The sequence below is a fragment of the Bos javanicus genome, chromosome 19 (assembly GCF_032452875.1).
Source record: "Bos javanicus breed banteng chromosome 19, ARS-OSU_banteng_1.0, whole genome shotgun sequence".
Classification (NCBI taxonomy): Eukaryota; Metazoa; Chordata; class Mammalia; order Artiodactyla; family Bovidae; genus Bos; species Bos javanicus.
In genome coordinates, this window is record NC_083886.1 from 58,826,091 (window position 1) to 58,881,830 (window position 55,740).

At 57.6% G+C, this 55,740-nt stretch overlaps 2 protein-coding genes across 4 annotated transcripts; both read right to left on the minus strand.

The window, feature by feature from the left end:
* Positions 1-851: 851 nt before the first annotated feature.
* On the minus strand, positions 852-36,519 carry TTYH2 (tweety family member 2). Of its 2 annotated transcripts, none has more exons than XM_061392935.1 (14): positions 36,353-36,519; positions 27,909-28,081; positions 24,160-24,271; positions 18,758-18,978; positions 14,522-14,617; positions 13,914-13,986; positions 10,143-10,212; positions 9,591-9,646; positions 9,053-9,145; positions 8,759-8,851; positions 7,109-7,251; positions 6,272-6,454; positions 5,739-5,817; positions 852-2,643 (listed from the first exon to the last, which is right to left on the minus strand). In XM_061392935.1, exons 1-14 carry the CDS (start codon positions 36,479-36,481, stop codon positions 2,563-2,565), a joined length of 1,602 nt encoding a protein of 533 aa, XP_061248919.1. In that variant the 5' UTR covers positions 36,482-36,519; the 3' UTR covers positions 852-2,562. The 2 variants fall into 2 exon arrangements, with proteins under 2 accessions (XP_061248919.1, XP_061248918.1); XM_061392934.1 differs by having other exon boundaries at positions 5,713-5,817; positions 36,353-36,512.
* Positions 36,520-42,251: 5,732 nt separating this feature from the next.
* Positions 42,252-46,320, minus strand: RPL38 (ribosomal protein L38). Of its 2 annotated transcripts, none has more exons than XM_061392943.1 (5): positions 46,247-46,320; positions 45,999-46,032; positions 45,789-45,849; positions 42,969-43,091; positions 42,252-42,326 (listed from the first exon to the last, which is right to left on the minus strand). In XM_061392943.1, exons 2-5 carry the CDS (start codon positions 45,999-46,001, stop codon positions 42,301-42,303), a joined length of 213 nt encoding a protein of 70 aa, XP_061248927.1. In that variant the 5' UTR covers positions 46,002-46,032; positions 46,247-46,320; the 3' UTR covers positions 42,252-42,300. The 2 variants fall into 2 exon arrangements, with proteins under 2 accessions (XP_061248927.1, XP_061248929.1); XM_061392945.1 differs by lacking the exon at positions 46,247-46,320 and adding an exon at positions 46,155-46,229.
* Positions 46,321-55,740: the final 9,420 nt, after the last annotated feature.

Below are 55,740 nucleotides of genomic sequence, written 5' to 3' on the forward strand. Positions count from 1 at the left end.
GGATGCAGCAAGGACCTGCCGCCAAGCTGGGAGAGGCGGTCCGCCCTGTGACCCCGCCACAAGCCTGTGTCACTGCCCAGAGGTGCCCACCTGGGCTGTGAGTTACACACTCCTGGCTCTGACACGTGCACCAACTAAGTCCTTTCTCTGTACACCTCTGGCTTTTTTTTTTAATTTTATTTTTAAACTTTACAATATTGTATTGGTTTTGCCAAATATCGAAATGAATCCGCCACAGGTATACATGTGTTCCCCATCCTGAACCCTCCTCCCTCCTCCCTCCCCATACCATCCTTCTGGGTCGTCCCAGTGCACCAGCCCCAAGCATCCAGTATCGTGCATCGAACCTGGACTGGCGACTCGTTCCATATATGATATTATACGTATTTCAATGCCATTCTCCCAAATCATCCCACCCTCTCCCTCTCCCACAGAGTCCAAAAGACTGTTCTATACATAAGTGTTTCTTTTGCCGTCTCGTATACAGGGTTATTGTTACCATCTTTCTAAATTCCATATATATGCGTTAGTATACAAAATGACTTGGGGCAGTTCCTGGCACTTTGGAGGTTACTCAATAAATGCCACTTGTTATCAGTAACCCTAAAAGCAATCACCTCGAAGGGGAGCTTTGGAGACTCAGGCAGAAAGGAGGCCTGACTTTGATCCCGAAGAGCAGCAAGGTGAGGCCCTGTCTCTATTTCGTTTTCTTTTTTGTTTTCTTCCAACAGCCCTGTCTTTAAATCCTCAACACTGAAACCCGCTCTGATCCCCTCCCTGAGTGTAACCCAGCCAGTAGGTGCTATCGGTTCCGGTCATCATCCCCGAAGCCCAGGAAGTCAGACACGGGATGCACTTTAGTACCAGTGGTTTATTTCTTCCCCAGGTGAGGGCGCACCTGTATTAAGCAGAGGTGTGCCTACTCGGCTCCTCCAGGAACCACCCAAGGGATTCTAGTTTAGTTTATATGCATTAAAAACAACTCTAGTGGCCAACGAGGAATGTTAAGAAGCACCACCTTGACGTTGCAGAGTTCCTGTCTGCACGCGACACGGCCTCGCGAAGGTGGGGTCATGGTACACGTATGTACAGGGGAATGAGGGAGACAGAGAGTCCCGGCGGCCCGGTGGCCCTGCGGTCAGGGAGGCTTGGCTGGGGCCTGAGAACCACTCTGCTGTTCAGCCTTTTGACCAGAAGCGGTGCCCGGTCAACAGCCACGCTACCCCACGCCCCTGCTTCGGCGTGAGAGACTGTGGGCCTCCCGGGCCGGGCACTCTTTGTCGGCAGGAGGTTGGAAGCACCAAAGTCGCTAACGCTGGATCCTCAGTGGAGAGGTGGTGAGTCATTACTTCTTCCTGGTCCCCAGGCTCCTCCCTCACCCAGCAGGTACGGGTCGGGGGTAGGGACAGGGTGGAGGGAGAGGTAGGGAAGATGCCCGTCTGTACATCAGGACACCGTTTTGCTAAAACCTTTAGGACCTACTTGGAGATAGAAGCAGGGAGAGCTGATGTGGCCAAGCAGCCGGTCTCCGGGACCAGACTGTTCACGTTCAGACTTCCCTCCCAGAGACTTTATTCTCTCAAGATGCGTCCGTCCAGGTGGGATGAACACATATCCCCACCAACCAGCATCTGGGGACAGGGTGTCTCACTGACCTCTGTTTTGGTCGACAAATCAGGTGGGAGGGATCAGCCCCACATCTGCTGTAAAAACTGGCTTGTGGGATGAGTTGTAATTCTTTGGATAATCAAGAATCTTTAGAACACTGGTAAGAAAGAGAGTCGCTTTTTCAAAGTGTCTGTGAATACCTGAGACCGCCCTTCCCGCCATGAGCAATCTCACAGCGGAGATTCTGGAATGGAGGGGAGGCGACAGAGGTTGCAGAGAAGACAGGCCCACCACCGCTACCTGGAAGCCCAGCAGGCTGCAAGGCCCTGGAGCTCCTGGCCTCACAGGCAGAACCTGCCAAGGCCTTCCCTCCGTGGCCGGGAAGAGTCCACTGGGCCCCGGGAGACTGAGTTGGACAGTGTCTGGTCTCATCAGGGATGTCACCTTAAAAAGCACCTCCTGATCAGCCCACCTGCCTTTACCTGTGGGCAAATGGTACCCATCTGAGCAGCCAGGAGCAGAGAGGTGACCCCGAGAATGGTCACCTGGGCTCCCGGCTGTGTCTGCAGGAGGCAGAGTCCCGGCAAGGGGGCCCTAGAGCCTCACCCAGCCCCTCATCACTGCCCTTCCCCACCTGGTGAGCGGGGAGTCAGGGGCGAGCTGAGCCAGGCTCCTAGCTTAGGGACAGCCAAGCACTTGGGGGCGTTTCCGGTGTGGAAAGGGAGTCAGCGGAGGGAGAGGGCTGGTCCAGCTCACGGGGCTTGTCTGCCCAGGAATGTCAGCCAACCCCAGGCTGACTCTCCCTGAATCTCCAGTCACTCCCTGGCGCCAGCTGGAGCCTTCCGATCCTGCAGTCTCTGTATATGCCTTTGGTTTCTGTTAAAGAAACACAGTTGCATTTGCCTTAGTTAAAAACCAAAACGGAGCAAGGAGGCAGGAACTCCGGAAAGCGTGTTAGCCTGGAAACTCATTCCCGTAGTGCCGCAGGTGCTCATCCGCCACGGACAGGTAGGTGGCCCGCATGCTGGGCGAGTACTGTGGGAGAGAGGGGAGGGGGCAGTCAGGACAAGGTCACGCGTCGCCCGTCACACCGGACACCGTGCTAGCAGAAGCGCCGGCTCTTCTGGGGTGCTGGGCTGGCCACCGAGTTTCAACGTCAGGGCCTCGTGGGGGTTACTTGAGGACAGTGGGCGTGGCCTGGGCAGGCTTCATGTCTGCTGATGCTTCCAACCCTGGGGCCATCAGGACATCTGCCTCCCTAACGCACCCGTGCGCTTAGGAGCCTGCTGAGCGAGCAAGCTGATGGCACAGGCCCACTGACTCCGAGAGCCAGGTTCAAACCCCAGCTGCGCACCTTACTCATCCTATGACCTTGGAGGAGGTTCTCCAATTGCTCCAGCCTCAGTCTCCCCATCTGCACAATGGACCTAAGAGGACTCATCTCTTACATCAAAAGGATGGATTAATATAAAGCCAGAAGATCCCTAACCCAGGGCTTCTCAAACCTGGCTGTGCATTAGAGACACTGCAGGGGTGGGGCTTGGGAGGGTTCTAAAAACATCTGGATACCCAGGCCGTAGCCAGCAGTATTTTTTTAAAGAGATAAAATATACATAAAATAAAGCCTTTTGGGACTTCCCTGCGGGTCCAGTGGTTAAGAATCCACCAGCCAATGCAGGGAACAGGGGTTCGATCCCTGGTCTGGGAAGATCCCACATGCCATGGAGCAACTAAGCCTGTGCGCCCTAGGGACGGTGCTCCACAGTAAGAGAAGCCACCGCCATGAGAGGCCCACACACCGCAACGAAGAGTAGGGCCCCTCTCGCTGCAAATAGAGGAAAGTCTGCACCCAGCAGTGCAGGCCCAGCGTGGCCATAAGTGAATGAATAAGTAAGTTAAGCTTTTTGAAAGTGCCGCCTCTAATATTTTTATAATAAGTTCTTTCCAGTGCAGCCAAGTCAGAGAAACACAAAGTTTGAGTGTTTGCAGGAGATGTTAGCCAGCTACTGCTTGGAAGTTAAGGATGCGGCTTCTTACGTTATCGCATCTCCCATCAAACGTACAACCTGAGAGTCTGCACGTCTAACAAGCTCCAGGTGCTGCTGGTCTGTGGACTCTGAGGAGCAATGATCCACAGGACCCTGACTGTCCTCTGGCCCCAGGGGTTCAGGTCTGAACCACTCACACCAGAGCTGGACAAAGGCTTCCAGGTGGGCGGGTGGTGGGGGCCCGAGACTCCTTAACCCCTTAAAATTGATTGGGTCTCAACTCTGCCCTCCCAGGGACACCTAGAGGCACTTGGAGTTCTTCTTCAGTTGGTAAGTCGTGTCCCACTCTTTTTGACCCCATAGACTGCAGCACGCCAAGATCCCCAGACTTCGCCATCTCCTGAACTTTGCTCAAATTCATCTCCACTGAGTTGGTGATGCTATCTAACCATCTCATCCTCTGCCTCTTCTTCTGTTGCCTTCAGTCTTTCCTGGGGGAAGGTTTATTCTGCCCTTGAGCCTGGCAAATAAGGTCAGTTTTCTGATTATCTCTGCTGAAGGCAGAGAGAGTGGCCTGGATCTTTCAAAACAGAAGGCAATCTGAAATTCATCTACAGTTGGCATTCCATGGCCTTGAGTAATTCATGTGTCACAGCATTGGATTTCTCCTAAATATGTTGTACTGAGATTAACATGAAAATCAATCTGAATTCCTGGGGCCACAGCAGCCAGTGGGAAGAAGCAGGAACCGAGAGGCTTCTTCTGGTTTACAGAGAAGCCAGCTTGGGATTTCAAAGGGGCCAACTGTGGAAGTAGGCCTGGAAGGGCCGTTGTCCCTGCCTGGGGCCCCCAGGAGGCAGAGCAAGGCCCGGGTCGAGCATGGTCTGTAAAGGACAGCGGGGAGGCGCTCTGGGCAGGACAGCAGCAAGGCGGGGCCGGGCAAGGAGAGCCAGAGGGTCGGCTTGAGCAGGGCACTGAGGACACTTGGGGCCGATGGTCCTGCGTGCGGGGGGCTGGCCTGTGCCCAGCAGCACCCCTGGCCTCCACCCGCTAGAGGCTGGGAGCAGCCAACACCCCCCGCCAGGTGTGACAACCAAAGGTACCTTTAAGTGTAAAGTGTCAGTCGCTCAGTCGTGTCTGAATCTGTGGGACCCCATAGACTGTAACCCGCAAGGCTTCTCTGTCCATGGGGTTCTCCAGGCAAGAATACTGGAGTGGGTAGCCATTTCCTTCTCCAGGGGATCTTCCCCACCCAGGGATTGAACAGGGATCGAACCTGTGTCTCTGATGTCTCCTGCCTTGCCAGGCGGGATATTTGCCACCTGAGCCATGGGGGAAGCCCAAAGATGCCTTGAGACATGGCCAAGCGTCCTCTAGGGAAACAAACTCGAGCGCCCTGGGGGAGACCCAGTGCTCCACGGTAAGGCGGAAAGGTCACCTCCTCAGGCCCCGAAGAACAGCTCCTCCCTCTAGGGCCCATCGCACCGTACGGCACTTATTACAGCAGCTTTCTGAGTCTCCCCGCTGCGGATTATCCACTTCCTGAAGAGGGCTGGGTCCCCCGCTCTCTTTCCTGGGTCCAGAGCTGTGCTTTTCACTAAGAGCACTCACTGGACACCCTGAGCTGCTTCTCAAAGCCAAGCCTACGTCATGGGTCTCATGTCCTAGGGGCGCCAGGGCTCCAGGTTCACCACCTGAATGGCTTCTTCCAAACTACCAGGATGGGGCGGGTGAAACGCCTCGCCCAGCCCAGTGAAGGGGACGGCTCCTTCCCCGACAGACACCTGGCTCAAGAGCGCAGACGTCCAACCTTGCCTCAGACCCCTTTCTTTCTTATCAGTGCCAGGCTGATTTTTGTTTGCTTTTTTTTTTTCTTTTGGCTGCACCACGCGACATCAGGATCTCAGTGCACCCTCTGCAGTGGGAGCTCGGAGTCTTAACCCCTGGACCTACAGGGACGTCCCGGCAGTCTGCTTTAATGCTTATCCAATAACAAAACCGTTTTGTTCTTTTCTACCTCTGTGGGAGGGATTCACTGGGTCCCCAGGAGGTTTTCTCTTTAACGGCGACCCCCTCCCCAGCAGGGTTTGTGCGTTTGCTGGGGAGCCCAGCTTACCGTGGGTGGAGGGGAGCCCAGCTTACCGTGGGTGGAGGGGAGCCTCTTCCGATGAGCGGCACGTTCTCGTAGCGTGGGTTCCCGCCGAACAGCGCGGCTTGGTTCCTGTGGGGCCGAGAGGGGCGAGGAGCGCTCAGGGCGGGGACACAGGTGTGTGCCCGGACTTCTGCAGGAGGGTCCCAGGGGTTTGGGTTTGCGTAAGGGAGATAGAATTGGACCACAGACAGAGGGGAGGGAGAAGCAGCAGGGAGCGGGTGATAGGGTCAGGGGAGACGCGGCTTCTCAGGCCTTCGACCTGCCCTGCAGGCTTGAGGCAAAACACTGACACCTGCAGCGGCTCTTCCTCGAGCAGATGCTCTCGGGGTGGGTGGGGGGGGCCCCACTCAGGCGTCCCAGCTGCAGCCAGGGGCTCAGCTGGCTTCAGATGCCCTCCTCCCCCTCCCTGGCCCCCTGGACCCAAACATGCCCCCGCCTGCAGATCCAGCTCCCCCAAGGCCAGGAAAAGCGCCACAGCCCCAGCCCGGCATGTTGGGGGGAGGCCCCGGGAGCCCCGCCGTACATGTACTCCGAGACGGGGGCATTGGAGATGGTCTGGGCTGGGTGCAGGCTGCCCTGGCTGCCCAGGCCGCTGCTGTAGCTGCAGAAGCTGCGAAGCTGCCCCCGAGGCGGGTTGTGGGTGGCGATGCGCCGGGCCTGGGGGTTGAAGGGGTCGTCGTCGTCAATGTCGTCATAGTCCCTGTCCCTAGGATGACACGCGGGACACGGCCGTGAGGGGCAGGGGAGGGGCGCCAGGCAGTGGGGTCCCAGCCCACTTCCCAATCTTTCCTCCCAGGACTCCCCCTCTGGCTGCAGGTGTCTCCTTGAGGTTCTCTGAAAGTATGGTCTTCAGCCCCGCCTTATGCATATTACTCTGCTCCGTTCCCAACTGCACACCCACCTCCTCCAGGCAGCCCACCCTGCTGACCACCTGCACGCTGATCCTCCCTACCCTGCCTCCTTTTCTGATTACTCTCGAGACACTGAAATGCTATCTTGTCTGTCTCCTCCATGAGACTATAGATGCCCTGGTATCAGTGCTACAATCTGTTCCTTCCGGCATTCTGGGGGCACCCCTCCCAGCAGCAGCATCACCCCGCAAAGTCCTGCAGAGGAACAGGGGACAAGCTAAGGAGGCCAGGCTGTGGCACGATGCCCTCATCATCCTTGGCCCTGCTCTGGCCCCCTCCAACCTCCTTCTGGGGTCCTGCCTGGACTTTCAGGGACGCTGCCTCAGAAATCCAGCCAGCCTGTTGGGGCTGAATGCCTGGTCCCCTTGCTGACCCTCCCCACCCCAGATTATCAGTTCTCAGCTCAGCCCGAGAGCAGAGCCTCCCGCCCCCTTCCCCAGGAAGCCCACCTGGTGGCACAGTGCTTCCAAGCCCCTGGCCCCAGGCAGATCATGATGGAAAAGGCCAGGGCGGCCAGGAGGGAGAAGAGGCCAAGGTACAGCAGGCCCTCGAGGCCGTCGTAGCAGATGCCGGCGAGGGCGTCCAGATAGTCCTGGAGGAGGAAGAGGGGCACGTAGCTGCAGGGGTAAAGCGGCACTGCTGGGGGTCCCAGCTGGTCTCTGGAAGCCCCTCTCTCCCAGCCTGGACCTGGGATCACCTCCCCTCCCCCATCCCAGGCACAGTGTACACCCACGAAGGGTCCATGTTCAGGACCCCGACACGACAGGGCGCTTCTTGGTTCTCTCTCGACGCGTTTGCTGACAAACTGAGTGCTGGGCTTGGAACAGGACAGATGATGAGCTTGCGGGTGGGGGAGCCGGAGGGCAGAAGACATTTAATCTGAGGCCAGGACAGCAGGGAAGCAGAGTGAGCCTGTAGCCTCTGAGGCAAAGGGGCCAGGCTCGGCGTGTTCAGGGAGGAGGCAGAGGTCAGCTGAGGACATGCGAGATGGCACCAGCTCTTGCTGGACCTCGCATGGCAGGCGAGGAGGAGCTTGAATGTAACGCAAGGTGATGGGAAGGCACGGGCGGGTTTGGGGACGGAAGGCTGTGATCCAATTCGGTTTTTAAAAGGCTGCTCTGGCTGCCGTATATTAAAGGTAAGGGGGTGGGAGAAAGTAGGGACCGGTTAGGAGGCCACGGCTGTCACCCAGGGGAGCAGGGCGGTGCTTGGACCAAGGCGGGGGCTGCGGGGGGGACAGAAGTGGATGGAGCAGGGTAGATCCGAGGGTACAGTGGTGAGCACTTGCTGAGGGATGGGGTGTGGAGGTAGGGGAGGAAGGGTACTGGGGCCACCCCCTGTTCTCAGCTCTCAAGTCAGGCTGCCAGGGTTGGAAACCCACGGCCTTGACTCGACAGCTCTGGAATCTTCCGTAAGCTACTTTATAGATAAAGATATATACATCTGTCCATCTATATGTCTACCTATCCATCCATCTATATTCACACACAAATTGCTATCTATAACATTTCTCATGAAATATCAGGTATTTCTTAGTTTAACAGTGAGGACTAAATGATACATCAGATATACGGTGTACAGAACAAGGTGGAAGACAGGGACTCAGTAAATTGCAGCCATGATCATTATCATGACTGTTCACCCAAAATCCATGTGGGATGTGAGAGCTTGTCAACATACACTGGCTTCCTGCTTTGGAGGAGAGGAGGGGCTCACATGCATCCCTGCATGGATGCCTGATATTGCAGATTCCTAGAGATGACCCTGGCAATGAGAATGGGGTGTCCACTTGCAATGCAGGAACTGGATGGGTTGACCAGATGGCTGGGGGTCTGTGCACTAGGGAACAGCCTTCCTCATGTAGCTCAGGGTGCCCCGAAACAGATCCAACTCTCCGTACCCCCACCCCGTGGTACCTTTCTCTGCGTCTCCCCGTCTCAGCTACTGGAGAGAATCTAGAAGCCAGGCACTCTTCCACCCCATTCCCTGAGTCAGGCAATTACTCTCCCAGCCTCTGCTGGCTTCTCCCTGGGACGATGTGGCCTGCTGGGGTGCCCCCCCCCACCGCCCTCCGCCTGCCCCCCAGGGCCACCCCGCACCTTGTGCAGCCCCCGGCAGTCCAACAAGGCGGTCAGCTGGTGGAGGCCGGACTCGGATGAGTTCAGCAGGAGCTGGATTCCAAGCAGATCTTTCTGAAGCAGGAAGAGGCGGACATGCGGACAGACCGAGAGGCAGAGAGTGAGCACGGGCAGCAGGGAGGGTTGGGGATAAACCCGCAGACGGCAGCTTCGGCAGAGAGGCCTTTAAAGCCACAGCAAGGGGCTAGATGCACAGGGAGGGGACACGCTTTCTTTCCCCGGCCCGGGTCCCCAGGGGAGGGCCGGCCGCCTCACCTCTGCGGTGGGGAAGCGGGGCACGGCGAACTGCAGCAGTCCTGCTACCTGGATCTGCATGGCGGTCAGCGAGCGCTGGAAGACGGTCAGGGCCTGCACAGGGAGAGACCACAGCCCCGAGTGAGGTTTACTCCCAGGAGCCCCCCGCTGCCTCTTCCCCTGCAGCCCCCCGATCGTCTGCAGCAGCAGTCACATCCCTGATCGGGGACGGGCCTTCCTGCTGGCAGGTCTTCCCCTCAGCCCTCAGCCTTCCCTAGAGCCGCCCCGTCCACCTGCTTCCTGCTACTCCAAGTGTCCTGCTGGGACAGCCTGGTCGGGGAGCTTGTGAGAAGTGTAGAATCTGGGGCCCGCCCCAGACTTAAGCACAACCTCTGCATGGAAACCAGCACCCAGGGTGATGGAGCTGGCCCAGAGGCCCCTGCAGAGGACCCCAGAGAAGCAAAGAACAGCCAGGCACCTCCACCTTACAGGTCAGTGCTGCGGCTGACCACGTGGGGGCGCTGGGGGCAGGGTGAGGGCTGGACCGGGGGAGCCGTACCTGCTGGAAGGGGCTGCTTGTGCTCTGACTGCAGTACAGGTAGTATTGGGTCACCTCTGCAAGGAAAAGACACTGGAGTCAGGTAGCAGCTCACACGTGACCCGCGCTCATCCATCCTCCGTGGCCAGGCCCGTCTCCGAGCTCCGAAGGAGGCAGCTTCTAAGACCTGGCCCATTGGTTCGGCTGGTCCTGAAGGACCGTGATGGGGCAGCTCTGGGTGACTACAGGGCTGAAAGGGAAAGAAGGGCACCGCCTGGGGCCTCCCTGGCTCAGACGGCAACGAATCTCTCTGCAACGTGCAAAGTCTCTCCTGCAACGTGGGAGACCCCTTGGTCGGGAAGACGCCCCGGAGGAGGGAATGGCTACCCACACCAATATTCCTGCCTGGAGAATCCCATGGACAGAGGAGTCTGGAGGGCTACAGGGTCCCAAAGAATCGGACACGACTGAGCAACTAACGCTTTCACTTTTTTTCAGGGGCACAGTCTGGCTGACTGCGGGCCTGGACCGAGCATCCCAGGCGGCTCTGACAACAGCAGCTGAGATCCTTACCGGGGCGGACCTGGCCCTCTGTGATGTTTAGGATGAAGGTGTCTGGAGCCGCACAGAAGTCGCTGGTGCCCTGAGCCAGGGAGAAACAGAGAGGGTGGAGGAAAGTCACACACTCCAAGGAGTTCAGGCACGGGGACCCCGCGGCTCAGACTCAGCTGGGCAAGAACCATCAATGGCCAGCTTCCCTGGGCTTCCCTGGGTCTTGGCTTTGCCCCTGCCTGGCTCTCTTAACTTTAGAGACAAGGGCTTAGCCTGGGTCTCAGCATCTTCATCAATCGCACAGGAGAGAGAGATGCTCTTCACCTAATAAATCAATCCACGCAGCGTACTCAGAAAAGTGACGGCAGACAGACAGCATGCACTCTGCTATTACCTCTGATTTCTGAATGCCTCTCCTGGGAGGGACCTGGGTGAGGCACGGGGGTGCTACAGGACACATTTTGGAGAGTTATTTGCACCACGGCCTGGTTTGCCTATCTCTATTTTATTCTTTGTCTTGCTGTTACCAAGTCCGCCCCGACTCCGGGGGGTGTCCATCTATGAAGCCTGCCCCAGAATGTCTTCCTAAAGAGTTACAGAGGTGCTAAATCCCTCTCTGAGCTTTTGGGTCCAGGTCTTGTCATGATAAGATGGGAGGTCAAGAAGAGCACAGGGCTGAGAGGGACATGGGCTTCAGGCTCTGCTGTGGCCACACTGGGGGACCCAGACCCTGCCGCCTGGCCCGGCCTGGCTGGGGGACCACCGAGGGCCCCGGGGGCCGAGCCGCGGCAGGTCCGGGCCCTTGAAGAGGCGGCTGCAAGGACGCCACCCTCTGAGCCAGGCCCTCCACAGGTCTGGCCTGGGGGGTGCAGCGGGCACTGGGTTGAGGGGGGCTCCCCCCTTTCAGGTCACCCCGTGACCCTCCCAGAAAGGGAATAAATGTGTAGGAAATCAATGAACCAGTGGGAAAGGTTGAAGGCAAAAGGAAAAGAAGGCGGCAGAGGGTGGGACGGTTGGATAGCATCACCGACTCAATGGACGTGAACTTGGGCAAACTCTGGTAGTTGGTGAGGGACAGGGAGGCCTGGTGTGCTGCAGTCCATGGGGTTGCAGAGTCAGACACGACTGAGCGACTGATGGACACTGACCACATGCCTCCCAGGGGTCCACCAACCCACCTCGCCCTCATCAACAAGCCTTCGCAGAAAGTGCCGCTCTTCTGCCCATCCTACAGGAGGAAACGAGGCCTGGGGAACTTCAGGAATGCTCCTGGGGTTCCCTGCCGGGGAAGGGGAGTGCTCAGTGGCCAGAGCACCTGGGTGACCCTCCCCTCCAGCCTCTCCCAGAGGCCACTTCTCCCCGCTCCTTCTCCTTGGCGCTGTCTCTCCTCTCTGCCCCTCACTCCTGCCTAACACTCCGGACTGTACAGCGGGGTGGTCGAGCAGGCGGGGCTCAGTTCCCTGGCTCCCATCTGCCTCCTCATCACGTTCTTTTTAAAAAATATTCATTTGACTGTGTGGGGTGTCTCAGTTGTGGCTTGCGGGATCTTTAGTTGGGGCTCGGTAACTCGAAGTTGCGGTGTGTGGGTTCTAGTTCCCTGACCAGGGACGGAACCCAGGTCCCCTGCACCGGGAGCTCGGAGTCTCAGCCACTGGACCACCAGGGAAGCCCCTGGCACGTTCTTGGGGGGCAGTGCTCCTTCCTGGAGACCCTTTCTGGGGGGACAGGGGAGGGAGAGGGTGAGGCCCCAGTGTTGGCGCTCTGCCCCACAGCTCTCAAAAACAAAAACAAGAGCAGCCCCAGAAAAACAGGCTGGGCGGGCAGGGGCAGTGGCCGCACAAAAGCTCCCCACAACAGCCTCGGAGGGCCTGGCTCCTTCTGCCCCACTTCCTATTAACATGCAGCAGGAGCCGCAGCCCCGTCAAAGGCCCATTCACTGCCTCACCCTTGGCCTCTCTCACACAAGGGCCTGATTAATCGAATTAGGGAGATGGCCTTTCTCTGCAGCTCCCTGGCTGCCCGGGGGGCCCTCGGCTGGGAGCTGCAGTCGCCTCTGGTCGCTGTGAACACAGAAGCCTGGTGAGAGGGAGGAGACCCTGCTGGGAAGGAGCTGGCTCTTGAAGGGGTGCCCATGGTGGCCAGCTGGAGGCGCCCGGGGGAGGGCCCGCTGTGTGCAAGCTTCCCTGTGCCCACTCTTGTCCCCGGAGAAGCGGCTCTCTGCCAGGCAGCTGTGCGTGTGGCCTCGGCCAGCAGCCACCCTCCCTGGACCCTGTTCAGCCCGCCAAGCTCCAGATGACGTCAGGATGCGTTTGACTGTGACCTGGGCCCTCCCGGTGGCTCAGATGGTAAAGAATCCGCCTGCAATGAGGGAGACCTGGATTCAATCCCTGGGTTGGGAAGAGCCCCTGGAGAAGGGAATGGCTACCCACTCCAGTATTCTGGCCTGGAGAATCCCATGGACAGAGGAACCTGGCGGGCTACACAGTCCATGGGGTTGCAAAGAGTCGGACACGACTGAGAGACTTTCACTTGGGCCCTCCTACTCTGCTCTTCCCTGTACCTGGAGGGGCCCCAGCCCTGGGGACATAGGCTCCTGCTGCCCAGGGCTCCCTCCGCGGTCCCAAGTGGACACTGTGTGATGTGGGGAGGGGGGACAAAGCAGGAGAGGCCCACCTCCTCCCCCTTCCGGACAAGCTCTGCCCAGAGCTACTCAGACAAGCAGCACCAGGGTCCATGCACTCTGGGGGCATCGTGGAGGCCCACCGGCCAAGGCCAGGGTCACCAGCCGGCCCCCGTCACTGCGCCAGGCATGCGTTTGGGTAAAGGAGTTCCTGTGTGAGCCCTCCCCTCTTTTTTTTTCTCCTGGATCGAAAGGGCAGAATGGATGCAGGTCACAAGTTTGCTCTGTGGCTCTTAAGTGAGCTAAGGGGTTCTCTGAAATCCCCATAAATCTGCCCCTCTGTCACACACACACACACACACAGACACGCAGCCTGTACCACCACCGTGTCGATCCACACGGGGCTGTGATGATCTGCCTATGAGCTGAAACTTAAGAGGAAACGTCCCGTTCTTCTGGTTCCTGCATCTCCAGACACGCACGCTCCTGAGAGCCACGTAGCCGAACGTTGAATGAATGAATGAACGCCGTGCACACAGCTCCTCTGGAGTGCTCAGTCCACCAGAGACCAAGCGTACCTGCCTAGCTGGCTTCCCGCCCACACTCCTGACACCTTGCGTGTGTGTCTGTGGTTTTTTTTTTTTTTTCACATTTCAAGGTACCACAAATGGAAACACACCACTGTGGATCGGACGGTCTGTGTGAGTCCAAGCGCAGTGGATGGGAGGCCACCTTCTTCTTTCTGGACGCTGGGGAGGAGGGCTCGGGAGTGCGCACTGAAGCCCGAGGGTGCTTCCAGAATGGGGTTCAAGCCCTGCCCAGCCCCACCAGCTGGGCTCAGCTCTTCACATCCAGAAGAGGCACCTGGTCCCCCGTGCCCGGCCGCACAGGCTGTGGCAGGTGGGTAAAGGATCAGGCTTCAGGCCTCTTATCTTGCTCTGCCCTCAAACGGCTCATGACCCCGGGGCAAGCCTCTTCCTTTCCCAGGGCCTGTGTCCCCATCAAAAGGGATGGGCCAAACCCCTTTAGTTCCCAGACTCTCGGATTCTTGGTTAGGGACTGAGACCAGAAGCTGGCCCTGCCCTGGGGACGCTGGGCGGCACACATCGACACACCACCAGACTGAAGACCACCCGGGAGGACCACCGGCACCCCCACGGCCCCCAACTCACCACGGCCGCGGCAGCATCAGCAGCCAGGGACGTCCAGCTGAAGAGCAGGGCCAATACCCCGCAGCAGAGCATCCTAGAGGAGAAGCAGCCGCCAGTGGGGTCCCGGCAGAGGCCGGCAGGTGGGGGTCCCTTGGTGGCTGCCCACCCCCCAGCCTTCGGGGCCCTTCCTCTCGGCTACGACCTTGTTCCCCTGGCCCTCTAGACTCCCTTGGCGGCCCCAAGGGCAGCCCCAGCCTGAGCCCTAACTGCTGGCAGAGGGATATGGACCGATGCCCGGGGCACAGGTCCCCAAGGGAAGAGATAGCAGCAAGGGCGCGAGCTGAGCGGCTCTAACGGCTCAGCTGCGGGACAGTCAGGCCCCGGAGGCAAGCAAGGGCTGGGAGCGGGGAAAGCCCACCCCTGGCTTGGTGTCCAGACGGCAGGATGGTGGCTGCCGCCCCCACCCGGCCCCGGGCCGGGTGCTGAGAAGCGGGGAGGGAGGCGGCATCAGGCTGCCCCTGCTGCCCACACGCCCCCGGCCCCCCAGGCCCTCATCCCTCTGGACGGCGGCACCGTCACTCCCCACGCTTGGCCAGCTCTTCCCCCAGACCCAGAGGCAGGCTACTCACGAGGCCAGGAGGCACCTGGAGCGCTTGGCCAGACCCAGGCAGGCCAGGAGGCAGAGGACCAGGTCCAAGACGAACAGCAGGAGGTAGGAGAGCCACCTGGGCGGGGCGGGAGGGGCAGTCAGGGAAGAGCTGCCCACCGGGGCCCCTGGCCCGTTGGACTGTTCACAGGACAAACTGCCCGGAGCCGGCGGCTAAGCTGATGAGCCTGGGGGCCAGCCCTGCCCCGGACAGCACGAAGCCAGTGTGCGTGGTGGACAGCCCTTGGGGTTCCGGAGGCTGCACCCCGGCCTGTGCTTGGACAAAGGAGTCACCCTCCCTCCCCCGGCTGAGTGTCTGAACCAGCACTGTCTCCTAGAACTTTCTCCAGTGATGGACACGGACCACCTACGCACTGACCACTCTCTGTGGCTGCCTGTGTGTGGCTGAGAACGTGGCCGATACAACCGAGGAAACGAATTTCTCCTTTCATTTACTTTTTCTTCTTTTTTTCAGAATTGAAGTATAGTTGCTATACAATATTATGTAAGTTACAGGTGTACTATGTATTAATTTTTTTGAAAGTCGCTCAGTCGCGTCTGACTCTTTGCGATCCCATGGACTATTCAGTCCATGGAGTTCTCCAGGCCAGAATACTGGAGTGGGTAGCTGTTCCCTTCTCCAGGGGATCTTCCCAACCCAGGGATTGAACCCAGGTCTCCCACATTACAGATGGATGCTTTACCAGCTGAGCCACAAGGGAAGCCCTAAAATACTGGAGTGGGTAGCCTATCCCTTCTCCAGGGTACAACATATGACTCACAATTTTTAAAGGTTATACTCCATCTATAGTTACTATAAAAATATTGGCTATACTCCTCATGTTGTACAATATATATCTTTTATCTTATTTTTTTAATTTAACTTGTACTTTATATGGGAGTGTAGCTGATTTACAATGATGTGATAGTTTCTAGTGTACAGTAAAGTAATTCATATATACACATACATGTACCTACCCTCTCGTTTCCTTTTTTTTGGCTGTGGGCCATGCGGGATCTTCCTCAAGCAGGAATTGAACCCGCACCCCCTGCAGCAAACATGGAGTCCGAACCACTGGACGCCAGGGAAGTTCTTCATAGCCTTTGTTCCAACAGCCACTCGTGACCAGTGGCCATGCCATGGACAGAGCAGGTCTAAACCATCTCTGGGAGGCATGTATTTGGACCCTGGTTCCTGTTGCTTCTAGAAGGCACACACAGAGTCAGCCCAGGCGAGGTCTGACGGATCTATGCCACGGATCGTAGCTATGATGGATCATAGCCACGGATCTAAGAAAGCTCCTAAGAGGCCCGCATCTTTAACGATGGCGCCCCTCAACGAAGAGTAGCTCCCGTTCTTCACAACGAGAGGAAAGTCCAAGCCCAGCAAGGAAGACCCAGTGCAGGCAAAAATTAAATAGATAAAAAGAACCTTGGGACCATCGAGCGCTGGAATTCCATTCTACAGATTGGAAAACCAAGGTCAGGGGGAAAAGAGGCTGGCCCAGGGATTCCAGACTCTCCGAGTCTTCCCGCAAGAGACAGGGCCAGCCACTTGGAGCCCCTCAAAATCCTGGCTTCCCACTTCACAGCTGAAGTTTTCTTGTTGCCCTTCTCTCTCCTACTCGGCACACTGACAGGAAATCGAGGTAGGACCGAGTCGAAGCTCCACGATCACGAAGCTCTAAGATTATGTTTCAGCCTGCTCGGCATCCCCGCCTCCTCGCGTTATAAAAGTTTCCTGGAAACAGCTCTGCAAGCCGGATGCGCTTCCCTAGAGGAGCTGGCTGCTGACATGGGGATGAGTTTCTAAGCAAGAACTCGGCTCTCCCAGGAGCCACGCGGGCCCCTGCGGCCACGGCTCCTCCCACATCCGGCGTGGATGCGCTGGCTGTTACACCCTTTGGAAACCTCTGGAGAGCAGTCTCTGGGCTTTTAATTGCCTCTAACGCGTAGCCGGGACTTGTATAAAAGTATTAAGAAGAATTTGCTCAGCTGAGTGGCTGGGCTCCAGCACCATCCGGAAAGCAAAGGTGGGGAGGCTGGTCCCAAGGAGACCCGGGCCCTGGGGCTGGTGAGCTCATGAAGAATAAAACGAGGCTTTTGTGCCAGAGCGGCTCATTCGAGAGGAGGAAACAAATGGCAGATGAGGGGAAGGGACAGAACGTCAGCAGCGCTCCGGAGCTACAGGTGCCCACCGTGAAGCAGCCCTGAGCGAGGGGAAGAATTTGGGGACGGGGTTCCAGGAGGCCCTCTCTATCACCCTCACTGAGACAGATACTGTACAGCTGTCACCACCTTATCCCAAGGTTTACAAAATCATCTAAAAAAGTAAGCCCTTTTGATGCTTATGTTCTGGCTTATTTTACCAAGGTCATTCTCAAAATGCCCAAATTAAGCCCTTCAGTATACAAGGCTTCCAAGGTATACTTCTTCTCAGTGATAAAGAACCCACCTGCCAATGCAGGAGAGGCAAGAGCCTGTGTGAGTCCCTTCTGGATGACTTTTTTTGGTCTTAATTGTACTTTCTGGTATGAGAGTTTGGTCCAGACTCATCAGGTACAGTCCCTACCCAAACCTGGAATCAGACATTTTTCCAAGGGAGCCTGGTTCCTTTCAGGGCTGCCCCGGTGGCACAGTGGTAAAGAATCTGTCTGCCAAGCAGGGGACCCGGGTTCGATCTCTGGGTCGGGAAGATTCCCTGGAGAAGGAAATGGCACCCCACTCCAGGATTCTTGCCTGGGAAACTCCACGGAGAGAGGAGCCTGGCGGGCTATAGGCCATGGGGTGGCAAAGAGTCAGACACGACAGAGCACACACGCAGTGCAGTGCTCACACACGGACCAGGCTAGGTCCATTCAGGGAGAGCGGCAGGGTCGAAACGGACACCACTTTCCACAATAAAAAGGTTTCGGAGGCTCAGGCAGTGACTGTCCCTCGTGTCATGGGACTAATCAGATGCCACTATTTGGGGTCAGAGGTCACAGCTAGTCCTTAGAGTCAGCAGTTTCCTTTTGGTTACTTGGGACACATGAGCCAAAAAAAAAAAAAAGAGAAGAAAAATCTGGGTGACGTCTGGGAGGGCGGGGGCTGGATGGGCAGGCAGGGGAGGGACGCAGAGCACTGTCCAGAGCCAGGGGCCTCCTGAGCTCCCTCTGGTCAAGGCCTGGCCATCTCTTACCCCAGGGAACGGAGAGCCCTGGATGGGGAGGTCCAGAGGCCACCAGGGGCATGTTCTCTGGGTCAGTGTTAGCTCAGCCTGGAGTGGGGCTTTCTCAGAAAGCGGAAGTGAATTCAGAGTAAATTGTGCAGCGTTGTGGTGGAGACTGTGACCTCTGCCGGTGGCTTGAAGCAGAGGCAAGAAACTGGGGAGGGCGAGGGGCATCCAAAGGACAGATGTTTGCTCCCAGGGCTCCTGCATCCCCCCGCGCCCTTGAGCCAGGTGCTCTGCCCTGATGCACAAGGATGTGTACGCCGTGCGTGCGCGTCACCCCTCCGCTGGGAGCCCCCCAAATCTGGACTCCGCCGCCTTTCTTGGTTGTTCCCAGAGTGACCTTCCCCAGACCCTCCGTGCGGACGGAGGGCAGCCGATCCCCGCTCAGCTGGCCTGTGTCCACCACCTTCACCTGGGATGGGGTTCGGGTGATGGGGAGGCAGGGGAGATGTAAACGAAACCCCAAAGGTCTGAGGACGCAGGAGTGAGTCTGCATACCTGATATGGCAAAGGTGGGGTGGTTCCCTGCAGCCCCCGTCACTCCGCTTTTGGGCATCTGAGGTTGGGGGCATCTCTGAGCTTGCTAAGCAGTTGCCATCGGGCAAGGCTCTGTGCTGCCAAAGGTTCTGCCATCTCCCCGACCCCTCGCTCCTCGGGGGCTGGGTCTGCAGGTGCAAAGAGCCCTGGCCCCTCAATCCGAGAAGGCGAGGAACCCGTGAACCAGCTGCACTTCACTCAGCCCTGAGGATGCTGGTCCTGGAAGAGCTCCTGCTATGCGCTGGGTGGGTGGCCAGGTGGAGCCTGAGATCTTGGCTTGTCACCGTCCCTCCGGGGGGCTCAGTGCCTGCGTGTACAGGTTGGCTGCACTCCCTGCCTCCACAAGCTCTCGTGTCCTCTGATTTCAGACAGTGGCTTAGTGAGCCCTTCCGGTGGCACTTCCCTGCTGGAGCCCAAGATGCCGACTCTGCTGAAGGGAGCTGGGGTGGCCCTCTCGGGGGCCCTTACCTGTAGTACTCCACAGAGCTGGTCTGGTTGGCCAGTTCGGTCAGTTCCTCAGTGACCTCCGTCCACACGGGCACCCCTGCTATCTGGGCGATGATGCTGCCCGCCGTCTGCTGTAAGAACTTCAGCGTCTGGAGGTAATCGCCCCGGGTGGCGAAGATCTCACCCAGGCGGGCGAGGTGCTGCTCCAGGTCCACCTTCATCTTCTGGGTGGTTCCCGACACCTGTGGAGGGGCGGAGCTTGAGAGTCTGACCTTGGCGGGGAGGAAGCTGGAGCGGGTACACGGCCTGATTCAAACTGGAGGGGAAGAACTTGGCCTTCAATGAGTGCTCCACAGGCACCGCCAGTCCTGAAGTCATGAGGCTGCGGTCCAGGTGGAGAATGGATGGCAGAGCCTCCCCTACCCACCCAGCCCAAGGGTCCCTCCATCAGGGGCACAGGCCCGATCTAGTCCTAACCAGGACCCGGCCTCCGAGACCCAGTGCCTTCCTAGGAAGGCAGACCCAGATGGGGAAAGAAACAAGAGAAGCCATTTTTCTTCCTTGAAGATTCTCTTCCAAGTTTAAACATTTTGGACGATGAATTCTTGTTGAGGGTGAGGAATAAAACGTTTAAACCAAAGAAGCCCTCCGTTGCTACCTGACCTTTGGTTCCCACAATAGGCTTTCTCAGCATCTCACAAGAGAAAGGCTTTGTTGTACAGCGAGCGACAGCTCACAGTGTCCTGAACCCGAGTTCGTAACAATGGGACTTTGAAATGATACAGGCAGATCTGATGCTGCCGGGACACGCACGTGACAGGAGGAGGAAACCGGTGCCTTCTCTGTGCTCACCACCCGCCTGGGCCCCCACGTCTGCCCTGCGTGGAGTTGAGCAGACCTTGAAGGAAGCATCTCTCTGCTCAGAAGTAGAGAGGAAGGTCAATGGCGGTGACTGTCCTGGGCTTGCAAACAAGGACCACAAGGATTGGAAAGATGCTTCTCAACAGCCCAGATGTAGGGTCCTGGCAGGGCCCTGAGACCCAGCCAAAGAATTCCAAGCACCTTCCCCCCAATCCTGCTCTGAGCCTGGGTGTCGGCAAGAGGGGAGGAAGGGCTTGGTGGCTCTGAAACTGTCACGTTTCACCAACAAGCACAACTGGCTGGAAACGGGGAGTGTGTGCTAATCGTCCAGGCAGCCTTCAGCTCCCCAGGTCTGCAAGGAAGAGGAAAATGACTCAGAGCGGGAATTCCCTGGAGGTCCAGTGGTCAGGGCCCTGCACTTTCACTGCTGAGGGCATGGGTTCAACCCCTGATTGGGGAACTAAGATCCTGCAAGCTCTGCGGTGGGGCCAAAAAAACAAACAACAAAACAAAAGGACCCAGAAGAATGTTTAGAAACTTCCCAGGGTGAGAGCTGCACGGAGAGACGATTAGACCTCACTCCTGGCAGCAAACGCTATTTCTGGGCGTTAGAGGGGCTGGACAGCAACTCCAGGGCCTTTCACATCTGTGCTGTGCTGGGAGTTCCTGGTTCCACAAAAGAGAATGGCCGCCTTTGTTGCATTTTGCTTCTTCCAGCGTCAGCAGCTTATTCCCTTTTCTGGCCTGCTCCTGGTCCTTACAAGCTGGTTAACAGCTACGAGATGCCAAAGTGCAGAGATGCCGGGCACACGCGTTAGTAAATCCAGCAGCTGACCCTCACCCGGATCAGCGCTCCTTTTCAGTTCAGTAAGGTCACCGGACAAGCGCTCTGCAGCCACTGATCCAAAGGCAGTCTTCATAAACGTTAATACCGGCAGCAAAACCCGCTCTGCGTGATGTTTCCATGTTCCTCTATGAAGCCTAACTCACTTTAGACCACAAGGCTGTTAAAAATGCTCTGTAAACTTTTCCTGTAAGATCACTTCTTTCCCCTTCCATAGCTCTAAAATGTTTCACTTCTCTACTTCTTAAATTCCTCCTTGGAAAAAAAAAAAAAAAAACAACGCATACACACACAAGCCAGCAAACATCTGCCAGGCCTTCTTTTCCTCCTGATGTCTTCCCACAGGAAACCAAACAAAACAGAAAAAAATTAAAATTACAGCGCTGACCCACTTACATCTGCCCCTTCCCCATTCTGCCCCCAGTCCTTAGAGGTTCATCCCAGAGCTCCCAGAAGGGAGACAGGGGTGGGGGACACTCAGAGATGGCACAGGCGCTCCCACGGGGAAGAGACACTCTTCAGATCAAGGGGGCTGGCTCAGCTCCCCAAGTTGGGGCGAAATCAGGGGCAAGCTAGCAGGTGGAGGAAGCTGTTACCCTGGAGGATGGAGCAGGCATTCTCCAGCTGTGGACCCTGGACCAGTGGCCTCGCATCATCAGCTGGGAACCAATTCTCAATGCAGATTCTCAGCGGAGAGTCTGGGGAGGGGGGAGGGCCCGCCATCTGTGTCTGTCAAGCCCTCCAGGGGATTCTGATTCAAGCTCAAGTTGGAAAATCTCTGACTGAGAGGAAGCTCCTTTTCAGAGAAGAAGGAGGTGAAGGGGTGGAGCCTAGGCAGGCTGGGGGCAGGGCCTGCATCTCAGAGCCTGGAGGGGAAGGGCTGAGACCAGACCCCTGGGCTCCAGTACTGGGTTCTGAAATGTGCCAGCTCCCCACCCTGGGGCAGCCATAGCACCTCCCTGTGCTCAGTTCCTTCACCCAAACGCATGCCCACAGGCTGGCTGCCAGCTCAAACCCGAGCCAGCCGAGCCAGAGCGGTAGAGTCCCGGGCCGCGGTTTTAAGCTGAGATCCCAGTGGGCTTCCCTGATGGTAATGAAGTGCTATGCAGGATACCCAGGAGATGAGGGTTCGATCCCTGGGTCAGGAAGATACCCTGGAGGAGGGCATGTCAACCCACTCCAGTATTCTTGCCTGAAGAATCCCATGGACAGAGGAACCTGGTGGGCTGGAGTCCACAGGGTCACAAAGAGTCAGACACAACTGAGTGACTGAGCAGCAACGGGTTAGAGGCATGCCGGGTGCCCTGGGTGAGGTCCAGATGGGGTCACTGCATCCAGAGAAAGGATCCACCCAAGGCATCCCTAGTGACCCTTTCTGACCCCCCAAATCAGTATGTGCGGCTGACTCAGGACCCTGCTGCCAGCCGTGGCACAGGGCTCCCTCAGGCTGGGAGGGTGCACATCTGGGGCTCCTGCTCCAGGAAGGGGAGCCTGGCAGGGCCCACCTTGCTCTGGCCCAGGTCTGAGTTGCCTGACCTGTCTCTCCTGAGTACCCCACCCCCAGCCCCCAATCAAAGCTTCCACTCTTCCAAGGTAATAACAGTAATACATATTATTATAGTAATTATAATAATAGCATCATTAGCATAGCTCCCCCACCAACACTTGGAGAGTTCTTTGCAGATAACCAGGCATTTTCACAGGCATCATCTCATCAGCCGTCACTCATCTGATATTTGGCCTTCACCTCTCAGATCTGGGGGCCCGCTAAGATCTGCTGTCTCCACGGAGCCTTGGGACTAGGGGTCCTGGGAGCCCACCCCAAGGGCAAAACCAGGCCTGGAGGCCCAGCACAGGGGCTGCCTCTCCAGGCAGTGTCCCGGCCCTGGGGCACTCTCGGCATGGGGCGAGGGGCCCAGCCTGGAGGTCCCGGTCCCAGCTCATCTCTGGGCGATAAAGACATGAAGAATTTGAGTTTTCCCATCAGGATGGCTCAGGGACTTTCTTCCTTGGTCCCTGGGGGAGCCACAGGCCATTCTTCCAATGGTCACAGGTCAGACAGTGAAGGGCATGGCTCCGGGGCTTCCCCAGAGATTCTCCTTTGGAGGGTGAGTTCTTCCCCCCGGGGTTCTGGTGCTGGTGGGTGAAGCCTCTTCCACACCGGGGCAGAAGTGAGGGTGGGGGCCCCAGGGAGTGAGCCCCGCCCCAGGCCAGGGCGTGCCTAGGGCCCCCTGTGCTGGTCAGCCTGCGTTCGGCCCGCCAGCTTCTCCACCCCACCGCACTCTTGGCCTGTTACAGCTGCCCCAGCCCAGGGTCCAGACAGCTAGCTCCTGGTCCCCAGGGATGGGTCCCAGCAGACACAAGGAATGGGGCAGGAGAGTGGGGCCCCTGGTCTGGCCTGTGGCCCTTGGCTTCCCAGAAGGACTTTATCTGAGGCCAAAGCCAGGGCAGCCAGCAGCCAGCCACCCCACCCGAGGGCCAGCACAGCTGTCTCTTTAAGGGAGCTTGTCCCGGGAGGGCTGGGGGATTAAGGCCTTAGAGGAGCTTAAGGGAGGGGGGTGCGATGGGGTCGAGTCCCTCCTCCAGAATCCTCTTCCAGCAGCACTGGGATGAAGTCCACACGCTCCAGTCGGGGTCAGATTGTGTGGCTCAGGCCGCCGGACACAGTCGGCCATTGGCTGAGGTCACCCCTCTGCTGGGGACCTGGCCCAGGGTGGATGTAGAGCGACTGGCGTTTCTGAAAACTGCTCCCGAGTCTGGCTCCTGGGACACTGGGGCTGCTGGGAAATCAGCTGGAGAGACCTGGTGCGTGAACGTGACAAGCACGGGGGCCAAGGGCTGTGTTTTCGGAAGACCCTGCCTCCCCGCCCAGAGGCTCACAAGTGGACCTCTGCCTTGTGCTAAAAATCCCACCTCTCCTCCGGCATGTCCTTCACCCTGAGCCCCCAGCTGCAGCCACGGCGCCTGGAAAGCAGAGCCCAGAGCGCACCGTGCTGGCCTTGAGGGCTCTGCACTTGGTTTTGAAGCGTTTTCCCCTTGACATCTCCTAGACCCGACCCACAGCGCTCTGTGCTCAGCACTGAGAGTGAACACAGAAAACACCATGGGGGGCTTCCCTGGGGGCTCAGTGGGAACGGGGCCGCCTGCCGAGGCCGGGGACGCGGTCGCTCAGTTCCTCGATCCCTGGGTCGGGAAGACCCCACGTGCTGCAGAGCAAGTAAGCCGGAGCGTCACAACCACTGAGCTGGCCCTCCAGGGCCCGGGAGCTGTAGCTACTGAACGAAGCCCGTGGGCCCTGGAGTCCATGCTCTGCAACCAGCGAAGACACCGCAAGAGAGAAACCCACTCACAGCAGCTGGAGGAAAGCCCGTGCAGCAACAAAGACCCAGCGCAGCCAAAAATAAATAAGCAGATAAAAACCACTGTGTGTGTGTTGGGGGGCCGGGGTTGATCTACATTCAAGAACCTCTTGGGCACAGGTCTCCTAAAGGTGGGTAGGATTTGATCCCGTGCCCCCAGGCCCCATCCGCCTTTCTCCTTGGTTCCTCACCCCCACCCCTGCCTGGGGAGCAGAAATGGCCTGTTTGCTCCTGGTGGGACCAAGTGGCAGCCCCAAGGGGTGTCCAACCCCCTTGGAGCCGAGCTGGCCAGATCTGACCGGGGTGTCTGTGGGGACCAGGCTGACCTCGCGGGCCGCGCCTGGCTGCCAGGACCTTACCAGCACATCGATCCCGGAGAAGGTGTGGTTGGCGTTGTCCAGGGCATAGAGCAGCTGGTACACCCCGTCGTTGGCCTCGCTGTTTCCATAGAAACCCACGCCCACCGCAGCGCTGTGGGCGAGACCCCAAAGTTAGAGGCGACCCCGGAGGAGACGGTTTTTTCCAGGACACCATTTTTTAGTGCCGTTTTAACTGCGCAGTGAACGTGAATGGAAAGTATATGGAAGTCCCCGTGGTCCGGCCCCTCACTCACACAGACTCCCTGACGTCCACAGCCCCCACCAGAACGGAACGACTGTGACAACGGATGAACCTATGAGGACAAGCCACTGTCACCAAGTCCGCAGTTCGCGTTTGGGTCACTCCTGGTGCCGTAGAGTCTCATGTGTTTGAACAGAAGTATAAGGACACGTGTTTGCCATTATAGCATCACACGGGGTGGTTCCACGGCCCTCAAAATCCTCTGTGCTCTACCTTCTAATCCTCCCCTACCCCCAAACCCTGGCAACCATTCACGTGTTCACCGTTCCCATAAGTTCTGCCTTTTCCAAAACGTCATATGCTTGGAATCATACAGTATGCAGCCTTTTCATACGCATTTAAGGTTCCTCCATGTCCTTTCGTGGCTTGATAGCTCATTTTTCTTTGAGAGCTGAATAATAACCCATTGTTTGAATGAAAACAGTTTAGCCGTTCACCTCCCGAAGGGCATCTTGGTTGCTTTTACTGGTGGTGTTCAGTCGCCAAGTCATGTCCGACTCTCTGCAACCCCATGGACTGCAGCACGCCAGGCTTCCCCGTCCTTCACTATCTCCCAGAGTTTGCTCAGATTCATATCCACTGAGTTGGTGATGCCATCCAACCATCTCATCCTCTGCTGCCCTCTTCTCCTCCTGCCCTCAGTTTTTCCCAGCATCACTAGGTCTTGGCAATTATGATGCAAGAGGCTCTAAGCATCCATTAGAGCGGGTGTTTGACTTCAGCTGAGGGACTCTTTCCTGGGGGTAGGGGAGAAGGGGTGGTTTAAACTTCTGGCAAGTGTGCTGGGCAGGAGATGAGGGAAAGCCTCTGGGCCAGTGGGCCCTGGCCTGACCGACTAGTCTTACAGCACGTTTTGTTTAGCCCAAGGGAAAATACTCCCGTTCTCTATCCTGGGGCTCCAAAGGGTGGAAGATTTTGCTGGCTGGGCCCCAGGGATTCTGATGCTGGCAGTAAGTCAGGGAGGGGCTCAGGAATCCATATCTTTCAGGCTCCCCAGGGGACTCTGACACACATGGGCTATGGGACCACTGAAGTCTCGTGAAATCACACCTGCCTCTCCGAAATCCTCTTAGTGTTGGGGACTCCCCTCCGTTCTCTATCCTTTCCCCGCCCCCCACCCCCTCCAACGCTGCCCATCCTACTGAAAAGTTCTGGCTTCTAGAAAGTCCTGCTCCTTGCTGTGATGTCGGCCTCTCTTTCTGGTGGCGCACAGGCATAGCTGCCCCACAGCGGGTGGGATCTCCCCGGATCAGGGATGGAACCCATGTCCCCCGCGTCGGTAGGCGGATTCTTTCCTACTGGAACACCAGGGATCCAGAAAGTCCCTTCTTAAAACCACACACCCACTGATTCCTGGCTGTCCTCGGGGTCAGCCTGGAACAAGCCTCCAATTCTGCAAGATGACCTGCTGGACATCTGAATGGGGCTCTGTATCACCCTCCTCATCACTCTTCCAGTCAAGCGTGTCCTCCAGACCCTGGTCGACATCTGGTTCAACTCATCTGGTCGGCTGGTGCTCTGAGTGGCGCTCCCAAGCCCAGGCGGTCCCTCCAGCTCCGAGCTTGGGGCTAATGCCCCAGGGGCCTGCCTCCCTGCCACTGCCCTGTGGTCCACAAACACCCCTGGATTTCTCCCCAAGGACCGCTGCGAAGCCCAGGTGCTCCTCCTTCCTCTAGTGCTGTACTGACTTTTATTTTGTTTTAACCAAAAGCAGAACTCTAAATCCATCTCTGTGAAATTTCATCTGGTTGGTTTTAGTCCAACATTCCAGCCTGAGCAAATCATCTCGAATCTTGCTTCTGTCACTGATTGTATTTTATCTGACTCACACCACTGGGGGTCCTCCGAAGAGTCATCCAACAGCCTCCTTGAGTTTTCATCCGCAACACTGGTTTCGGGGGTGGGGGTGAAGCTACATGTGTTTACACTTATCCTTTTTCTTTGAAAGAGACAGGACCTGCGAAGGAACCCCCTGGGAGGCTGTTATGGAATCCTCCTTCCAGGGAGCCCTTGGCCACTAATTCAGTGTCTCAGGAAATGGTCCACGGCCCGCAGGGCACAATCACCTGGAGGGGAAGGGGGGCGGTCCACGCTGCACCCATTGTTATCAGTGTGGTCTGCAATGTGCACTTTGAAACACGGTTCCCATCTGCTTCGTGGGTCTGACACACGCATGCACCCGCGCTATACTTTGGTGAACCAGCGCGTAAATCGATACTCTTTGCATTCACCCAGAACTGTTCACCCAGCTTTGAACCCCCTTAACGGCACTAGCCCGGCGTCAGAGCTCGAGACCGCTCCCTCCTCATCCCCCCAGCCTCACTCTGGACCCTTCCTCGTCCTGCTCTCATTGACTCGCTTCCCTGCCTTTCTCCCTCAACTCACTCCGACCTGGCTGTGATCTCCAGAGACTGGAACTGTTGACTTCCACTGCACTCACCCCAGATCCCTCCGCCCTGCAGCCCCACACTGCGGGCAGGACAGACGGTGGCCGTGATCTAACGGAGAGAAGACAGCCCTGGGGGCTGTGAGCTGCCGGGAACGAGCCCCCAGGCATCCTCATGGCCCAGGCTCACTGGACCCCGTCTGCCTCCCCCGTCTGGAGACAGTGGGTCAAATCCAGCAGGACCATCCCCCAGAGTGCTTCAGGTGGGCCTGAGGCTTTGGGGAAAATCTCTGCAGATACAAAAACAAGGAAAAACGACTCCTGGGACTTCCCTGGTGGTCCAGTAGCTAGGACTCCGTGCTCCCAGTGCAGGAGGCCCAGGTTCGATCCCTGGTCAGGGAACTAGACCCCACACGCCTCAGCTAAAACCTAGTGGAGCCAAATAAATAAATGAAAATTTTTTTAAAAAAAAGAAAACACGAAAAATACAACTCATGAGAAAACAAGGCCCGTGTGTGTGGGGTCACTTCTTGAGCAGTAGCTTGACTCTGACACAAAGTTAGAGATTCTCACTATTGGAGCAGAGAAGACCTGGCTGAGGGTGCTAAGAGCTATTGATCTTGTAGAAGGTGGAATTGATCTGGGCTGGAGTCAGACTCTGATTGCAGATCCAGGGCGGCAGCTGGGAGGGGATGGGATGCAGAGAGCGGAGTTGCCACCGGTCAACTGCCCAGGGAGCTCCCTGCTGGGCTGGAGAGGCTCACACCAGGGGTGGCGGCCTGGGATGCTAGGGAGCTTCCCATAACCACCCGGGATATCTGATTCCCACCGCTTGGCGAGGAAGCGGACAGCATGCACCCCAGAGACAGGCTCTCCCACCCAGGTTCCCGGAGCTCAGGCACGACCACGTGGGCAGACAGCTGATGAGCCACCCGGGGTCTGTGATGATGGGGTGGGGCTGGAGGTGGAAGGTGAGGAAGGGGTGTCCTGGTCAAGGGGCTGACCAGGGGCGAGACCCAGATGGTCAGGGCCACTTTTCGTCCACTGTGTCCACCTCCCACCTCCGTGCCCCCACCTGGCCCAGTGCAGACGGACACTCACCAGCAGATGAGCGCAGCCACCACGGCCGTCCAGGTGACGCAGCAGGAGCGGGGGCGCTTGGTCTGCACCGCGTCGTCCTGCCGGCAGCAACACACGCAGACCAGGTAGGCCGCGAGGAGGACGAGGTTCAGGCCCAGGCCGACGGCAGCCACCAGCCCCAGGAACAGCAGCGACTGAGGAGGGCGAGGCCGGGCGTCAGCGCTGGGTCCCGGGGGGTGCGGGGAAGGGCCCCGAGCTCAGCGGGGCTGCGGAAACCGCGACTGAGCTGTACATCCGACGCCCTCCTCCCAGGACTGACGCTCCCACTCTGTATAAAGCGCCCTGCCCTCGGGCACCAGGAGTTGGGGGGAGATGGAGCTCAGGTGTGGGAGGGGGCAGAGGACCCCAGACAAGAGGAGGCAGGAGGCGTGGCTCGAGGCTGGCCCCCCATCTGGGGCATGCATACCTGGATGAAGGTAAGGACCAGACCCTGCCTAATGGATGCTCTGAGTCACTCAAGAGACAAGAAGGAATTGTCCCCAGACCCTGAGGTCTGGGGGCGATGCTTGGTATGACCGAGGGAGACAAGGAGAAAGACGTCCACACACCGGAGCATCCGAGGCCTCCCGAGGAGGCAGGGGCTTGGGCGGGGTGTCTCAGAAGCTGAGCGGGGGCCTGGGGCAGACGTCCTGGCGTATGCCCCCTCTGAGCCTCGCTTTAGGGGTTGGAGTCCCTTCCCAACCAGAGGCTAACTCCATGCGGGGGGAGTGGGAGATGTCAGGAGATGTGCCAGCGGAGGTCCCTTCTACCGCACCCCGAAAGGGACAGCGACCCCCAGATGCCAAGGGTGGCAGCCAAGCCCAGAATCCTGAACAGAAGACGCCGTCTCAGGCCCGCCGAACACCGCAGGGTCCTACAAAGGGGGCTGCTGTCGGCCACGAGGCCCGGAGCCCCCTACTCCTTGCCCTCCAGTCTCCTGACTCAGCCAGATGGACACCAGATGGCCCCAGGGCTGGACCTGGCTCTAAGTCAGGTTCCTGAGCCGACGGCCTCGTCCTGCTGCACACGTGCCCCCGAGTCGCTCCCAGCTGGGAATCTCCAGCGCTCCAGTCTGGGCTGTCGCGGTGAGGAGATGGGCAGATTGGGGGAGACACTGGGATCCTTCCGGTCTGAGGAGGAGACAGGTCTCAGGCTGGAGCGTGCGCACACCTGGAGGCTGAGGCCTGCATTCTGAGGTCATCTTGGCAGGAAGGGGCGGAGCCTCAAAAGGGAGAAGGGGCACCTGCTCTGCTGGTCACCTGGACCGACAGGCTCCCGAGCATCACGGACAAATGGCCAAAGTGATGGGGACAGCCCAGAAGTGGACAGGGGAGATGGCCCACCTGGGTGTGGGACAGGTGGCTGTGACAAAGCGTGGCTCTCACCTCCACCTGGCGTAAATGCATCACAGACACTGCCAGGAACCTGCCCTGCCACCCTCCCGACTCAGCGGCGTGGAGGGTGAGCCCTCCTCCTACAGGCAGTTAGGAAGGCCCAGTGGACCTGAACACATGCGTCCCCCTGCAGAAGTCCTCCTGGGGTGGCAGGGGCGGGGGCCCCTGAGCCTGGACCATTAGGCTTGTCCCATGCACGGAGCCAGGAGGCTGGCCTCGGGAGACTGTGGGAAGGACCGCCCCTGCCGGGGCCCTGGTGGCTCAGACTGTAAAGAACCCGCCTGCAGTGCTGAGACCGGGGCTCGATCTCAGGGTCAGGAAGATCCCCCAGAGGAGGAAATGTCTACACACTCTAGTATTCTTGCCTGGAGAATTCCATGGACAGAAGAGCCTGGCGGACTACAGTCCACAGGGTGGCAGAAGAACTGGATGCAACTGGCAACTGACACTGCTGGCCCCCAGCACAAGCTCCCAGGCAAGCCGCTTGCTCACTGGAGGCCCTATGGCCCCGGGCCATGGGGAAGAAGGTCAAGGACGGATACGGGTTTCAGCTCAGTTCAGTCGCTCAGTTGTGTCCAACTTTTTGTGACCCCATGAACTGCAGCATGCCAGGCCTCCCTGTCCATCACCAACTCTTGGAGTTTGCTCAAACTCATGTCCATTGAGTCGCTGATGCCATCCCACCATCTCATCCTCTGCTGTCCCCTTCTCCTACCTTCAATCTTTCCCAGCATCAGGGTCTATTCAATGAGTCAGTTCTTCACATCAGTGGCCAAAGGACTGGAGTTTCAGCTTCAGCATCAGCCCTTCCAATGAATATTTAGGACTGATCTCCTTTAGGATGGACCGATTGGATCTCCTTGCTGTCCAAGGGACTCTCAGGAGTCTTTTCCAACACCACAGTTCAAAAGCATCAGTTCTTCGGTGCTCAGCTTTCTTTATAGTCCAACTGTCACATTCATGCATGACCACTGGAAAAACTATAGCTTTGACTAGATGGACCTTTGTTGGCGAAGTAACGTCTCTGCTTTTTAATATGCTGTCTAGCTTGGTCATAGCTTTTCTTCAAAGGAGCAAGCATCTTTTAATTTCATGGCTACAGTCACCATCTGCAGTGATTTTGGAGCCCAAGAAAATACAGAGGTTCGAGCCTTGCTGTTCAAAGTGGAGTTCACCAACACTGCAGCACTGACCTCTTTTGAGATGCAGAATGCACCATCTCCAGCTCCACCCTGGCCCCAGTGAATCAGAAGTGCACCAAGAGATGACTGGCGGGGCTGTATCCCATTCAAGTCTGGGAAGCACCGAGTAGTGTCCACAGACTTTCTCGAACTGCTTACGACAGCGGACCCTTTCCTTCAGACTCACTTAACAGAGCACCGATATACAGAGCGTCCCCTGAATGAGGGGTGGATGTAAATGCCACGCTTTGTCCTGGCCACCCCCTTGCAGGCCCGGGGTCCCTCTGCTAGAGCCCAGGATCCCCGTCACAAGTTCCAGACTGCTATGCAGTGTGCAAACCCCTCGAGCCGGCAACCCTTCTCCTTCCCCTGGCAGAAAGGAGGGCCTGTGTCCCCGCCGCCCCCCCACAGCTGTTCACTGCAGCCTAACACTGCAGTAAGAGTCAAGCATCGGAAGCAACCCAAATGCTGACCAACAGGAGATCTGACACCTAACAGGTGCTAGAGCCACAAAATGGAATACTGTGCAGCCGTGAAAAGGAAGTGGCAGCGACAGCCAGTGATCGGGTGGACGTGACAGATGCGACACAGAAGAAACGAGGGACACGGAACAGCAGGGGCTGTGCGGGTTAACTGACGTAAGACGCGAAGTCGGAGAGGCTCATCTGCAGGGACAGGGGCCCGAGACGCAGCTGCCTCTGGGAGGGAATCAAGGGAGACGGAGCCTCCCGGGGGGTCAGGGATATACGTGGCCTGGGGTGGTGTCTCATACCACACTCACACACGTGCACATACAGGTACTGAAGTGTACACTTACTAAGACAACACACTTCTCTATAAGTTATTCCTAAAGAAAACAAAACAAAACCCGGATAAACCTTTTGCATAAATCAGAGACCCGCAAACAGTCAGACCTCCTCCCAGCTTCCCTAGACAATCTCACCCTCGATCTCCCCACAAACAGGAAAACCCACGGACTCTACCACGGGCCCCCATCCGGCACAGCAGGACCTCCGGGAAGTAATCACGACTTGGGGCGGTGCCACCTGAGTGTCTCCAAACCACAGCCTGTCCCTATCCCTGGGTTTGCTCCCCCATTTCACCCCTCACAACACACTGGGGCCCCCTGACCTCTTGCAAGCTCCGTACTGTGGGCAGGGCCCTGGGATTCTCAGGCCGAGGGGCCTCTCCAAGCTGGGCGTCTGGCCTCAATTCTTTTACTCCTGCTTTGGCCCAGCCCGGGGAGGCCATGCCTGGGAAATCCAAACTTGGAGGCCCTTTTGTTAGCAGCTCTCTTCCAGAACTTTCTTCCGGCACTGGGAGCACAAGGGCAGGGGCAGAGGAGCTAGCATCAGGGTTTGGGCTGTTTAGCAACTCAGTCGTGTCCGACTCTTTGCGACCGTATGGACTGTGGCCCGCCAGGCTCCCCTGTCCCTGGGATTTCCCAGGCAAGAATACTGGAGTGGGGTGCCGTTTCCTTCTCCAGGGGATCTTCCCGTCCCGGGGATCAAAGCCGAGTCTCCTGCATTGGCAGGCAGGTTCTTTATTGCTGAGCCACCTGGGAAGCCCAGGGTTAGGGTTAAGGTTGGAGGCAGGAGGGGCTGAAGGAGGGAGGGAAGAGAAGCCTGCAGAACCTTCTCCCCCCATCACCTGCCACCCTTTAACAGGCAACAGTTCTGCTCCTAACAGACTCTGCAGGTCTCTGTTACACACCTCCGGGTGTTACAGGGAGGATGTCCTGTCTGCAGGAAGCCAGGAAGTCGACTCACACGCCCTCCTGCGCTGAGGGAGCCAAGAAAGGACAGGTTCCCAGCCCCTGTGGCCACCACCTCCCTGAGCTGCCCAACAGCCAGCCCACGGCCCCCGCATCAGGGCTCAGGCCTCGCCCTATCATCCAAGCGACCACTCGTTCTGGTTTGTCACTTGGTAACGAGAAACCAGAGCACGAACCCAGGACCCCAGCTGGGGGCAGCAGTGACCGACGGGCCTTCTGGGAAGGCCGAGGTGGCAGCTGAGCCCCCAGGGGCTTCTGCACTTGGGCGGGGGAGGGAGGGGGCAACATCCCGAGCACCCCTCACCTCGAGACCCCAGGAGATGAAGAGTGTGCCAGCCCAGGGGTGAGGCCAGAGGGCGGGGAGCTGCAGGGCGAGGCCCTGACTGGAAAGGGTTAAGCTCCCCCACCCCCTGGGCTGGTGGGGCAGCGTGAGCGTCTGCTGACCATGACTCAAGGTTCACGCCGGATGAATGGGGCTTCCACATCCTTTGGCTCCTCTCAAATACTGTGGGGGGGTGCGGAGAGGGCTCAGGAGGCCTTTCCTCCTGAGAAAGGCCCCCAAGTTGGGGGAGCCCCATAGCTCTGCATCCAACCCTCCCCTGGGAGTGTGTGAGACTCTGCGGAGCCTATGAACAGGACTGCCCAGAGTTAACACGTGGAGATACGTGTAAAAAGTGAAGAATGTCTCCTCTGCTTCCTCATGTAAGTCCCTGGACAATGGCCAGCCAGTGGAAGCGGGAGAGCAGAGGTGGGAGAGGGAGCAGGCAGGGGGTCCTGCTGGGCGGCAGGGGCGCAGTGAGCCTCGCAAAGGCGCCGGGTCCTCAGTGTCTGCTCTCCCATCTCTCTGGGATGGATGGTGAAGGGGCCGCTGAAGGGGGAAACCGGGGTGGCTGGTTTGGGGAGACACAGCTGGGGGCAGTGTCAGGGCCCTTTCCCCAACTCTGCCCATGTGACACCTGGCCGGCGGGGGCCTCCTCTATGCCAAGCGGGGCTTGTGGCAACTTACGAAGCACCCGGCACCGGCCACAGGCTTTATACCCACTAAACGACTACGAGGTCCTTTGACTAGCTCTTTGACGCCGGGATCTGCTCCATCCCCACGCCGTCTCACCCGGTGAGGAGGGTCTCGGCAGCTTCCCCACCTGGAGCTTCCCCACCTGGAGCTGGAGGCCCAGCGCGGGGGCGCCCCTTCGGCCTGGGGCTTGCCACCTCCCCAGGAGCCTGGTGGATGGGGCCCAGGCGATCTGGGTGAGGATTCAGGGTCTGGTCCACTGGCAGGGAGGGGTAGAAAGATCAACCCACCAGCGGGCTTCCATGGCAGCTCCCAAGACCCCAAAAAGTGAGTGGGATCGGGGGGACCTGCTTCCTCAAGGAAGTTCTGGGGCTGACTTTGCTCAGGATGTCCGGGTAGTCACCAGGCGATCTGCTCGTCCAGATCCCCAGCACAGCCCGCCTCCTCCCCCGAGCTGTCCTTCATCTTGACTGCCTGCTCCCAGCTCCACTTACTCCTTGGTGTGTACACACGTGTGTGGGTGCCCACACGCGAGCACACACACACGCTGTACCACAAGCCGGCACTCTTCACTTGGCCCTCCGGGGTATGAGCGGCAGCCCCCTTTGCATGTGTCTTTCAGGCCTTCCTGATTGTGACAGCAGAGGATCCTTGTCTGCATCCTCCACGCGTCACTGTACTTGGACACGATGTTGAACATCAAGGCCAGTCCGTAATGATTTGCGTCACTGGGTCCACCACGTGCGAGGGAACCCTCTAGGTACTAACCATGTTTCAAAGGACAGCTTATTTACTAATTGCAGAAGAGGGAAGGGAGGCTCTGGGAAGTACAGACACCTGCGTGGTCACACAGTAAGGGGCAAAACTGTGGATTCCAACGCACAGCCCTCTCCCAGCTACGCAGCTGCTGAGCCCCGGAGGCCTTGGCAGCACGGTTAGCACGTGACCCCACGTCTGGCACAGGGGTCAGGAGTCTGCTGAGCGCTGAGTGATCGACGGCAGGAGGTGCCCAATCGATGGTGCTAAATGACGTGGGCAGTGACTGCTGCTCAGGAGGAAGGGGACTTCCAGAAGAGACTTGTGGTCAGACACCAGGGGAACTTACCAGAACGGGAGCCGGCGGAAATAAACACCCAGAGCCAGACTTCCCGTCCAGTCCTGTCCAGCCCCACCGCTCTCGGATCCCAGGCAGGGCCCTCTGGCTGCCCGAGCAGGGCAAGGAAGGTGGGGGTGAGGCCGGGGGAAGGGGATGCCCCTTGGAGTGCCAGGGTCTGACACGGGGAGGAGAAGGACAGGGACTGTGAGTCGGTCCCTTTGGCTTGGGTGTCGCCTCTCCAGGGGACCAAGCGGGGTGGGGCAGGCTCAGGCCCACCAGGACAGCCAGACAGCAGCTGTCTGTCCCGTCCAGCCCCCTCCCCACACCTGAAGGTCGTCTCCACCCTGGCAGAAGCTTACTTTTCCTCCAGGGGAAAGGAGAAAGCTATGGTGAGAGACCCCAGGGCAGGATCTGGGGCGCGGGGTTTGGGACAAGCAGATGTGGGGTCAGACACACACACACACACACATAAAGACACACACACAGACACACACATACAGACACACACAATCTGCAAGCAACACAGCTGTCTCTGAAATCATATCCGCCTCTTTTCATGCATTCACTGGGAGCGGAAGATTCCCTGGAGTTCTCCCCAGGCGACCACATTCTCAGGGAGCCAGGGGCCTTCCCCAGGCAGGGCTCAGGGAGGGGGTGGGAGGGGGGCGCGCAGACCAGGAAGGGTGCAAGCTGGGGAAGCCAAACTGGCCGACTGCTCCCCGTCCAGCAGCAGGAAGGGGGGCTGGGTTCACTCCCGCTTCTGGAAGGGCAGCCACCATCGGCCTGGGGCCCAGGGTGACAGGACGCTAGGGGTTATTATTAGACTCCCCCGTCAGCGGTGCCCTGCACACCGCACTGGACCAGGATCCCCGGGACCCTGCAGGAGAAAGTCCTGGTGGGGGAGAGGCGAACGGTTGACTGCCAGCTTGACCTCCGCGGCCCGGCTCCGCCCCACACGCGTACATTGTGGAGAAACTGCCCGCCGGGGGTCAAAGTCCCCACATTGGCGCACAGGTCTAAACAAACGGGCCCCATCTTGGGTTTCCCAGCCGCGGATTCTCTGACCCGACAGAAAACTGACTCAGCCTGGCCTCGGGGGCTGAACTGGGCTGGGCCAGACCTGACCAGGCTGGGAGATTCTGCACTCGGTCTGGGCGGGGAAGCCTAGGGGAGCACCCCCTTCCCCCTAGGGGTGCAGAAACCGGGGAGGGAAGAGCCAGCAGAGCGGGACGAGGGCAGAGTTGCGGGGATGGGGTAAGAGGCTGGCCAAGCCGCCCAGACCCCAGAAATCCAGGGCTCAGAAGGTGTGTCTGTACAGAGGAGGGGTTGGGGGTGCTGGGGAGGGGGCACTTTCTTTCCCCCGCTTATCCACATGAGGCTGCGGGTCCACGCCCCTCTCCTCTGGGTCTGTCGCCTTCCAGGAGGGGCCCAGGCGGAGGGGCTGGAAGGGGCTGGGGAGGAGGGCTGCCGCGGGGACGAACCCGCAGACTCCAGTTAGTTTCTGCCCAAACTTCTCCCAGGTCGCACAGACCCGGAAAGCGAGAGCGCGTCTGGTTCCCGGCAGGAGGAGAGAAACCCCGGGGAGCGCCCCGCCGTCCCGCCCCCGCCCCCCGCAGCTGGCGCGCGAGAATCACCGGGTTCAGGTACCAATGCACCCCCAGCCCCGACCCCTGAGCGGCGCTGCCCTCTCCCTGGGCGCACAGCCCCAACCCCCGCCCCGCAGGAAGCGCCCTTCCCCCCGTGCCGTTGACCGGCTTAACTCCCATCTTTCCAGTTGTCCAGGCCCGTGAAGTTCCCAGAAGGGAGGGCTGTGGGCCAAGGACCCGCGGGGAAAAGGGCGACGCGGGAAGAGGCTGCGGAGAGAGTGTGGGGTGGGTGGGGTGTGGGGTCTGGAGGCGCGCGGAGCGAGGCGCGCTGGGAGGCGGGAAAGGGCGGTGCGGGGACTTGGGGCGCCGGGTCGCGGACTCACCTCCTGGTAACTCTCATCGCGGGGCCTGAAGGTGCTGTCCACCGGCTGCAAGCGCAGGCCGAGGTGCGGGACGCTGTGCAGCCACACCACCCACCAGGGCGCGATGTACTCCACGCGCGCCGCCGGCATGGCTCAGCCCGAGTGCGCCCGCCTGCCGGTCGGTCCGGGACGCGCGCCCGCCCCGCCCGGCCCCGCCCAGCCGAGGATAAGGCCCCGCCCCCCCGAGCGCGGGCCCTCCCCACCCCTTCCAGGGCGGCCCCTTGCCCCGGGCTCACCCTGGGGTCACCAGGGGTTACGCCCCAGAACCCGAAGCATTTCTTTGATCTGGAATTTGACCTGGCCCAAGTCTGGGAGAAAGAGGTGGAAGAAAGGAAAACAGCCCCCAGAAGGCTTCTGAATCTGTCTCTTAACAACAGTCTCTGGGTCCCCGCTTGCTCCTTGAAAGAAAAGCTATGACCAAGCTAGACAGCATATTAAAAAGCAGAGACATTACTTTGCCAACAAAGGTCTGTCTAGTTAAAGCTACGGTTTTTCCAGGAGTCATGTATGGATGTGAGAGTTGGGACTATAAAGAAAGCTGAGCGCTGAAGAATTGATTCTTTTGAACTGTGATGTTGGAGAAGACTCTTGAGAGTCCCTTGGACTGCAAGGAGATTCAACCAGTCCATCCTAAAGATCAGTCCTGAATATTCATTGGAAGGGCTGATGCTGAAGCTGAAACTTCAATACTTTGGCCACCTGATGGGAAGAACTGACTCATTGGAAAAGACCCTGATGCTGGGAAAGATTGAAGGCAGAAGGAGAAGGGGATGACTGAGGATGAGATGGTTGGATGGCATCACCGACTCTATGGACATGAGTTTGAGCAAGCTCTGGCAGTTGGTGATGGACAGGGTTTCACATGCTGCAGTCCATGGGGTCGCAAAGAGTCGGACACGACTGAGCAGCTGAACTGAACTGGGTCCCTAGGGTTTTGGTCACATCATCAAATCAAGTATATAGACTGTCTGAATGCACCGGCAGTCATGGCGTGAGAAAGGCGAGGCTGACCGTTACTGGCGCTTTTAGAGGGTAGAGGTGGCACTAGTGGTAAACCCGTCTGCCAATGCAGGAGGCACACAGGAGAAGTAGGTTCGATCCCTGGGTCGGGAGGATCCCCTGGAGAAGGAAATGGTACCCACTCCAGTATTCTTGCCTGGAAAATCCCATGGACAGAGGAGCCTGGCGGGCTACAGTCCATGGGGTCCCAAAGAGTTGGACACGACTGAAGTGACTTAGCATGAACTGACAGATTGCGGACTGGACTGAAGGGACCCAGTCCCTGGGTCACTAGTTCTAAATTCACTCTCATCCGGGATTGAGCGTCCACTCTGTAAACATGGTCTTGCCCTGGGAGCGCCCAGGTCATCTGCCCAAATGATTAACGGGTCCCAGCTGAAAGAAGGAGCTAGTTGGAGGGCCCTGACCTCCCGGGGGAGAGAACCTGGAGCCTGGGGGAGGGGAGGGAGCCTGGGAGCGCCAGGATGGGCTAGACCTCCCAGGGAGACACAAATTAACCAAGGGCCTACTAGGTGCCAGACGTTGTTCTGTCGGAGAACAAAAGCTGATGGCAAGTCTGGCTGGGCGGGGATTGTGGTTTAGCACCAGGTGGTAGTGGTGCCCACAGAAGGACAGGCGCTAGCTCAGCGGTGCTCTGGAGGAAGGCAGAGCAGGGTCAGAGCATCAGGATGCCGGGGTGGGGCTGGGGCTGGGTGGGGGTGTGCAGTCCCAGGTCCAACAGAGCCTCGCAGGCAGAAATGGGCTGCGGTCCCAGGACCCAAACAGCGTTCTGTGATTGCAGGATGCACGGTGCCAGAAGGAGAGGCTAAGTCTTGGGACAGGGTCCAAGGCTGGGTAAAGGGCTGTCTGAGGTCAGTGAAGTAGAGGAGTGAAGGGGGGGTCCTGAGATCAGGCTTGAGTTGCTGGCAGTCTGATCAGTGGTAGTGTGGGGTGGGGGTGAGGTGTTTGAGGTGGGGAGACCTCTAGGTTTCTGGCTTGGGGAACCAGTGGATGAAGGTGAAACTCCATGGGTGACCCGCACTGACTGCTAGGGGAGTACAGTACACACCCCTTCCCTTATTAGAGATCCAGGACTGGGAGACGGAGCCCTGTTTAGTAGTTAAGACTTCTCTCTCCTCCAGGTCACAGTCCTGGTCAAGGTTCCCAGAACTGCAGCCATCCATCTTCGACGCTGGGGAGCACCGTTCCTGTCATTGGGATTTCCTTTCATTAATTCAACAAACTTTGAGCACCTTCTCTGCTCTAGGGGATACACTGATGAGCAAAACACACATTCCTGCCTGCATGGGGTCTGGTTTAAACGTGAGGGGAGGCAGCCTTTATCCCACACAGTGATTAATTACAAACCCCACCCCACCCCCAAGTGCCCTCCAGAGCCCAGCATTGGTTTGTAAAATGGGACTAAATCTGTGGTGCGAGGACATTTCCTGAAAAATGACAGGAGGTGAGAGCTGAAGGATGTGAAGGAGTTAACTCAGGGCATCCTGGGAAGAAGGCTGGACTCTGAGCACGGGGACAGTACATGGTGAGATCAGGGCCCAAGGACCGCAGGGCACAGAGGGATCAATCAGTGAGTCCAAACTCAACCAAGGGAGTGACAAAGAGATGCTGGAAAACTCCCATGGCTGCTGCCAAGGACTGGGGTGCAAGAGGGAACTGGGGTCGGGGGGCTGAGAATCTTTTCTCTGGACTGCAGTGGTGGTTCCATAGCGGTACAAAACACAGAACTGGATACCAAAAAGGGTGAATTTCACTGTAAATTGCATCTCAGCTAGCCTTGATTTATAGTTTTTTTAAAAAAAAGAGAGAGAAAGAAGCTGGCAAGGTGGGCCAGTACGGCCCCATGGACCCTAGCAAGGGATCTGGTCTTGAACCAGCCATGCTGGCCGCTGAGGAAGGCGGACACCTGGAGCGATTTTGGAGGGCCCTTGGCACTCAGCAGCGTGACCTCACAGGCCGGAACCTCCGGGATAGGCACTGCCTGGTGCCACAGACACGGTCCCCCCCTCCCCGGGCTGCAGCTGCTGCTCCTGGCCTCCCTGACCCGGAAGTTAGGAGGATTTGCTGTTCCTGTAGAAGATTAGAGTCGCAACTGTGAACTCCAAGTGCCGTAGGGGAGAGGGGTGGGGGAGGGGTCTGCCTCCCTGTGAGTGGCAGGGAGTGAGCCCACCTGTCCTGAGCGGGGGCTGGGCCCAGAGCGGGGGCGGGCAGCGTAAGGGGGTCCTGCACCCCACCCTTGGTGCTGACAGCAGAAGCTGGCCCTCAGGCCATCACCACAGCCTCGGGGTGCATCCTGAACACAAACCTGCTTGGCCAGTCTGCACCCAGCAGACCAGAGGCCTCCAGAGAAGCGGCACTGCAGAAAGGAAGCGTGAGCCCACCCGGGGACTCGTTCCTGGGTTGACCAGCCCTCCTGCCCACCCCACTCCCCATTTACCTAGTGTGGCCAGAACCAGCTCACCCAAGCTGTGGGCTGACCTCAGCAGGGCAGTGGTGGGCCCTGGGCACCCGAGGGCTCCAGCACACAGCGATGCTTCAAGCCAACTCACACAGAATCTCTGGACTCAGCCCTGGCCACCTCGGAGTGAATTTTTAGAGGACCCCAATTGGCTGGGAGGCAGAGGCCAGGGCTGAGACCCACAGCGTGAAAGGATGCCTTCTCTAGACAAATGCCGGCGGGGCTTGTATCCTAGGAGCTGGGGCTGGTCTCTGCACAATGCGCGGGGACAAAGGGAGCCCAAGCGGTAAACCCGCCCTCTTCCTGGGAAGCTGGGATGGTGAAAGGGCTGGCAAGACCGGGAGCCGCTGAAGGCGCCCCATCTGGGTTTGGTCACAACCAGAGCCCCGGAGGGCACTTCTCCCAGAAGAACACAAAACACACGCTTCACTACCTCACATGCTGCAGAATTCCCAGGAGAGAAACCGCCAGGCATCTCAGGCACTTGGCCCCTTAGATGTTATCAACGTAAACCCGGTCCAGATCGTCTCTGGCCTCCTGCCCTCACTTGCCGGACTCTGGCGCCACCTTGTGGCCCGCCCGGAACACCGCGCCAAGAAAGGCCCTCAGTTTTATTTTAGCTCAGGACTCTAAAACCACTGGAGAAGGGGCTCTTGCCATAAACTGACGGGAACTGGGGCAGACTGCTGGGGAAAGCAGGCCGGCAACCACCACACGGCAGCCCGAGACGGCGCCTGTGGCGGGAATACCTCCTTGCCAACGGCTGAGGCGTCCACAGGACCCATGAGGGCACCTGCAGAATCTTATCAGGCTCAGTGTTTTCTCTGCTTAAAACGTGTGCCTGAAGCATGTGGCCCTCCTCCTCTGGGGGCAGAGGATGAGGGTCCTCTCACTGAGGCAGGAGGGGGTGTGGAGGTGAACTGCCCTGCCAACTGGCAGACACCCACCAACCACAGGGGACCCACAGCCCCTGCTGAAGGCGATCCTGCCTGAGTCCCTTCTGTGCTTGACTGTTCCCCTGGCGACTCTGACACCAAGATGCGCAGACAGATGCGTACGGAGCCCTCGCAGGGACTGGGAACCGTGCAGGTGAGGTGAGGCAGTGACAGAACTCAAAAATAAACCTCTGAAACGTAATCAAAGTTTGACAAGGACGGGACCACCATCAGCAGGCTACGGTCCATGTGGTCGCAGAGCTGGACACAACTGACGCAACTTGCCAGGCATGGAAAAAGCACGTGAAAAATCAGGACCAGCAAGCCAGCAGGGAGTGGAGCCAGGCGGGGCCGGGACCTCAGCTGCCACACGACCTGGACCTTCACACGCCGGAGCCAGCAGGCATGTTCCCCCCTCACAGCCACCGCTGCACTGCCTGGGGTCCGGGGTCCGATTTCCGGCTCCTCCCTTTAAGCGTCTTCTGGACTTCACGTCGGTCTCTTGGCTCCCAGGGCTTCTGTCGCTGGGCTGACACCCGCTCACCTCCATTCTCAGCTCCTTCTTGGAAACTCTCACCTAAACAGTCCTTCCAGCTGCGCTCATCTGGTGACCAGCTGGCACCACTCCTGAGCTCTACTTAGTAAACACACAGGAATGACTTTTCTTTTCTGTGCCTGAGAACCCAGGTCTGGAGGAAAAAAAAAAAATTCCACACACCCACCTGTGCATGTGGTTGGTGGGTGTCTGCCAGTTGGCAGGGCAGTTCGCCTCCACACCCCCTCCTGCCTCAGTGACAGGACCCCATCCTTTCCCCCCAGAGGAGGGGGGCCACGTGCTTCAAGCACACATTTTAAGCAGAAAACAGAGTCTGATACTATTCCACAGGTGCCCGGCACAGGTCCTATAGGACGCCTCAGCCTCCAGCCCTTGGCACAGAGGCATCCCCGCCACAGCCCGCTCTCGGGCTGCCGAGTGGCGGTCCCCAGCCTGCCTTCCCAGCACTCTGCCTCAGTTCCCATCAGTCTAAGGGAAGGGCCCCTCCTCCAGTGGTGCCACATTTCAACATGGCAGAAACAAAAGCCACCCACATCCCGAGGATTCTGAGGAAAAGCTGGCTTCATTTACTGCCACTTCTGAGAAGGCCGATCAACTCCTTTGAATTATCATTTTCATCACCGGGGAGCTTATTTTACTTTAGTGACTTTTAAATCTCAGGAGTGGAGACTGGCTTTATTTCCATCAGTATCTGACTTCTTTAACTGCCTATTTCTCCTTACTTTCAAAATTAAGACTTAAAAAAACAGATGGCTTAACTGACCCCTGGGAGGGATCACAGCCCAAGATTGGGGAGGTAACGAGGCAGCAGCCACGACCCCTGCGCTATTCCCGCCAGAAGCCATCAGCAAGTTAGCACCCACCCACCCCTGTTCTCAAAGACAAAGGCCATTTTGAGAATTTTAAAAATTTTAATACAGTTCAAAGCAGCATGCGTGGTTCATTTCAGCTCCTTCACCGCCAAACCTAGAGGCAAAGACACAGAAACGTGAGCCAATCAAACGACTTGTCCGAGTCACTGCTGCCTGTCTGGATCTGGCACTTGGGCTAAAGAGGGCTCACAGAGCTCAGAAATTAAGCCCACCAGGAAGGTCTGCGTCAAACATTAAGTCAGTGTTTGATAATAAAAACGCAGGTAACTCTCACCCAGGCAGCGGCGCTGGTGACCTGTACTGTGAGGACGTGGCCCGTGGAACCCTGGCTGGGCTCTGAGCGCCCAGCTGCTCTGCTGAGCCTTCCACCACCAGGATGGCCCCTCTGCTTAATCCACCCGCATCATCTGCTGTATTCAGTAAGTTTCTCAATCAGTGAGAAGGGGGGCCATCAATCCCAGCACCTCCCTACCCTGCAGGGCCATGGTGAGGATGAAATGAGTGGCCCAGGGAGTGAGCGCCAGCTGGCACAATGCTGTATTAGAAAGGCATGGCTCCCTCTGGGTCTGACTTCTGAGAACCGCCTACGTGACACCACCGGCAGGAGCAGACAGTTAGACAAAGCACAGAAGGGACTCTCCTAATTCTGGAGAGAAGTCGGGAAACATGCCCGCTGACACGGGCCCCCCCCGCCGCGGGCCGTCCGCACCCTCCTCCGTGGCTTCCAGCTACTCACCGGGGGGCAGGGACTGCTTCAGCTTCTCTGCCTTCTCTTTGTCTGTGATGACCAAGGTGTAAAGGTATCTGCTGCATCGAACTTTAAACTTCACATTATCCTTATTTTTCTTGATCTTGACGGCTACCAGAGACCAGAGCAGTAGTAAGACTGTGTCACAGGAGAGACGTCGCACAGTCCACCTGCTGTCTGCTGCTTCTGCACAAAGCAGCACCCGTGACCGCTGTGCTCCCCTCCCTCGCGGTCCCTCTGATCAAGCAGAAAATAAGATCCCCCACCCCCCTCTGACCTCTCTGTCAGAAATCTACATTTCCCTTGTATCAATACTCTAGAACCTGAGTTAAGGTCTGTATTTGTAACACAAGTAGCATCTGGCACAGTGACACACTCCAGACCATCCAGTATCCACCTTATATGGCTTTAAAATTCTCTATCAGGACCACAGCTTGGACAATAAAGAGCCCCAAGTGTGCCCCAAGCTCAACAGCGTGCAGTTTGAAATTTAGCCAACAATCTGATTATGTACAAGCGTCAATGCGTTTCTATGAGGCCAGGAGCTACTCTGCAGGCGGGAAGACAGCCCCTTCCAGGTGACTCATGTCTGGCACCCATCAAACTGCTCGTTCTGACTCCCATGGCGCAGGCTGACCTAGCCACATGACACGCAACTCCATCTCTGCCAGGAACTGCTGAAGGGGTCGGGCATGTCACAGGAAGCAAAACTGTGCCCGAACCTGCCCAAGGCACCGGCTGCCTCGGCTCACACTCTAATATATTAATCAGAACTGTGGATGTTTATTCAAACCAACCTATCCTGCTATCTTAACATTCCTCTCAAAGCTGAATAGACTGCTGTCCCTAGCAGCTGCCGTACACCTATAAACTGAACTCTCACAAGGTCAGACTAAGCAACTCTTAAAAAATGTTTACTCAACAACATATGATTCAGTAATTGTATTTACAGGAATATACTCAAAAGAACTGAAAGCAACAACAAGAGAGATTTTACATCAAAACTCACAGCAACATTATTCACAAGAGCCAAAGGCAGAAACCACCTAAATGTCCACGTTACGCTAAATGAACTAAGGTGGTCATGAAAGGACAAGTATTGCACGATCTCACTTATGTGAGGTACTGACAGTGGTCAGAGCAGAAGAGACAGCAGTAGAGACACAAGGACGGTGGTTGCCAGGGGCTGCAGGGAGAGTCACAGGCCAGCACTGGCCCAAGGCCTGTGAGGAGCCAGGCTGCCCGGGAGGAGGTGGGCGATGGGTGGAACCCATCTTCCCAAGCCCGTGGAAAAACCGGTCCCTGGTGTAAAATGGCTGGGGGCTCTTGGTTAATGGGTTACAGGGTTTTAGTTTTGCAAGATGAGAATTTCTCACAAAGCATGGCTGCCCTACAATGTGAATACAAACCCAGTACGTGCACTGCACACCCCCAAATGGTGAACTCGGCGTTGTTTATGTTACAATTACAGCCAGGAAGACAATTTAAGTTTATCCAAAAAAGACTTCCTGGGCACCTTATAATATCCAGGGGAACCTGACCCCTCCTTTCACAGGTCACATTTTAACAGCAACGCAAAGCAGTCTGATGGATCTGGTGTCATCTCTTCACTGTGCTAAAATTCTCTACCAGGTTATCTGATCTGATCCTGACACCAATCCTGTGAGACAGGAATGACCACCCCCTCTTCTACAGAGGAAATGGTGGGGTCAGAGTTACCCACTTGGAGAGCTGGCCTCTGAACCCAGTAAGTGACCGCAAATTCCCTGGTCTGGACTAAAGCTGACCTGATAAAGTTTCTCTTTGCACGTGACTGGAAATAAAAAAATACAAGCACGTGGTCACCTGCAGCTCCCACAGTACCTGTTACAGGTAACGGGGACACAACTACAATTCTCCTCGCCCCCCACAAATCCCCAAAAGGCTCTGCAGTGAGCCAGCGCTGCACCCCACCACTGAGACAGGGCATCAGAGACCTCAGGGCCGTAGCCCACCTGAATCCGTCCGGCCAAGAGCACTCTGCTTGCACAAGTTACCCAGCTCCCTTTAGGACGCATCTGGGAGGGGAGGGAAACTGCAAGCAGCAGCCCAAAAGAGACGTGTTAAAGCTGCACCACACCCCAGTCCAAACCCAGTGCTGACCACCAGCTCCCCAAACCCCCTCCAAAGAGACGAGAGAACTCCCTCTCACAGTCAGGGTAAAGAGAGAACACGCGGGCAGCTGGGGCTGGCACGTGTCGATCAAAGCCTTGCCGCTTTGTGTGTCTCCTATCAGTGACCCTTCCCCTTCGCTTATAAACCTGGACACCAATACACGGAGAAGAAAAATGATGTAGTTCATTGTGACAGAGCTTGTCCTCGGCCCAGAACCCAACACCCGCACTGACTCCGAGTTTGTGAAACCTGAGTTTCCCGACGTCCCCCCAGCAGGAACCTCCACTGTCCCCCGGAGTTTGCGCAAACTCCTGTCTACTAGGTCGGTGATGCTATCTAACCCTCTCATCCTCTGCCGTCGCCTCCTTTTGCCTTCAGTCTTTCCCAGAACCGGGGTCTTTTCCAACGAGTCAGCTCTTCACATCCGTTCACAGTACCCAACACACACCAGGAAACAAAAAACCCCTGGGGACCCTTCTCAAGGAAGGAAGAGAACACACCCCGGACCAAGCGCCTTGTCTTATGGGAGACAGGCTGAGACCTCCGAACCCCGACAGCAGACGAGGGCAGAAGCGGCCGCCCGGCGCCCGCCAGCCATTCCGGGGGCTTCCGGGAGCCCGCGATCGCCGCCTCCCGTCCAGGGCGCCCACTTACACTTGGCGTCCTTGCGGCGGGCTGTGAGCAGAAAGTCCTTGATTTCCTCAATTTTGCGAGGCTGCAACAGAGAGCGAAGGCAATCAGCCGCTGAGACGCATCTGCTGGGGTGCCCAACCCCGGCAGCCCCTTTGAGGCCCCTGAAGACCCTCGCCGAGACCGTCCTGCCTGCGCCCCCCGGGGAGAGCCCCAAGTGGGGGTCGTACTCACCATAGCGACGAGGCGCGGGGCGCGCGACCGGAACCTGCAGGGAAGACAAGCGTTGGCGGCGTCAACGGGGGCGCGGGCACTGGCGGCGGCCCTGCCTCCCCGCCCCGTGCCCCCGAAATGCCGGCCCCATCGCACCCCACCCTCCCCCCGCAACACCTTCAACCCAGGACTGGGGTCCTCAGATAACACCCGGCGAGGATGACCACAGATTACTACCCCATTCCCCACGTACGGCACTAGAGACTCACGTCAAGGGGCGAGAAGCGAAGAGAGCGGAAAAGGAAGAGACTTCCACTTCCGGGCAATTAAATCGTGCCCCAGAGGAAGCTGGATACGGTGTCTGCAGAGGGTCAAGAAACCACACAGGCGTTTGCCCTTCATATGACTGCTTCTCTGCCCTCTTCTGGCCTAGATTAACAGTGCAGCTTCCTGAACGCAGCGGGCCGCCTCCCTGCCCCGACTCTTGACTGACTATTCCTCCGCCCAAATCCCTCCTTGCCTTTGTTAGGTTTTATTTCAGACCCAGTTTGAAGACCTGTGTTAGGACTTATTATCAACTACTTTCATTAGGCCTCTGTGTTAAATGGCAACCCACTCCAGTGTTCTTACCTGGAGAATCCCAGGGACGGGGGAGCCTGGTGGGCTGCCGTGTATGGGGTCGCACAGAGTCAGACACTACTGAAGCGACTTAGCAGCAGCAGCAGCACTTGGGCATCTAGGCAGAGATGTTTTTCATTTAAATGAAGGGTTGTTGTTCTCCTGTCATGTCCGACTTTTTGCAACCTCATGAGCATGCACACCAGGCTCCGCTGTCCTCGACTATCTGCCGGCTGCTGCTGCTGCTGCTGCTAAGTCGCTTCAGTTGTGTCCGACTCTGTGTGACGCCATAGACGGCAGCCCACCAGGCTCCCCCGTCCCTGGGATTCTCCAGGCAAGAACACTGGAGTGGGTTGCCATTTCCTTCTCCAATGCAGGAAAGTGAAAGTGAAGTCGCTCAGTCGTGTCCGACTCTTAGCGACCCCATGGACTGCAGCCTACCAGGCTCCTCCGTCCATGGAGTTTTCCAGGCAAGAGTATTGGAGTGGGGTGCCATTGCCTTCTCCCGAGTTTGGGCAAATTCATGTCTATTAAGTCGGTGATGCTATCTATCTAACCGTCTCATCCTCTGCTGCCTCCTCTTTTTGCCTTCAATCTGTCGCAGCATCAGGATCTTTTCCAATGACTCAGCTCTTCACATCAGGTGGCCAAAGTATTGGAGCTTCAGCTTCAGCATCACCTTCCAATGAATATTCAGGTTGAAGGGACTCTCCTGTGTATATTTTAGAAACTCTTTCTAGGAAAGTGAAAGTGAAGTCACTCAGTTGTGTCTGACTCTTTGTGACCCCATGGACTGTAGCCTGCCAGGCTCCTTCTGTCCATGGAATTTCCCAGGCAAGAATACTGGAGTGGATTGCCATTTCCTTCTCCAGGAGATCTTCCTGACCTAGGAATTGAACTCACAGCTCCTGCATTGGTAGGCTGGTTCTTTACCACTGAACTGCCTGGGAAGTCCATTTAAGAACTGGTACCGTTGGGAATTCCCTGGTGGTCCAGTGGTTAAGACTGCACTTCCACTGCAGGGGATGTGGGTTAGACCCCCCTGGTCAAGGAACTACGATCGCACTTGCTGGTGGAGCAGCAATAAATGAATAATTGGAACTACAAAAGCAAGTTAAAACCTGGAATAGCTGACCTCTGTGGAATACTCCTTGGGCAGCCCCTGCCTTAAGCACTTCACCCACAGGGCCTCGGTGACCCTCGGGTGTGCTGGTGAGGGGTGGCCTGGTCATTTACCCCAGTCTTACCCAGGGGAGAATCAAGGCTTGTCAATTGCTGGGAGAGGTGACATCAAGACTCGAACACACACTCCCCAACTCCTGACCGCTTCCTCCGGAGGCGGTGTGTGCACCTGCAAAACACTGGCAGCTCTGGGAAGGCAGCATTCTCTCTGCCCCTTTGCTCCCTCACAGCCTCCATCCCATCCTTGGCAGTTTATTTTCTCGGCACCAATTTACCCTCAGCTCTTAGAGAACTGGCAGGCTCCGGGAAGCCTGAGGTTATCGATTTTATTTTTATCCTCCACTTTAATTTTATTTTTAACCTCCTTACAAATGTCTACATTTTATTATATTTGTTTCTCCCCTCCCATTTAATAACTGCACATCAGAATGTAATTGCCCTGTGGGCCTTATTACAGAGCAACCCACCTGAAGAGAAGGAGTCCTTTACCATGAACCTCACTTTGAACTCACCTCCCTCCCTCCTCGCTTTCCTCCCATTAGACGAGCCCAGGTTGAGCATCTTCCTAGAGATGCTGGAGATACAAGGAAAGATAAACCTGCAGTTCTTGCCCCTGGGAGATCGCGAGATCCTCTAATTGTGCTGGAGAGCCTTTTAAAAGAAGCCAGACTGTATTTCTGTGACTACAGATGCATCTGGGTGTTAACCACTCGAAAGGCTAATTGGTAGGGGCTTAATTTGAGATTATCTGAAGGTCAGGATGCCTCAGGTCTGAACTGAGAAGGTGAAACTGTTAGTTGCTCAGTGTCGTGTCCGCCTCTGTTTGACCCCATGGACTGTAGCGCCCCAGGCTCCTCTGTTCATGGGATTCTCCAGCAAGAATACTGGAGTGGGTTGCCATTTCCTCCTCCAGGGGACCTTCCTGACCCAGGTCTCCCTCATTGCAGGCAGATTCTTTTCTGTCTGAGCCACCAGGGACCCGAGAAAGACACTCTCAGATCCACCAGGCTGACCTGACAGCCCCCTCCGTCTCGCACTGCTGCCTTTCTGGGCTTTTCTCCCCTACTACTCGGGCAGAAGCACCGGCCTTTTCAGCCCAGCCAGCGGGTTTCCCATGCGCACTTCCCGACTCCAGGCGTCTGCCTGGGTCCTCCCCTCTGATACTAAGTCCTGCTCATCCTCAGCGCTCAGCTCTCCCCCTCCTCCGGGCGGGACCCTGCACCTCTGCCTCCTGTCACCCGTCACTCGTGTGGTAGTTACTCCCACGCGCCTCTGCATAGACTGTGCGGCAGTGTTAAACTTTTCATACATCTGCACCAATTTTCAAAAATTTTTAATAAAGGCAAGAATGAGGTTCTGCGTGCTGCTGATAACTCTCCAAAGGCAGTGCTCATAAAGCTACAGAGTCGCTCAGAGCTGCCATGGATGATCCTTAAGACGGACGCAGCATCCATCTAGATCACTCACTATATGAAGGGTGGGTGGATTGATGGGGGTGGTTGGATGAATGAATGATGGGATGTCGAGAGGGATGGAGAGCCAGGGAAGGGGAAAAGGGAGGACAGAAGGGAGCATCAATGTGGACAAAGCAAAGCCCAGCACATAGTAGGTCCATGGAATATTTGTTGGATGAATGCCCGGTGCTGCTCCCCTCCACAGGACCTGCAGGACAGGCACGGGGGCAGGGAGAGGGGCTGAACCCCTCTACCCCACCCTCACACTTTTTAAATAATATATATCGCAGTGAAACTGCGCAATTCAGATTGGGACTTGAGCCCATGGTCTTTTTAAAATTAAATGTAACTAATTCTATTTTTGGCTGCACTGGGTCTTCGTTGCTGCTTGGGCTTTTCTCTAGCTGCGGTGAGCAGGGCTGTCCTCTAGCTGCGATGCTCAGGCTGCTCACTGGGCGGCTTCTCTGCTGTGGAGCACAAGGTCTAGAGTGTGGGCTCAGTAGTTGTGGCCCTTGGACTTAGTTGCCCCGCGGCACGTGGGATCTTCCCGGACCCGTGTCCCCTGCACTGGCAGGCAGGTTCCTAACCGCTGGACCACCAGGGAAGTCCCTGAACCTCCCTGTTGGCAGCAACCTCAGAGACAGATGTTCAGCCTCTTGAATTGCCTAAGAAAAGACCATAAATGTCCAGTAACACACAGACACCTGTATTCAAGTACCAAAGGCTTTTTCCAGCTTCCCAAGGGGTACAAATAGTGACATCAGCTGCCACCGCTGAAAGTGGAAGCTGGGAGCCCGGAGGGAAGGCTCCCTCGTTCACGAGAGGGTGAGCCCCACGGGAACCAGTGGGAACGAGAGCCAAAGCCCCGGTCTTGGGAGACGGCCTGTATCGCTGGGTGGAGCCCGGGATGCTGCATTCGACAGACACCTGCCTGGTGATGCCGATACTCTGAACTCTGCGAGGGGCCCAGGGAGGACCTCGGAGGAGATAAAGGCCCCTGGATTTAAGAGCCTGGCCCAGGTTGCTGTTACCGAGTCACTCTGGCCATGAAGCGTGGAGGATGGGTTGGAACGACCAAGACGGTGGCCGTGAGAATGAGGAGGGCTACTGTCAGTGTCCAAGGGCCAGGGAGGAGGGTCTCAGCCAGGGGGGTGGCCGTTTGTTCGGAAGGCTGGAGGTGGACGGAGGGCGCGTCCAGAGCTGCAGGAAGCCTTCACTTCTCTCCTTGCCGCCACACGCCACCCCCGCCCCAATCATCCTGCCAGCCTCAGGGCTCCTCGACCCTGCCCCAGCGGGCCAGGCACACAGCTTCCACCCCTAGCGGGGTCTGGCCACCCCTGAGGGCTGCCCAATTTAGATGCCTGTGCAGCTTCCAGGGCACATCGGAAGGAGATCTGGACTGGCCAAGAAATCAGCACAGACCTCACGGTGGGCAGAGGCCCTTATGACACATGGTGTGATCTGAAGGCCTGAAAGACCTTCCCAGGCCTCCACGTTTTCTCTCCTTCAATTCATTCCGTTCATTCAAATTGCGTTTAATGGGGCTTCCCTGGTAGCTCAGTGATAAAGAATCTGCCTGTCAATGCAGAAGCCGTAGGAGGCATGGGTTCAATTCCTGGGTTGGGAAGATCCCCCGGAGAAGGGAATGACAACCCACTCCGGTATTCTTGCCTGGGAAATCCCATGGACAGAGGAGCCTGGGGGGACTACAGTCCATGGGATCTCAAAGAGTTGGACACGACTGAGCAACTGAGCACGCATGCGCGAACTCTTCTTCCGCGCAGGCTCTGGAATAACCAGGCTGTTGGGGTTTGGTGTTTCATTCAACCCGAGTCCCGAACAGCAAGGGCTGTGCCCGCAGGCACGACGGTCCTCCTGGGGGTGCCCGTGGGGTAGTTCATGGTTTCTGTTAGAGCCGGGAGACAGGAGGAGGTGGCGGGGGGGGCGCTCCCCAAAAGGCCGTTCCCACTCGGTGCTGCTCTGCAAGGCTGGGCTTGTCCACGGCAGACATCATGCTGCAAAAACCCGTGCCTGCTTCCAGTCTCGTCTCCTTCGCTTGTTCTAAAGCAAGGAGTGTGGGGGAGGGGGCGGGGGGAGGGGTCGGAATCACTACCTCCCTCTCCTCTCTCACGGGGCTGCTGTGAAGCCCCAGTGGCTCAGTGAGAATCCGAACCATCTTGCTTGCCTCCCTCCATCGGAAAATCGCCGCCCAGCCCTGGGTGTAGTTCCCACCAGTGGCCACACGAGGGTGCTGAGGCCGTGACTGGAAATGGAAAGGGAAGGAACCGGGCGTTTTCTGCCTCGAATCCTAAAACCTCCGGCTGAGAGCACTTACATAAATTAGAGGTAATATTTGTATGGTATTTCATACCTGACGGGGTGCTCTCATATCTACCATCTCATATAATTTCCAAGAGGCCCCCAAGAGGACCATGCCGTCTGCTGCCGGCAGGGCTGGCCTTTAAACCATCCTGGCTGGGGTTTGTTTATTAAATCTGAAAGGTTTTCAGCCCCGGGGGGAGAGCGTAGGGTGCCTCTGGCTGAATTTGGTTGCTTGGGGAAAGGACGCGGAGGGAGGGAAAGAGGCAGGGTGTGGGCACGGGGCTGGTGCGTTTATGGGGGTGGGGGCAGCTGTGGACCAGAGATGGCTAAAGGAATGCAGGGTTCTCCCTTCCTCCACCCTCAAAGAGTCCAGGGTAACCTCCGGTCCTCCCGCCCCCAACCCCCTCACCCCCGCCCCGGGATGTAGGTTTAATATTCTCCCCGCTGCTGTGCTAAAAGTCATAAGGCATGGGCCGGTCAGACTGGCACCGGGTTTCTCAAACTCAGACTGCCGACTTTCGGACCAGATCGTTCTGGTTTTGCTGGGGGTGGGGTGGGGGTGGGGAGCAGTTCTGAACAGGTAGCCTGCTCGGTTCTCCCTGGCCTCTACCTGCCAGATGCCGCACCCTCACCACTGTGACAGACAAGAGCATCTCCAGACACTGTCCCGCGTCTCTGGGGAGCAAGAAACATCGCTGCACACTGAGAGCCCCTGGACCAGAAGGACAAAACCGAGAGGACGTTCTTTATTATAGTGATGTCTGTCCTGCACCTGTGGCCAGGTACCCCTGTGCTCAGGCCGCTGTCTTTGCACCCAGTGGCCACTGCCACTGTAGGTACCCGGCCCTTGCCCTGGGATGCTCGAAGGTCCAGCATCTTCTTCTACTGCTTCTTTGTGGGTCTCTGGCCGGCTGGCAAGGACGGGTGTGGGCATGTAGTCACTCACAAGAGCGCGTGCAGGCCCATCGGCCAGAAGCCCTGACCCTTAGGAATGGCGCTCTCTTCTTCAGCAGCCGGAGGGCCATTTCCAGTGGGAGTCCTCGTGTGGGGACGGGGTCTGGTGAGGGAGTGGGGGAGGCAGGAGGCAGAAAAGGCAGAAAAGGAGCTTGTTGTTAAGGGGCCTTTAAGGGAGCAGACACCCACCTGCCCAGACAGCTCATTGACTGACTAAATGGATTCAACCCATTTTTAGAGAGCTCCTTCTGTCAGCTCCTTCAGGCGGGTGGTGAAGACACAGAAATAAGATCCAGTCTGCCTCTCTGTCTGCATCTCTAGAAACTCACAGACTAGCAGGAGAGGCACAGATAAGGCAGTCAGTGCTTCTCCTTCACGGTGGGACCAGATGGGGACTGTGGGAGTCTGATCCAGGCTGGGGACAGGCTGGGCTCAGGGAAACCCTCCCGGAGGAAGTTACGATGGTGCCCATTCACAGCTGAGAGAACCCACCCAACACGCTCAGCAGCCTGCCAGCAAGAGCAAACTCTCACTGCTAATATGTTCCAGAGGGGGGGGACAAGAACAGCAATGAGCATTAATAGCAAAAGAAACAATGAGACTGGGTGGCCTCAATCCAGGAGGTCTTCCTGGACGAAGTGCTGTGATAGTATGTGGGCTGCCGTCTATGAGGTTGCACAGAGTCAGACACGACTGAAGCGACTTAGCAGTCCCTGGAGACGGACAGTCTTGGATTGAAATCTTATGTCTGACTGAGAGACCTTGAACCAGTCTCCTGGCATCTCTGAGCCTCAGTCTCTGTTGAGGAGGGATATGAATCCTTCCAAGACTTCCCAGTCCCTGTGCCGAGCGGGTGGAGTCCACACAACTGTCGGCAGAGGAAACCACACCAGCATGTGCTTAGCCCAGCGGCTGGCTCTGGGCCTGTGAGCTGAGTGTGAGTCAAGAGTTGCCAATGGGGCTTCCTGGGTGGCTCAGTGGTAGAGAATCCGCCTGCCAATGCAGAAGACACGGGTTCGATCCCTGGTCTGGGAAGATCCTATGTGCCATGGAGCTACCAAGCCCGTATGCCACAACTACTGAGCCTGTGCCCCGGAGCCCAGGAGCCACAACTACTGAAGCCGGCGTGCCCTAGACCCCGTGCTCTGCAAGCAGAGAAGCCACCACAGTGAGAAACCTACGCACCGCAACTCGAGGGTAGCCCCGCTCACCACAACGAGAGGAAAGACCCCGCAGCAAGGAAGATCCAGCACAGCCAACAAATCAGAGTTGTCAGTGGATTTGGAGCCCCACAACCCGGAGAAGAGGAGGTGGGCTGGGGTGGCCCCGGACCTGGGTGAGGCAGGACCCCTGGGGAAACCCGCTTGGTGCCCAGAGGGGACCCAGCCAGTTTGACAGATGCCACCTCCTCAATTCCCCTGCCTCCACCCTCCACTTTACACTGTGAACGGCTTCCACGGTGTCCAACCTGCTACCGTAAAAAGGATAGATTAGACAGCGTCCACCAGCAGTGAGGAAAATAATATCAGGGCAGAGGAGAATCCATCTTGAGCGTAAGGGACGAGCGCCCCTCATATACATCAGCGGGTGCCAGGGGTGAGGGGCACATGAGACAGAGGAAGAAAAAAGGGCACAGTCCCTTCAGAGTAAGGGACGGGGCCCCGGCCGATCGGCTTGTATATATCTTGCATTATGCAGCGGGAGAGAGAAAATCAATAGAGCTGTCAGCGGTGTAATGCATTCAGCATTGCAGACAGTCCCATCTCAGGATGCTCCAGACAGATGCTTCAAATTAAAAAAAGGGGGGAGGGGGAGAAGGACTGCAGGGGTGGGAGACAAACGCCCTGACAGACCAGAGGGAAAGAGGGGGCATGACTGAGGTGCTGCGAAAATTAAAGTCCATAAATCACCAGGCTGGGAGAGCATCCTGGGTGTGACTGACTGGAGACCCTTATCATCAGGGGTCGCAGGGCCTTGGCCCCCTCTGCAAGGTGGGCTTCGTGGTGGGGGAGAGGGGTGAGCACGGGGCCCTCTAGTATCAGCGGTGTTAGTGACAGGGCGGTGGAGGCTGGGCTAGACTGGGGTGTGGGGGTAGGGGAAGCCAGATGCAGTGAATGATAACCTTTGAGCCTCGGGGGGTTGTGGGGGTCCTTTGGGTTGGTGGGGGATCTCCATGGACCTGCCTGCTGGATGCCTGCTTTCCCCTCAACCTCAGAGTCTCTGACCTCCTACCCCTCCTCCCAGGAGCCCCAAGGGCTGCCTGCATCCCCCCCTCCTTGGAGGTGACCCCTGTAGGAGCCTGGGCGGTCTGTGTATCCTTCCCAGAACTAGCTGTCTCAGGCGTAGAACTCAGGAGCCCTCTGGATGCTTCCAGACCCTGACCGGAAGCAACACAGCAATGACTGGTTGCCCGTCCCTCCTCCCCCCCGTCCTGCCTTCTCTCCACATCTCCCTCTTCTCCTCCCTCCCATCTCCCCCCAGAGCACCCCACTAGCCAAACCCCACAAGGTCATGGTCACCCACGGGACCGGAGCAGGGTGGAGTTCCGACCTGGAGGGACCAGACGGCCTGTCTTCACGGTGCCGGGAGTCCGTGGGCGGCAGGCCTCCGGGGGCCCAGTGATTCAGTGTGGCCGCCTCCCCGTCCGGCTCCTCCGTGGCCCCGAGGCAGAGGAGTCCCTGGGGCTCAGCCTGCTCCCGTCTGTCCCGCCCATCATCCCAGCGTCCCCCGCACTCCCGGGTCCCCGGAAGCCCCGCCACGTCTGCAGGCTCAGGTTGGCAGACACAGGCGCAGACGCACCCTGGCCGGTGAGCCTCCCGCGTGCGGGTGAGCCGCGCGCCTGCATAGCCGCCCACCCGAGAAACAGGCAGGCCCGAGGCTGCTTCACCGGGTACCATCGCCCAGGACACGTTCTGCCAATTAAACTGGTGACCGCGTTTCCAGAAGCAATTGCGGAGAGCTGCACTGCCTCCCAAGGTGAGGCGATTAAGGAGAGCGCTCGAGGCCGCCCTGCGGCTGGAAGCGGGGCCCAAGGGGTCAGGGGACCGCGGGGACGCGAGGCTGCGCAGCTCCCGGGGCCAGAGTGCGTGCGCCAGCAGAGAGGGTCCCGCGCAGGAAGCCGGAGTTGGGAGGAAGGAGAGGAAGCTGGAAGCGGCCAGGGGGCCCGCACCCCACGCTTCAGAGCCAGAACTGGGTCTCTGTGCCCCTGTCCTTCCTGTCTCCTCTGGTGTGTG

Bases quoted from the DNA above. Each gene is read 5' to 3' on its own strand.
- RPL38 (XM_061392943.1), bottom strand. The intron at 43,092-45,788 runs GTAAGTGGGCGC...GGTCTCTGGTAG, and splicing joins CCGCCGCAAGGACGCCAAGT to CCGTCAAGATCAAGAAAAAT. The intron at 42,327-42,968 runs GTGAGTAGCTGG...CTTTGCCTCTAG, and splicing joins GAAGCAGTCCCTGCCCCCCG to GTTTGGCGGTGAAGGAGCTG.
- TTYH2 (XM_061392934.1), bottom strand. From the start codon at position 36,481: ATGCCGGCGGCGCGCGTGGAGTACATCGCGCCCTGGTGGGTGGTGTGG. The intron at 24,272-27,908 runs GTGAGTGTCCGT...TCTCGCCCACAG, and splicing joins GTGGCTGCGCTCATCTGCTG to CGCTGCGGTGGGCGTGGGTT. The intron at 9,647-10,142 runs GTAAGGATCTCA...TTTTCCTTGCAG, and splicing joins AGAGGGCCAGGTCCGCCCCG to AGGTGACCCAATACTACCTG.